The sequence below is a fragment of the Triturus cristatus genome, chromosome 2_2, assembly GCF_964204655.1.
Source record: "Triturus cristatus chromosome 2_2, aTriCri1.1, whole genome shotgun sequence".
Lineage (NCBI taxonomy): Eukaryota > Metazoa > Chordata > Amphibia > Caudata > Salamandridae > Triturus > Triturus cristatus.
In genome coordinates this window covers 1262535451-1262607539 of record NC_140582.1, presented here as the reverse complement: position 1 = coordinate 1262607539, position 72089 = coordinate 1262535451, and the positions used below count along the sequence as shown (strand labels likewise).

Here is a 72089-nt window from a genome sequence, read left to right as displayed (position 1 = left end):
GGTGATGCAATGCGACAGCTGCAGCGGTGACACCCTTCTTCAGTGATGCGATGACAGCGGCTGCAGCGACGACACGCTTCCCGATGATGCGACGGCATCTGATGCGATGGCAACACTCTTCTCCGGCGATGCGAGGCGCTTCTATGAGGCGAAGCAACAGCGGTGACACCCTTCTTCAGTGATGCGGTGGCAGCGGCGGCAACATGCATCTTTTTCGTGAGTCGCGCTTCCAGCTCCTTGTGACACGCAGTCCCTCAGAAAGCCTAACAAAACTGCAGGCACTTCCAAAAAACTCTTGGGGAGCTGGGGGGTGAAGTCTGTTGTCCCTGAGATTTCAGCATGAGGCAAGCTCTATCTCAAGCCCTTGGAGATCCTTCACAATTTAAATAAAGGTAGCAAAAAGTATTTTCTCGTTTCCTCAGTTTTTCTGGTTCCTCTCCTCAGCAAAGGCTTCTTCTTGTTTCCCAAAAGTGATCTAAAGTTCAGGGGTTTGGGTCCCCTCTTTTATACTTATTTTCCCTTTGTTCTCTGAAGGCAGAGAGGCATTTGCCTAGTCCAAACCAGTTCTGGTCAGTCCTGGAGCACTTTGTTGACAAGACTCCTTCTTTTCTTTCACAGTGTAGGCCAGGGACATCAGACGCACCTCAAGAGGTCGAGAAAGCATTGTTGAGGGAAGGCACAGCCCTATTTAGGTCCCAGGTGCAACTCCTCCTCTCTCTATTCAGCCCTGTGCTGACTCACCCTGTCTCCTGGAAGCCCCCAGCCCCTGTCACTCAAACTCTAGACAAGGAATACACAACCTAGCAGAGGCAGGCTTGGATGGTTAGACAAAAAATACCTACTTTCTAAAAGTGATATTTCCAAACACAGAATGTTAAAACCAACTTCACTAAAAGATGTATTTTACCATTCTGAGTTCAGGCATATTAAACTCGAATTTCTACCTAGTTCCTTGAGTCAGTTAGGATTATAAGATGTAATAATCAAACTGCCCATTTTGGCCTATGGGAACAGATTGCCTTGCAATAGTGAAAAACGAAAATGGTTGTGATTCACTCTTAGGACATGCCACACACACCAGGGCATATCCTACCTTTTACCTACAATGCACCCTGCTCTTGGGCCTACCATAGGGGTGACTAATATGTATAAAAGGGAAGGTTTTAAGGACTGGCAAGTGGGTGCCCTTGCCCACTCAGCATGGCAGTACCAGACTGCACACAGGCTCTGCAATGGCAGACCTGAAACACACTTTTACATGTTGTTCCTGTGGGTGGCACAACCAGTGCTGGGAAGCCCACCAGGAGCATTTGTTTACAAGCCCTGGGCACACTCAGTGCAGTGTAATAGGGTTTGACAAGTAAACCAAACCAGCTGATCATGGAGTCACTAATCCATACATCAATTTACCATAGGGAGCACTTGCACTGTGGCATTGGATAGCAGTGGCACAGTGCCCAACGCATCTATAACCAGCAAAAGCACATGAGGCAACAGCAAAGACTGGAAGGGATACCCACGCCAAGGTGCCAGATCTAACACATACACATACTTATGGACCGGTGAAAGGCTCATTTGTATAGCTGTCCCTTGAGGATTCCACTGCTTCTGACCGAATTCGATGAGCTTCCCTGGGTTGCCTCCATGGCAGGTGGTTTTGATCTTGGCTCTTGCTCAACAGAACACCAATTGGCTGATTTTGCTCCCTCTAGACAAGGCTCCCTCAGTGGCTGCTGTGGGGGTGGATGGGAACATACTTGTTCTATCAACTTGTTCCAAGGTATTCATCTGGGATCATCCTCTCTGGACACTGGGAACAGGAATGTTTTGTCTACCACTCAGAACATGTAAACATATGGCTCTTCCGTTTGGTGGGGTTTTTTAATTTGCCCTGATTTTAACTTCCACATTTCTTTTAAATTGCCTTGCTTTGTATAACTTTTATAATTTTAAGACATATTGGCTTTCTTTATGCTTTGGGTCTTCAAATTTTAGTGTCAGTATTTGTTTGACTTAGATAGCTTCTTAGCCAACTTTTCTACCCAGAATGGGTATCATTTGTCCAAGATGCCTAGTAGGAAACATTTCCCTTTTTATATGTACACAGATCTTTCCTAAATTTGCCCTCACTTTTTTCACATCGACTTATTACACACATTGGCATTTGTGACACTTGGGTTAGTTTCCTGGGCTCACCGACCTTGCCTACACAAATACATTTTGCAAGAACATGATCATATCGCATTGGCATTGTGTACAAGGCCCACAGGTATGTTGTGCAAATGTGTTTGTTATTTAAATCCATATAACGACACACCCATCTGTAGCATAGAAACAATAGCAGCCTGATCATAATCACACCCCAAGGCAAGGTTGCCTTTTTGTATATATAAACAACTGTTACCAAGTATAGTCAGAGGAGGCACTCCTGCTAGCTTCAAGAGGTCGCCAAATGCTAAAGCAATCACCCATGAGTGAAAAGTTCTAAGTCTGTTACCACAGTTCGTGAGGGAACAGGGTTGTCATGTTTAGTGGATGCCAGAACTGTTCCTTCCCTGTCTAGGTTGATGGGGGCTAATGGTAGCACTGTGAGCTAGCTGGTCTAAGGGACAACATATCCTGCTGAGATGCACGGAATCAGTCTGGCATTATCCCTAAGTTTATGTCGTACACAAGCGCACAGTTTCTATTGATTAGTGGAAACTACACAACACTGTCCTATGACTCCCCTGCAGCCAAAGGTTTTAGAAAAAGATCCCCCTTTCAAGATATCTTTGAAACCTTGGAACCAACAATCTATTATTCACTCCACTCTCTTTCACTGGCATCTATGATTCCTGCAGGAACTTGGTCCAAGGGTCTCTGCTATTTTTGGAACTGTGGGACATTTCATTCTTGTCAGAGACTGCACTCTCTGGGGTGTAGATCCCATATGTTTGATTGATCAACGTCTTTCCTTGATGCCTTGTAGCAATTTCTTGCACCTCCTGATTCCCTTCTTGCTGCTGTGATTCAAATCCTGAGGCTTCTCTTTACTTCACTATGCCGATGATACACAGCTCAAAATTATATTAGGGGAGACAATTTGTTATCTGTCGGAGCTCAGCTCTTGAAAATCCTTCCTTAATCCCATCAGTGTCCCTCCAAGTGCCTTTTGTAAGAGGCTCAAAACCTTTTAGTTCACTCCCAATACAGAAAACAAGGAGCCACATAGATGGATTTTCAAGCGCTGCCTGCTGCATACTATACAAATACTCCCATTAGTTAATTCACTCATTCATACATTACACCAATGTGATGGAGAATTCGGCTACACATTAGAGGTGGGAACAAGAGTAGATTGTATTCATGGGTTATCCTACTGCATGTAGACACCAATAACATGTTGGTGAAGATTCCCTGCCGTCCCTTTATGATGTTAATAAATATCCAATCTAGAATCCTAAATAATCACAGGGTTTGATCCTATAAGGCTTATTGAGGGAGGGCTTTAGAAATACAATCAAAGTAAAGAGCTCCCCATTAGCATAGATACAACATGAGTTATTCCATCACAACATGAACACAAAGTATGGGTGCCAATATGTATTTTCAAGTTTTAATGTCATTTAACTCTATTTAATGTACCACCCTTAAATATTTCATTTTTTATAAAAGCAATTCTAAATTGTAATATACTCTGCATTTCGTATTATTGTGTGCAGTGTCAGCCCCTCTCTTGGTACAGGTGTACTGGAACCGTCAAACAATGGTTAAAATTGTGTCCAAGGTGGTCTGTCAATTTATTTAGAATTTTATTTGTCACCTTACTCCTGGTTAAAAACAGTATGGCATTTTAGGCCTTTCTTTAATTTAGGCACAAACATACCCTATTGTTTTTTAAGTTTATGCATTTGAAGTGTCCTTGTGTGTTTCAATGATTTTCGTGTGCCCCATTCAGTCCCCCTATGGACTCTCTTAGGTTGAGAAATTGTTTATGAGAAAGTTCTTTGCTGCATGTTGTGGGTCGGGGGAGATGTGGGGCTGACTCAATGAAGAGTGAAGGGCTGGAAACAGTGTGAGCCTTTTGTGTAAGTTTACGATTTGTTGGTGTTCACAAAGAGGTTAGGAGTAGTATCTTTAAGAGTCCAGTCTGCACACATAGAAACACTCCGAACATTGGATGTGCAGACACTCTGCACCCGTAAAGATTCTACTTGTAAATCCCTTTGTGAATCAGGCCTTGTGTATGGAGTTCATGGACTAGTGAGGGCGAGAGAGGAGGACAGGTGAGAGCAGTAGGAGAAGAAGAAGAATATTGAGATCACAGAAACAAGAATAGTATTTAATTTCATTTGTCGCTATATATAGATGAGGAACTGTGTGGCTCAGGTTTCCTATGCCTTTGTATTGCCATTGTGTCACACAAGGCGAGGCATGGTAATGCAAGGTACCGCAAGGGCTTAAGTGATATCTACTAAGCCACATAAAGCCACCTTGAGTGGCTCTGCATGGCTTAGTAAATTCAGGCTAACGTAAGGCAGCTCAAATTTCTGCCTTGCATTACTGTGCATTGGGAAGGCGTTCCATGGGTGTAATGTGGGCGTTCTCACACATCATTACAGAATCTGGCGCATTCCCAGATTTTCTAAGGTTAGTAATCCTAAGAATGCATCAAAATGCTGCGCCGTCCTTAGAGAGGCATTATGAGGAGCACTATGTTTATTTCCTCTTTCTACATGTGCTAGATTTTGAAATGACTCTGAGGAAGATGTCCCTTCCTGCCCCAAAACAATCCTGCCAGTAATGCAGGGTCCCTTGCACCATTGCGTCGCGCTAGGCGGCACTCAGAGTGCCAGTGCGGAGAGAGAGCAGGAATGAGTCATATGTGATCTCAATTGCACGTAGTGCAACATATTTTCTTCAAGTGCTGCGTTGTGTCAGATATGGGTCTATGTGTCTGTAGATCACTGGAACCGTCTTGAAATCAGTGAGGGATGAAGGTGCAAATACCCTCACACATTTCAGTATAATAACTAAACACTAGCCAGATTGAGGCACAAGCTTCTGTGTGCCTCGACCAGCGTCTAAAAACCACACAGTAAGAAATCCCTGTGGATACATAGCGGCCTGATGTATCCCATTCGAATGCTGTGCAGTTCAGGGCTGGTTTTAGTGGGGAGACAGAGATAGCCCTGGAAGACTGATCAATTCAAGGTATTTAATGTGTATTCAGGTATAACATGCATTAAACACTTTGAATAGACAAACTGCTCATCTATTAAATTCAAAATTCAGATGTTACGCAGTACAATTTTGTAATCAATAGACACAAACCTTTGTATAGATAACACATTACACTGTTAGATGTTAATCATTTGTTGTGGAGTAAGTGCATCAGCCACATATTCTGATAGCTGCTAACAAGGTTTATTGCTTCAGCTCGATAAAGGAAGAACATTGCACTAGACGCATCCTCAGTGGACGTATTCAACAACACGGTCTATTAAAAGATGATCTACCATCTCCAATGAACACCTACAGCACCTGCTTCAGTAACTTCTTGCAACGATATCACAGCAGCTGCCCATCAAATATCAGGCCGGAAACTGGTTTATGCAAAAGGACGTGTACATTTTTCTTTCTTATAGGTTAAAAACTGAGGGACAGATGTACTAACCTTTCATGCAACACAATGCAGCAAGGCAACTTACAGTGCTGTTTGCATGACAGGGTCAGAGCAGTAATCAATCAATCACTCAGGGGAATTGTAAGCATGCTACTCACCCGTGAGGGTCTCAAGGCGCTGGAGGGGGGGTGACCAGCTCCTTATCAGTTGATTAGTCAGATCCTGAAGCTGTTCAGGGAGGGTGGGCATCTGATGTTGAGCGGGAGCTCATCCCAGGTCTTGGCTGCAAAGTATGAGAAGGTTCTTAACCCTGTTCTGGCTCTGCGGCTGCGTGGGGTTTTGGCAAGGGTAAGGTCAGTGGATCGGAGGTTTTTCTTGGGTACGTGGAAGGAGATTTAATCATTGAGGTATTGGTGTCCGGTGTTGTGGAGGCATTTGTAGGCGTGGGTGAGTATCTTGAAAGTGACTCTCTTCTCAACAGGGAGCCAGTGGAGGTACCATAGGTGTTGAGGGGTGTGTTTGTGTCGATGAATGCCGAGGATGAGTCTGGCTGCAGTGTTCTGTATGGTCTGGAGCTTGTGGAACAGAAACTTGTTGATCCCAGCATCGAGGGCATTTCCGTAGTCCAGTCTGCTGGTTATGAGTGCGTGGGTTATGGCCTTCCTTGATTTAGGGGGATCCACTTGAAGGTCTGTTGGTGGATTTGGAGGGTGTTAAAACAGCTGGAGGTGACAAATTGACCTGTCATGTCATGGAGAGGGAGGAGTCGAGTATGATGCCAAGGTTTCAGGCATGGTTCTTGGGTGTTGTCCCTTGCTGAGGGAGAAGGTCCGAGGAGGAGGACTTGTGTCTTCTCCAAGTTGAGCTTCAGGCAGTTTCTACTCATCCAGGATGCAATGTCCTTCATTCCTTCCTGGAAGTTGAGTTTGGTGGTGATTGGGTCCTTGATGAGGGAGAGGATGAGCTAGGGGTTGTTGGCGTAGGATACTATGCTGAGTCCGTGCTGTTTGATGATGGTAACGAGGGGGGCCATGTATATGTTGAAGAGCGTGGGGCTGAGCGATGATCCTTGGGGCACTCCGCAGTTTATTTCTGTGGGTTTGGACAGGAAAGGTGGTAGTCTGATTCTTCGGGTTCTGCCAGTGAGGAACAAGCGGATCAAGTCGAGGGAGGTTCCTTGTATTCTGGCACCATGGAGTCTGGCAGTGAGTGTGTGGTGGGAAACGGTGTCAAACGCTGCAGAGAGGTTGAGTAGGATCAGTGCTGCAGTGTAGTTGAGGGTGCGGATGTCGTCTGTGGCAGCTAGTAGAGCGGTTTCAGTGCTGTGGTTGCTGCGGAATCCGGATTGGAAGGGTTCAAGGATGGAGATTTCTTAGATGAATTTGGTTAGTTGTGCATTGACGGTCTTCTCGGTGAATGTGGCCGTAAAGGGGAGGAGGGAGATGGGTCGGTAGTTCTTGAGGTCGGTGGGGATTGCTGAGGGCTTCTTGAGCAGGGGTCTGACTTCTGCTCATTTCCAGTCGCCTGGAAAGATGCCGGTCTTGAAGGCGGTGTTGATGGCGTGTCATAGTTTGGGAGCAATGGCGATGGCGGCTCTGTGGAAGATGTGCGGGAGGTAGGAGTCCATGGGGGCCTCTGAGTTAATGTCTTTTATGGTCAAAGTGGTCTCTTCAGTGGTCACTGGGGTCCAGGAGGAGATGGTGGGCTGGATGGTGTTACTGGAGCAGTAAGTGGTTTCGGAGTGGGATGTCTGGTCATTGAAATTGTCGTAGAGTGCCTTGATTTTCAGATAAAAGCAGGATTCAAGCTTGTTGCAGAGGTCCTGGGAATGGGTGATGTCTCTGGTTTCACTGGAGGGGTCTGTGAATTCCTGGATGATGCTGAAGAGTTACTTGGAGTTACCAGCGTTGGTGAGGATCTTGTTTTGGATGAAGGTCCTTTTGGTGGATCTGATGAGTTGGCTGGTATTCCATCATGGTGTTTTTGTAGGTGGTGCGGTCTTCTGGCATTTTGCTATTTCTCCAGTGCTTCTCAAGACGTGTGCAGGTGCGTCTGGAGTCTTGGAGGTTGGTGGTGAACCAGGTGGCTTTCCATGGGCGTTGTCTGTCCGAGTTGCATAGTGGTGCAAGCTTGTCTGCGCAGCTGGAGATCCATCTGTGGAGTCCTTTGGCTGCAAGGTTGGGAAAAAAGTCCATCGTGTTGGAGGTGGAAAGTCGCAGTGAGCTGTTGTGTACGATGGTGAGTCCTCCTCCTGGGCGGTGGGGCGGCCCTCCCCCTGGATCTTGTATCCTTCGAGGATGGCGGTGGCGATGTCAGGGGCGGAGGAGTTGTTGGTACATGTTTCTGTAAAGAAGGCGACGTCTGGCGAGAGGGTATCGAGGAGGTCCAAGATCTCTATGGCGTGACTGTGCAGGGAGCGCACATTGAGGAGGATGTACTTCAGGGCTTCGGTGTTGTTTGCATTTGGTAGGGTGCTGTGGGGGTGCAGTCGGAGGTGAAGGATTGGCAGCGGTGATGGCAGGAGAACTGGGCATGGGTGGTGTTCAGCGTCGACCGCTGGCAGTTGTTGTTCCTTCCAGGGTTGAGTTCGATGAGGGCAGCAGAGTTCTAGGGGTGGGAGGTTGGAGACCCCGGGCTCCTGGCACTGGCCATAGTCGGGTCGCAGACAGGCACAGACGGCTTGCTTTCGGCACGCCTTTGGCGTGTCAGTCACGCGGCTGCCATTAAATAGGGGAGGGGGAGGGAAGCGCGGGAACCGGCAGGGTGGGAGGAGCCACGGGAGCAGCACCAGCGGGAAAGGGCACAGAGAGCAAACAGGCACAGAAGACAGACAATAAAATGGCTAAATTAACACACAGGCACACGTACAATGATAAGACAGGCACAATACAAAATTCAGTGAAGAGGCTTGAAGGAAGACAGAAAAATGGCGCTAAGACAGAAATAGACAGCAAGGGCCAGCAGAAGATCAAGGCTCTCCCACTGGACCACAGTGGAGCAGCAGGGGGAGATCCTGTCCCTGACCAGGAGGTCAGAGGTCTTGCTTGTGCTCCCTTGCATCGACCCCCATTAAGTAGGGGTGGGGGGAGGGAAGTGTGGGAACTGGCAAGGGGGAGGGGCACAGAGGGCAAACGGGCAAAAAAGACAAAAAAACTGCTAAATTAACAAACAGGCACAGGTACAATGACAAGAATGGCACAATAAAAAATACAGTGAAGAGGCTAGAAGGAAGACATAAAAACATGCAAAGAAAGACAGAAAAATGGTACAAAGACAGAGACAGACAGCAGCGGCCAGCGGAAGAGCAAGGCACTCCCACTGGACAACCAGGGATGAGGCGCAGGGTATGGCACCCTTTTGCTCTCTCATAGCACTTGCACACTCCAAGCAGCCTAGTCCCAACAGAGGCACCCATGCACCACATGCAAAGGTACCTCTATTACAAGAAGAATTGTTTTTGTTTAGAAAGAGACACATTCCTTCTCAAGAACAATCCCTCAAGGATTGTTCCTCTCTCTATGTGTGCATAGAAAAAGAAACTAATGAGAAGAAGAAAAAAATACTTCTCCTCATTATGCCACCCTCTGTAAGTTGCAGAGTTTTCCCACAATCCCATCCTTACAAACCTTTGAAATTCATTGGTGAATGCACATGAACGTCCATGCTCCACCCATGGAACACGCCACTGCGTTACATTTCATTTCTTTATGAAGCCATGCAAGGCAGCGCTGATTGTACCCGGCATGGCTTTGCAAATATCTACCAGCATTTTGTGTTAGTAAATCTGTCCCCTGCTGTATACCAAACAATATGTTCATGGCTCCCTGAAATGGCCAATATCCCCCAATAGCAAACAACCACTTATACGTGATACGACTAATATCTCAGTCATTTGTTCTCAAAGTAGCAGATGGCTATCACCTGCGCTAGTTATAGCTAAGATGTGCATGCTCAGACATAGGTACTTGGCTAACCTGCCAACAAGTAAAGAATGGATGACTGAAATAAATAAAATAGACTCATGAACAAACTATATACTTATAGTTTACAAAACAAAATGCCTGTGTTCCTTGACATTTAGTGTCCCTTCCTGCACAAAAGCAACCCTGCATGTAACACAGGCACCCATGCAGCATGGCACAAGAGTGCCTGCATTGGAACTATGCAGCAGATTGTATGCCAACGCAGGCAGAGAACAGGAAGGGGCCATGCATTCATAGATACGGTGCATTCCTGCCCTCTCCCTGTCACGCTGTGCAGCAAACATCTGGCCCTTGGTCTCCATTTATTGATACAGGGATGAGAGATTGACACGAACGATTTCTGACGTCCTTCTGGATCATGGAACACCTCAGCTCTCCCTACACATACACATACAGATACAGCAGGGTGACCCCACAGAAACAACCACCCATATCATGAAGGAAGTATGAATAGAAAACCAATACCAATGTAGAACATTTAGGATTCCAGCTGTTACTAAAGCAGAACAGGAGAGCCAGCAGGACATTGGGAATCTTGTGGCATTGATGCTGGTGTCAGAGGTCGACAGTGCACGGTTTGTGCCGCCGGGTTCCATGTCATATAAAGGGACGCCCGCTTGAACTACTCACAATGATTAAACGGTATCTCTAACCTGCTACCGATAACCACAAATGTAAGGGTCACCTCTGGTATTTCATAAACCCTCCTTTGTCCAAATACCACAAATAATATGTTTTACTTTATTTTTCTTTATTGTCTACTATTGATGATAATGTATGCCGCAAACATGTTATATAATATGGATGCAATACATTCTAAGAAACTATTCTGACTCACCATATACAAGTCAAGTCAAGTCAAAAAGGCTTTATTTCGATAAAAACTTATCATAAAAGCTTCACATTAAAAAGAATTTAATTACAATTGACCTTAAAGTCCTAATTTTCAGTAAAAGAAGCACATGATAAATAATTATTTAAAAACAAATTAAACATTTCCTTTGAGCCTTTTGCTTCTAATGCACCAGGCCCATGATATAAATTTAGAAAGGGCACAAACATACAAAGGGCGAGAGTCCGACATTAAAATACGTAGTGCCTCAATATAATGCCTGGTTCCTAACAAACGACTCACCATATACAGTTTATTTTGGTCTGGAAATATCCATTTAACTTAAGAAATATTACAGCTAAAACTAATTTGATTCATACAATGAATGTATTAATTAACACATACTCTTCTATTAAACATTTAGGGGCTCATTTATGAGCCCCTGCGTCACTTTTGCGCCGCCGGTGCGCCACTTTTTGTGACGCACCAGTGGCGTAAAACATGTGCCATGTTGCGCCATATTTACAAAGTGACGCATCTAGGTAGATGCGTCACTTTGTAAACCCCTGCGCCACATTATACCTGCGCCAGGTATAATGTATGCAAGGGGGGCGTTTTGACGCAACAAAGGGTCGTAGAAGTGACGCAGTGAAATCTACGAGATTTCACTGCGCCACTTCTAGGGTGCAAATGCGTCAATTTCTTGCGCCTGCCTCAAGGCAGGCGTAAGACTGACGCAGACCCTTTCACATGGGGCTTGCCCCATGTGAAAGGACACATTGCTGGAGTTGCGTCACTTTTGTGACACATTCCAGCGATGCGTCACTTTTGCGCCTACAGATACGTCAGAAATACTGACGTATCTGTGACTCCTTGCGACATGATGCGTCATACTGTAAATATGACGCATCACTGGAGTCGCAGGGAGGGCGCAGTGAAAAGTGGCGCATCACTGTTTTCACGCAGTGATGCGTCACTTTTCATAAATGAGGCCCTTACAGTGTAACTAAACCGTGACGTAAACCTATGACTGCATCCCAGGACACAGAACCATATTACAGGATGAATAACCCTTCCAAGATTGTCTTCCCTGCAGTAATCCACATACAGACACTGCTCTTTGTACATAAATCCTTGTGAAGTTACTGGAAGCAATAAAAGGGTGAAGCTGCATTTACAAACTCATTGCCTCAAAAGCAACTCCTGGAAATACCCAGGACACCGCGAACAGGCTACTCAAGAACAAAACAGGAACATTAATAGACTCTAGATGAGGCGCTGCAAGACCGGGCTTTCCAGAGTGAGAAACTACAACTAGACTCAAAAAACAATTGAACAAACACAATCACAGCTTGAGCTGCTCAGTTACGATCCAGTCCTCAATTCTTATTCAACCAACCACAAATTCCTACTCATTGAGCTGTATCAGCAGGGACTCAAAACTATCCCTATTGGCTGCCCTAAAAAAACACCTTTTACTATAGGAATGTGTAATGCTTTCCTGCACAGAGCCCAATGGCTGCACACAAGTATTGCACAATTGTTTGACTCAATGTTATGCCCCCAAAAACCTCTCCAAGAAAATGCAATATTTTAATATTTAATTATGAGTGAGTTTCAAACTTCTGGTGTGAAACTACAAATTGCCACTTAAAGTTAAACGTTCTCTGGTGTTGATATTTGGCCTGAACAGAATGATGTAACATTTGGGAATGAATATACAGCCCAGCAGTCCAGCGGTAGAAGTCAAGATGGCGAAGACCTCCACGGCCACCATGTACCTGCCCTTCGTGCTGACATAAGCCGGGAGGAAGGAGACCCAGACGCTGCAGAACACCAGCATGCTGAATGTGATGAACTTGGCTTCGTTGAATTTATCTGGAAGGTTCCTGGCCAGGAAAGCCACAGTGAAGCTGGCAAAGGCCAAGAGGGTCATGTAGCCAATCACAGTGTAGAAGGCAGTGACCGAGCCCATGTCACACAGCAGGATCTTTTTGCCAGTCTCAGACTGCATGTCAGTACCAGGGTGAGGTGGAGAGGTGAGCAGCCAAGAGACACAGATTGCCACTTCTCCCATTGTGCACGAGAGGACAACAGAGCCAGACGTCCGGGATCCCAGCCATCGACTCAATTTGCTGCCAGGCCTGGTGGCATTAAAGGCAATCACTACAGTGATGGTTTTTGCTAATACACAAGACACAGCAACAGTAAAAATTATCCCAAATGCAGCCTGTTGGATCAGACAGGTGAAGGTTGCAGGCTGCCCAATAAATAAGAGAGAGCAGAGAAAGGCCAACGTTAGCGAGACAAGGAGTGTGTAGCTGAGATCACGGTTGTTGGCCTTCACTATTGGGGTGCCCCGATGTCTCATAAAGATTCCCAGGGCTCCAGCAGTGGCCACGGAGAAGATAATGGCCACAGTGGCCAAAGTCACACCAAGGCTATCGCTGTATGAGAGGAAGTCAATGACCTTCAGGAGGCATCCATCCTTCCTGTCATTCGGCCACTGGTCCTCGGGGCACTGCATGCAGTTTTCCATGTCTGCAATAAAGTAAAAATGATTTCAGCCATTTCCACTCTTTCAAGCTGTTACAAATAGTCATTTGATAACATAATAAAACATGTTCCCATAGTATTTTGAGAATGTTTGCTTAGGAAAAATAAAGTGATAATTTTTTACATCTTTAGATCGAAGGATCAGTGTCTGATTTAGGCTTGTACTGTTCTAATGCAATCATGATCACACCTCCCACCCTGCAAACCAAGACAGGAAACTGGCAGTAACACTGCTCCTGGTAGAACTGATACCAGGGGTTGGATGAATATTGTTGGAGAACTGCTAAAGGAGCACAAATACATTTACTTTAAACTTGTCTGGATAACATTGTGAATTTGTGCTCTTAATGGTGCAAGCCCTATGGTGTTTGAAGTTGAACACACCACACGCGTAGAAGAGCTTGCCCAAACCACGGCATGTGATTGATGCTGAGCTCTCTGTGCCGCCTTCCTACTACATAATATAATATGAGCTGAGGCACTCAATCAATCAATCTGGGGTTTAAATAACGCGCTAGTCACCCGTGAGATTTAGGGGGGGCGGCTCTGGATCAGTCAAAGAGCCAGGTCTTGAGGTCCTTCCTGAACGTGTGCAGAGTCGGGGAGCATCTGATGTTCACAGAGAGCTTGTTCCAGGTTTTTGCTGCAATTTAGGAGAAAGCTCTTCAGCCTGTTCTGATTCTGCAGATGCGGGGTACCTCTGTCAGGGCGAGGTCGGCAGAGCGGAGGTTCCTAGTAGGTACGTGGAAGGATACTCTCTTGTTGAGGTATTTGGGTCCGGTGTTGTTGAGGGATTTGTAGGCATGTGTGAGGAGTTTGACTGTGACCCTCTTCTCGATGGGGAGCCAGTGGAGGCCTCGTAGCTGTTGTGTCATGTGCTTGTGATGCGGTGTCCCGAGGACGAGTCTGGCTGCAGTGTTCTGGATGGTTTTGAGTTTGAGTAGAAGAGTTTTGTTGATTTCGGCATAGAGGGCATTGCCGTAGTCCCGTCTGCTGGTAATGAGTGCGTGGGTGACGGTCCTTCTGCAGTAGGGGGATCTATTTGAAGGTCTTATGGAGAATGCGAAGGCAGTTGGAACTAGTGGAGGCAACGGCGTTGGTCTGGCTGTTCATGGAAAGGGAGGAGTCAAGGATGATGCCGAGGTTCCGAACATGGTCTGTAGGGGTGGGTGTGCTCCCGAGGGCCACCAGGTGTTGTCCCAGGCGGAGGTGCAGGGGCCAAGGTTGAGGTCCTCGGTCTTCTCTGAGTTTAGCTTTTCGCAGCTGTCCTTCATCTTGGGTGCCACGTTCTTCATTCCTACCTGGAAGCAGAGTCTGGTGTCTTTGGGATTCTTCTTGAGCGAGAGGATGAGCTGGGTGTTGTCGGCGTAGGATACGATGCTGAGCCCAAGCTGTCTGACGATGGCGGTGAGGGGGGCCATATAGATGTTGAAGAGGGTGGGGCTGAGTGATGATCCCTGGGGTACTCAGCAGTTTGATTTCCGTGGCTTTTGTTTTTCGTTTGCCTGGGCATAGCGAGAACTGTACCAAGCATTATGCCCGTGTAGCTCAGACTGTGTATTTGCATACTTATTATTGAAATATTCTGCTTGCTGAAACACGTGGAGCTCGTAGAAGAGCTTGCCCCACACACTGCTCTTGATTGGTCTGGAACTGTCTGTGTCCACCTGCCTCCTCCATAATACATTACAGATAGATACAAAGAGTCAGTGACACATCACCTCTCGAAGTACCTTAAGTGCACTACCTACTGTTCTACAGGAGGGGGAGCTCTGATAGCTTTGGCAAAGTAATTTTGAATCTTGAAATTTGTTTCAACAAACGCAAGTGTTAGGGCATTGAGTTAACACTCATAACTCAACACCTAACTCAAATGCAATTATTGAAGGTATAGGAAAGTTCTCAACTCAGATCACTGTAGGCCACAATTAGCAAAAAAAACTTGACTCAATATTGTTCCATTCTGGTTAAAAGCTGTCTCTCTCCAACCATCTTACCAATTGATAAGGGTTCAGGGAGCTTCAGTATTCAACCATTGAGACCCTCCTCCCTGTTAAGGCTGGACCTTTACTCAGATTATTCCAAGATTCCTTTCCAAACAGTAGAAGCCCAGAATCTGAGAGCTGGTTATAGTGTCACATTGGATTCTGGGTCATTGTATTAGGGAAGGCAATCAAAGTGTCATTAGGGAGTAGAAATGAGAGCCCCCTATCAAAGTTCCAGTTAATGAAGTGTGTCTCCCTCCCAGAGAGGAGAGCATCCCTCAGCCTGAGATGACTGAGTCACCCATTCATCACATGATGCTCTCTGTACAATCAGCCTCAGTGGTATATCTATTAACAAAGCAGCAGGTTATCTGAGGACACACAATGGACTTTATCACCTGTACTTTGTGATGGAAATTTCAATGGAACTGATAAAAAAAACATTTAAAATGAACTGGGAGTCTCCAGTCGCTGGTAACCAGTCTGATCCATCACAGACTCGGCTAAACCAGGTTAAATGTAGAAATCAAATAGGCATTGAAGTGAAGACTAACTTAAAAAGGGCAAAGCATTCCCAGATGGCGGCTTACCACCGTCAAACATTATTACTACTGACATATTTTGAAGCCCTAAGAGGGTCTCGTTTTGCAGCCAGCTTCATAATAACATTGAAGGTTTGCGTGACGTCACTAACGAGGAGGCTGATGAGGGATGTGTCTTATTGTCTGAAGTTTGTCTTCATGGCCAGGTCCACTAGAGACTGCGGCGATGCTTCGAGGCGCCCTCAAACCAGTGTCTTCAAGCGGCCTCCAGTTGGGCAAACCCAACAATGAGACTGGAGAATGAGAGCAATTTTGATATTAAGGTCACCTTAATTGCAAATAGCATGTACTATCACATGAGTCCTGGTGAATGCCCTTGTATCCTATCTTTTACACATGGGAGCTGAAACATGCTGACTTGACATAAATGTGTAATTCATTTTTCTGGGATTTTTACCTTTCAAATACCTAAATAATGTACTTTATTCACCTCCCCAAACAAAATGTGATCCTATTCTGGGGATGCTTATATGTTTGGAAAGATTTTTTTCTGTTGAGAGAGCTTGCACAATTGAGATGGATGAAAGCAAGAGTGGGGTTGTCTTACTAATAAACTGATGAAGAAGAGACAAGTAACTTGGTACTGCATAGATGATCCCTTCCTTCTGGGAAAAGAGGCTTGCCTACAAGCCACATCATGCATTCCTTAGTCTATGAAAAAGATACGAAAAGCCACATAATAGGCTGTGGACTGCTCTTTGGCTTTTGTACTGCTCTTCATCCATCTTTTATTTTTAACCTTGTATATTAGGTGACTCTTACAGTGCTCTAAGGAGCAGGCCTGGCAATAGTTCGCTGAGTTTTGCTTTACAGAACCCTGTGAATTGACAAACAAACTCTGCAGAGTTCCGCAAGTGGCGGAGTGCAGTGCCAACGGCCATTTGTGCTGGTCTTTCTACCTCTTGGGTAGAAACTCTACCCGAGTGGCAGCTCACACTCACCAACTTACCTTTCGTGAGCTCGAGTGGGGAAATAACTCCGCTGCACTATGCAGAGTAGATTTTTCTGCCATCCAGTGGCTCAGAGAGCACCGAGAGTTCACTGCCCAGGCCGACTAAGGATAGGAGCAATCACTGTGACTAAACTGTTGTCACCTTACCAGTGGAGGCGCAAACAGCTGAGGATCTCGGCCTCTATTGCACAAGAGAAGGTCAAACCAAGTAGGAAAAGCATGTTTTACTTGCCATAAGTAGGAGGTAAGTTTACCAGCTGGCCACAAGTATGACTGACGTGCATGATGAAGTGGTGTGCCACCTTATGTGAGCCTTGTGGGCGTGTGACCTGTATTAAGACTTTTCTTTTGACTCTTACTCATAGTTAGGTAGAGATTAATTGAGGACATGTTGCCTAGCGCCAGCATCTTACGAACGAATGTGCTGACTTCAAGCTACGTTTCCTTAGCTTCATCACACCGCACTAGATCATTCGTACAACAATGAACCTTGCTGTCATGCATAATGAATAGACTGTTGGAATGAACTATAATTTAGATATATTTTATGTATGCTTAACTCTTTGTTTTTTGTTCCAGTATATCTAACTAGTCACTGCATTCACAATTGACACTGAACACGGCTTCTAGCTTAGCTAAGAAGGTTCCCATGATAACTTTCCTCCGTGTTGCTAACATTTGAAACAGTCTTTGACTATACACCATTGTGAATGTTTACTGTGGGAATCAAGAAAAGAAGCAACACATGTTGACGACACCATTGTATTAGCAATTTCCTTTGTAGGAGCGAATCGATCATCTACTAAGTGTTGCTACAATATTGTGTGATTCACATTAAAAAGTGATACTAGGTAGTTAGGAGGAGGGAAATTCCTCATGTTCACTCTGAGACTCGCTTGGAAGAGATCCTTTAGTCTTGCTCTTTGTTGCCGACAGCTATTGCTAAAGATGACTTTGTTCATTTCCTTTTCTCTGATCAATGCTACTTCAATGATCAATCCTCTATCGCTGATATTCTGACGTTGCTACTGCAGCTCGGCTGAGCTTCCAGAGCAACTCTTTAGGGGTAGATCTCTCTATGCCCCGAACTCGTGTTCTTTTCTGAAAAGGAACTCTTCATGTGTTTCTATGCGTAGGGTAGATAAGCCTCTTAGCTAGTTTAGTGGCAATTTCCTTTATGGAACACTCTGTATTTGATTTATAAAGTCACTAATTGACCTTTTTTTTCAACATTTCTGTAAACTGAACTAATCTGAATAAAGATGGCACAACTATATTAATCCTTTAAGATAAATAAAGGTTTTAAAAACTCATCTAACCTCTCACCATTGACTGAGCATTAAGGATCTGGCACTAGATGATTTATGCGTGATTTGTGTTGTCTTTCCAGCTCCATTCATACCATGATGGCAAAAGCTCTATTGACCTGTCAAGCACCATCAGGATTTCCAAAGGATGAAATTTGTAAGTCTTAGGGGCATATTATCAATTGAGCTATCGCCGCGTTAGTGGCACTTCTGTGCCGCTAACACAGTAATTTATTAGCGCCTTAATCACAAGCTCGCGCTAACCCGTGTTAGTTTCTGTGAGTTAGCTGACGGTTTTTTAACGCTCTGCATGCCATCGCTGATGACATGCAAAGTAGGCATTCCAGAGCAAAACAACATTGAAATAGTCGCTAATACAGCTTCGCAGTATTAACAAGCCTGCAGCAGACCCACGAAGCGACTAGAAACATCGCGCTATGCACCCTTTATCACAGGTATTTAACGTCTGCAAAATTTCTGACTTAGCCATACATATAATGGGAGGCGGATTGAATGGATGAGTCCACATCTTCCTATCACCAAGGATTAGCTTATCGCTGCCGTTTTTACGCTGGATTTTCAGCAATATGCGCTGAATTTGCCGCTATCACAGCATGTATTATCCCCATGGAGATATGCGTTGATAATTACACGATATCTCAGCGATAATATATTGCGATACGCGGCGTTAAACAAAATCGCTCTAAGCGTGCTCTGCAATATTTATCGCAGTACATTGATAATACGCCCCTCAGTGTTTAGTCTAAAATACCATTTGGACAAATCCTTTTGGTGCTAACAGTTTGTGGTAGCCGAGGATATGGTTCACACCCCAAATGGGGCATTAAAAGTAATGCCCAAGTTATAATAAAATAGTACCAATTTCCAATGTCAAGATACTGACGGCGTGGTGAAGCAGAATTCAAAGGCATTGCGGGTTTTGGTGGAATACGGTTTTGAAGCTGTGAATATTAATAGGGGAACATGTTGTGGTTGTGAGTATCTTTTCAGGTGAATGAGTGAGTGCAAGAGGTATTGATAACGTTGTTAAAGTGGAAGAGTTGATTTTAGGGCTCATAAAAGTTGACAGATCCTGGGATAATAACAAAAGTTTTAAACTTGTTTACAGGAGATTTAGATGTGGCGTGTGAGGTACTGTCACTTCCATCAGTAACAATAGACACAGGCTGCTGTGTTTGATTCTTTTCAGTTAATGTTAGTGAAACCTTATTGTGCAAACAGGTGAAGCTACATTGATTTCTATGATTTTTCGCTGGTTGAGAGGTCACTTGGGAGTGTTGAATACTCTTGAGTGGTTGTGATACTTAATTTGCTTTAGAGAGAGAAAACAAGAAGCTGTTTAAAGACGATATTAAAAAGATGTGTGTAAATGCAAAGAACACTGTAAAGGAGGGTGACTGCTGAAAGGAGTGAGTTGTACATCGTAGTGTTTTGTGTTGGGATGGGATGATAGTTGTGCCATCACGCTGATATTGGCTGGTAGAATTTTCAGTGTCGCGCTGTGATTGGACATTGTCAATTTGAGTGCTGTCTTTGAATTTGGAGAAGAATTAAGTGGAATTAAAAGCTTTCATTTGATTGGTGAATTAAATTTCACGTGTACGAAACAGAATCAAAACATTTGCATTTGCGTGAACATTTGAAAAATTAAATTGTCATTATGAAATGTTTTAAGGATTGGTAAGAGGAGATGTCACTATTCCTGTATGTAAATGTGAGGAGGCAGCTCCCGGGGGCATTCCGACATATATTATGTCTACTGAACTTGGCTTAAACTCATGTTTGTGGCTTTGAAAATGGAGAAGGATTGTGGAAAATGATGGTGCTTTGAGTTATTCTAAGCTATGGGACATTTATTACCACAATCCGAGATCATTTGAAGGGAAAATTATATGAGATGAAGCAACAACCTCAACCTATGCAGTATGAGGCTTTTCATGTTTGAGACAACATTTTGAGCGAGAAAGAGAAGGAGAAATATCAAAGAAAGTCAGGAAGAGCAATGCACAATTGTGAAATGTTCAATGGGATAAAGAACAGCATAGATAGAGAAAGGGCATGATAGAAAAAAACTGTTTAGATCTGGTTCTTACATAAGAAGGAGAGAAAAAGAGAAATGATACTGCTAGACAAGAAGGAGATGAGTCAGATACAGATTCGGGAGATGAGATATTAGAACAGATGTTATCTTTCTAAATTACAACCACCAACTATTTTTTTTCTGACCCAGGAGTAAGCCTGAGCGTAAAACTCAGCTCGCGGAGTTTGCTGATTTCGGCAACTCCATGTTCTGCAGAGAACACAGAGTTACCAATAAACTCCTCACTCCGTAACAGAGGGGAGATTTTTTTAGTTAGCATGCTCGAAATGTCCTTTCATGCGCCAGGGAGTGACTTACTGGGTGCGTGCTAAAACGCACAAGATTTCCAGGGCCTTTCGTGGGCACCATGAGATTTGCTAGCCGGCCCCCTAATCCAGCAAGATTTTGCAGTCGGCAACATGCCATTTGGGCAGGCCAACAAATTCCGGCAGACGTTTTCTGCCATACACAATCCTAAATGCACAGGATCTACTGTGGCTGCAATCAGAGGAAGATTCGCTCCTCAAGCAGCATCAACATTTTCCCGAAATGACAATTTGGAGTTAAAAACCTCCTTAAATGAACATTTGGCTTTGTTTTTTGTGCAAGAAACCCTTTTTTTCCAACTTGAAAGAAGTGCCTCAGAGCTCTCCAGCTTCTGGTCCTGTCCAGCAGGCTCTTCCTAGTGTTTTGTCCATCTCCTGGTCACTTTTCATTTGGATTTAGATCTGGAATGATCAGTCTTTGAGATTTTGGCAAGTAAGTTGAAAACCTGGTGTTGTTTGTTTGATTGGGGCCATGTAGCTGGATATATTTGTACTTTGTTCTGTATATTTTTTTAATGTATTGTGGTGAATGGCCTGTTGTCTTAGTAGGGGCCTAGTTATTTCTTTGTAAGTAACCTTTCTTATTTCATAAAGGAAAAATGTGGCACAGTTCACTACATTTTCTATTTTTTTTAATGCATTTGCAATATTGATTTAATTCACTATGTGGCCTAGCATGCCTATTGGCCTTCCAGTCATTCGGCCCAGTGCTAGTCATGGGTGCATGAAACAACTGTTTCTGTGGTATCTGTTGGATGTGGACTGAAGTACAAATTAGTTTTTTTTGTGGTGTTTCACATTTTCTTTTTCCTGCAAACAGTATATAGGTAGGGTAATGCCTGTGGAGGATGTGTGTAGTTGTAAACATTTTTAACCCAGTAAATGTTTAGTTTTGGCATTGCTGAATTAATGACGTGTTCTCTGTTTTACCATGCCTGTTTTTTCTGGCCACTGGCCAGTTTGTGTGTGTGTTTGCCACAGGCCACCATTTGCCTCTCTTCCACATGCCATGTGGCCAGGGGCCATTTTGTATACAGTTAGCATCCATGGGCCTGCATGTGATTTATTTTTCTAGGCCTCGCCCTTCTGCCTCTTATCTTGTTGTTGCTGTGACCATGTGGCTGGAGGCCACTTTGTGTTACCAGTAGCCAGCCAGTGGGCTTTCCCTAGAGGCCTGCTTGTCTGTTCCCAATGCCTTCCTGCTCAGTGTTGTTGTTGATGACAATGTGGCACTGGCTGGCAGCCATTTTGTGCATCCTGCCAGTGTGGCCTTTTGCCATAGGCTTGTATGAATGATTGATTCACTCATTATATCTTTGAGGATTACTTATTTATTTAATTATTATGAAGTTTAAATTTTCATTAATTGGCAAATTATATATTTTTTAATTTTTTAATTTTGTTTTTTGTTTTTTTCTTCGTACCATTTTCATTATATCTAGCATCAATCAACTCCATCTCTGCTATAGGTGCAAAACAGCATTCATTGTCTAAGGATTATTCCTTCCATTGTCATTTGGCAGCTGCACCTCTCTGGGTGCCACATCACATGTGAGTGACGTCACGTGACGCACATAGAACAAACAGTTACATTTGTATGTTGTTGTTGTTTTTGCGCTTTCTTATCCTTCCTGAGTTTACAGTCAGTCACCAGCCTCTGGGAAGCAAGCTGTGATCAGCACCCTAACATCAGTGGACCCACCCCAATGTAGGCCCAAGACCATGTCTGTCAGATAGACAGCCAGTCTAATCATGGCAATGCTGACCACCTCTATGGCAAAGTAGTACCCAATCGTTGCAGTAAACTCAGAGAAGTGGACAACAACATCTGCAACCACCAATAGTGGTTCCCCCAGAAGTAGGAGCAGTCAAAGAGATTGAGAAAGTAGAGAAAGCTGCTCTTTCGAAGAACCATTTTCTTCCATCTATCTAGCTAGAAAAAGGAGAGTTAGTGGTGCATCATCTTCTTCTTCAAGCCACCCTTCTGGAGATCCAGACACCAATTGGATCCCGCCTGAGTCTGAGAGTGAGACAAGGCTGGGGAAAAGGAAGGTTCCAGAAAGCCTTAGAGTTATGGAGGCAGATGTAGAAGAGGAGGATGACGATGAGCAAGTCATCATGGATGCTAGCCCAGCCCCAGTGGAGACTGATGTTACCCCATCCCAACTTCCTGGAAGGGATGTTGCACCTGTGGTAAATAATTTAATTACCGGAACTTAATTTGATGCGGAAAATTAATAATAATAGCTCAGAAAAATAAGAGGCAGAATCCGTGGTATTAGAGGTTCGGAACGGGCTTTATTCCAAAATCAATTCGAATTGATGGACTCCATATTCCATCACCACGAAGGTTCAGGAAGTGAAGGACCAACTTTATTGACAAGTAATCATTTTTATACAATAGGCATTACAGTGAAACAGATGCAGGAGGCGTAACAATTGATAGAAAAAATAAAACATACATGCGTAGCTAAAGTGGGTGTAACTGGGCGTAACTAAAGAACGTCATCAGGTATGATGTCACAATAGGGTGGTTCCATGAGAGAATTTCGCAATGTCAGCAGAAATACTCGGCAGAGATGCGCGCGCAGCAGCATGATGTGTGATTGACGTGCAACTAGGGGGTGAAGGGGACTTGACATTTAGCTCTACATGTGGAGACAGAAGTCTGGGGGGTCAAGTCAACCTAATCCCAAATCATATCTAACATCCTATGTTTAAAGAACTGTGTTATCCAAAAGGAAAGGTCTTTCGAACAAAATCTATTCTATACTGACTGTGAGTGCGTGTACAAGCGTCTAAGTGTCTACACTAGATGCGAGGGCAGAAATCTTCCATAGTAACAGGGCTATGAATTACTTGCATAAAGACAGAGAAGCCGGGCCCTTTGCTCGGTAGCTGGAAGAATGTTTACTTAAACTACTAGACAGGAATGCATTGGATAGGGAGCGGAGCAGATAATCACAAGGTGAAATACAGTTTTTGGCAGGCAACAGGCTGGAGTCAGGCACCGTTAGCCGCGCAGGGAATAGGACAAAGTTCATGGATACAGATGCGAGCTCAGACTGGAGCTTTCAGAGGCAGAAAGCAAGAAAAGGCTTGATGGCAGAATCAGGGCCTACTCGCCTGGACTGTAAAATGGGATAAATGAACCATATAAAGCCGGTGGCCTTTCATACTTAGGAATGGAATATCCGACCCATTCATGGCGGATCTGAAAGAGGACATGTTGGCGGTGGACGCACATGTGTTTGCGTCTTCATAACTGGAACTGGAGGGATCATACGTGTACTTGTGATTTATACATGAAACCGTTGGGGTCCAAGATAGGGGACATAACTGATCATAAAAATCCATATTTCCACATTCCCTCCTTGTCCCCTACTTGCCCTTAAGAGATATCAATCTTCATCAATCCGTTGATCTGTTCATATAGCATCATTTGTTCTTCTTTTTTCTTCTGGGATGAATGAAATCTTGGTGGTGGAATACACGATGTGGCACACAGACCACAAATCGCTGGTCCACATTGTAGGCATAGACAGCAACTGAATAATATGAGAAAGCCAATACCTAGGAAGGATAGGACCCTCCATCCAAAGGTAGACAATACACTCCAAAACCAACCGGACCAAGTCCAGGTGCCTGGATTCTGGTGTATCTGGCTTACAATCTTATGAAGGCGAGTTATGGCTTTATATACAGATGGCGAATTTTCTGGTATGAAAATGCAACAGCTTGATCCGATGACCCTACAAGCTCCGCCCCTATCGGCCAGGATGACGTCAAGGACAAGACGATTTTGAAGCACAACAATCCGCATAGCAGACTGCTCTTCTGTTAAATTGCCTAAGGCGGAAATAGTTTCGTTTACTACTGCTTCAAGGGTTCTGGTTAATCTACGTATCAGCTTACTATTGGTAACTGTACCTATATAGGGAAAGAGACCTTTATTGAAATCTGTGTATTTTTCCCATGCTGTCTCAGTGTAATCGACTATTGGGAGATCTTTCCGTTCTCTATTGTGTACTAAATGAGTATTTCTATGATAATCAGGAGGAGCTAGGAAAACAGGTGGCAAAAGGAATCCGATGTAGCAGGTACCATCCCAATCTAGAGGCAAACGTATATATGCAGTCTGACCACATATGAAGTAGGAATGGCGAGAAGCTCTAAATGTAGATTTGCCTTGATCACTGAATTCTATTACAGTGGTGCATCTACTATGGCCCATATGTATGGAACCATTCTTTCTTACACATAATTCACCTTTAACTGGAAATACTGACATAGCGGGCAAAATTGGTGCAGCTTCGGATTCGACATTCAGGATCATGAGATTAAGCGTGAAATTCCCTAATCCATATACTTCATTTTCTAGATCAGTTCCTGTTCTTTTGGGAAGTCCCTCCTTGTTAGGGTAGCAGACTTTAAGCAAAACTAAGTTCAGGTTTCCCCATACCCAGTTGTCTTTATCAACTGCAGAATTCGAATCTAGGGAATTAATCAAACTAAACCATGCTCCACAGGAGCCATTGTGTGTGAACGGATATGGAAAGAGAGGCAGAATTCCCTTATAGTTCTGATAGGGAGGGAGTCGGCCACATATCCAACAATTTGTAGCATTGCTAACCTGATGGGAATGATGTAACATACTAATAAAAGTGTTATTGCGCAGCGCAAATCTATAGGACAACTCATGCGGGGGTAATTCACTAAAAGAATGTTCAGCAGTAACATTGTATACATGTTCAGAAATAGGATAATATATGTGCAACAATATACTTGCAGCGATCATTAAAAGACTTAAGAAAAACAAAATTAATAACGTCACTGTGCAATGACTACGCAGTGATTTACAGTACGCATGTTGTTTCAACTTCATCCTTCGGTTTCTTTCTCTATTCAGGTCTAAGGGATACATGTCAGAGACAAATTCGACCGATTCACCTTGGAGAGGACTTAAACAATCAAATTGCCTGACTTGTTAGACCGTAGTTTTAGTTTATATTGTTCCTTGTCATTCAGTTCAACCAAAGGAAGTTTTGAGTCAATCGGTGAAGACACGCGATGTGTGTCATTTACATCGGACGGTAGTCCATGAAATTTCTTGATATGACTTGAATGTATCCAGCCTTTTCGACCTTCGATCTTCACGGCTGTCCTCGTGGTTAACAGTACGAGTTGAGGCGATTTCCACCTAGGATCCAGCTGAGACTTCCGGTCAAAGTTCCTCACTAACACCAAGTCCCCGGGAATTACGTCATGGGGTTTCACCTCGGTATTGTCGGGAAAGGCTGCAGCTACCTGTGAACGACAAGATTGTAGTGCAGACATCAAGGAAGCCAAGTAATCTGTCAGCATATTACAGTCAACATCAGTTATTTTGCGTGCTATAGGCGTCCCCCACATATTTGGTGGTCTACCGAAGATCACCTCATAAGGGGATAGCCCTGTTCGAGAGTGCGCTACCATTCTCATGTAAAAGAGTGCAACTGGTAAGGCTACTACCCAGTCGACACCTTTCTCTCTACATATTTTGGACAATCTAATTTTCAGAGTTTGATTATGTCGTTCCACGAGACCTGCTGCCTCGGGGTGTCGGACACAGTGAAATTTCCACTGATAGCCTAACAAAAGTGAAACGTTTTTCATTAGTTCGGATGACAACGGCTGGCCGTTATCTGAGTAGACAACACGTGGTAAACCGTACCGTGGGAAGAATTCTCGAACTAACTGTTTGGCAGTAGTCGGGGCAGTGTAATCTGAAACCGGGTATGCCTCTGTCCAACGGGAAAGAGCACAGACAACTACGAGAACATATTTGAATCCTCGACATCGTTCCATCTGGATATAATCCATCTGGAGGACTTCAAAAGGGTGATCAGGAGGCTGAAATCCACCCTGTTCTACGGGAATGCTTTTACCTGGGTTAAACTGACAACAGATCATACAGGTACGAACTTTTTGTTTAGCTGCTGCTCGTAAATGTTTGTTGAACCAAATGTGTTGAATGCTGTCTAGCATAGCTTTTTCTCCTAGGTGCGCTGGACTATGTACAGTATTAATAACGACTTGGACCATTGAATCAGGAAGGAACCACACAGATTTTTCCTTCGTCATCCATCCTTGATCCGTTTGGATCCCTCCTAATTCAGTCCATTTCTTTATTTCATCTGGTGTAGCATGTGTCTATGTCAATTACGTCAAGAGCGGGATCCTTAACCGCCATGCAATGTGTTGGTGTCGGAACTATTGTCTTTGTCATGTCGGGTGTGTGAGTTTGAGCAGTCTGTTTAGCTGTTCTGTCAGCTAGATCATTGCCTTGGGAAATGATATCAGTAACTTTCGTATGAGCTTTACATTTCATAATTGATATTGCAGTGGGTAGATGTATTGCATCTAATAAGGCATGAATGAGGGGTCCGTGCTGAATGTGGGCACCGTGAGAAGTTAAATAACCTCTCTCTCGCCACAGCACGCCGAAGTCATGTACAACTCCGAATGCATAACGTGAATCAGTGTATATGTTGACTTTTTTATTAGTGGCTTGAATACAGGCTTGTGTCAGAGCGATGAGCTCTGCTGCTTGAGCGGACAAGGTATTTATGCAATTTGTTTCAATGACTTCAGTGTCTGTTGTGACTGCGTAAGCAGCCACTAGCTCTCCTGTATTTGTTCTCATACATGAACCATCTACATACAACGTCAGGTCTGGGTCTGACAATGGGACGTCTGTCAAGTCTTGTCTAGGTTTCGTCGTGATAGTAATAACTTTAATACAATCATGTGCAAGTGGGTCTGTTCCATTTACTGGTAATAGTGTGGCAGGATTCAATGTACTACAACGTCTGATTTCTATATGTGGCTGAAACAATGTTAATTCGTAACCAGTGAGTCGTGCTATAGTCAAGTGTTGTGTTTGTGTGCGGTTCAAGAGAACCTCTACTGCATGTGGTACTTGTACTGTCAATTGGTGTCCTAGTACTATGGCATCGCTTTGTCTGATTGCTAAAGCTGTTGCTGCCACTGATTTCAGGCACGCAGGCAGAGCCTGAGCTACGGGATCTAATGTACTAGAAAAATAAGCACATGGTTTGTGTGATCCTGCTTGTTCCTGTGTGAGTACTGACAAGGCAGTACCTTCGCGTTCTGTAACAAAGAGTGTAAAATGTTTATTGTAACATGGTGTTGCTAAAACAGGTGCTTGACATAAAGCTTTCTTTAGGCTTTCAAAAGCTTGTGTATGTTCCTGAGTCCAAGGGAGAACAGTCGATGTGGCTGCCTCCTGTGTTGTCAACTGAATGAGTGGTTTTGCTAGAAATGCATACTGCGGGATCCACTGCCTACAATATGAAGTGAGGCCTATGAAGGCCCGCACCTCCTTATGTGTCTTGGGTGTTGGCATGTTAGCAATTAACTGGATGCGATCTGATGTAAGCTGCCTTCCCTCCTTGGACAGCGAGTGACCAAGGTAAACAACTCGCTGGACACAGAATTGCAGCTTAGAAGGGGACACCTTGTGCCCCTTTTCGGCCAAAAATTGTAAAACCGTCAGTGAGGCTTTTTCACATTCAGGTTCGCTTCTAGCGGTGATCAGCAGATCATCGACATATTGAAGCAGGGCAGTGTTGACTGGCATGTGGATACTGTCGAGTTCTCGTTTCAGTGCTTGGCTATAGATGCTGGGGCTTTCTGTAAATCCTTGAGGTGCGCGTGTGAATTTAAAGCTTCGTCCATTTAAACTAAATCCGAACAAGTATTGGCTTTCCGGATCTATTGGGACGCTGAAAAAGGCATTCTTGAGATCAATTACAGTAAAGAATGTTGCTTCGGAATCAATGGCTGTCAGTAATGAAGAAATGTCTGGGACTACGGGGTATTGTGGTACAATACATTTGTTTAATTCGCGCAGATCAATAACCAATCGATATACTGGCGGGGCTGTTGGATCAGTTCGTTTAAGAATCGGAATTATCGGTGAATTACATACATTGGAGTCGGTTTCCACAACCACTCCTTGGGTAATAAGCTCGTCAATGATTTGCAGTAAAGCCACTACAGCATCTGGTGGTAACTTGTATTGTCGCATTCGTGGTAGTACCACTCCTGCCTTTAGTGTGACTCGATATGGTGTAATGTTCATGCAACCAACATCTGTAGGGCCTTGTGCCCATAAATGTGTGGGTAAAGTCTGCAGTCGGTTATCCATGTCTCGGGACACATAGTGCCCTTTGAAATCACGTAAAAACAATCTTACTCCTTCCGGAGAACAACATATTATAGCTCCTAGAGCTTTCAAAGTTTTTATGCCTAACAGGTTTTCTGGACATGATTTAGTAAGCAATAAATCTGTAGTTCGTGTCAAGGGACCAATCGTAAGTGGAAGAGGCTGTGATACTTCGTTAATGATAGGTTTTCCTGAAAAGCCAAGGGAAATATTCTGTGAGCCTGAGAGGGGTGCCCCTGGAACTTCACTACGTTTTATTGTTGTTCGGCTTGCCCCTGTATCGAGTAAAAATTTTCTATCTTGGCCTAATAGTTCAATGTGTACATACGGTCCTTCTTGATCTACAGGGACCTCAATAAGGGGTAAGCCAACTTCCCTCTCTAGGCTGTTTCATGAGTATCGTTGATAATCAGGATAGTCATACTGTGCGGTCTGGTACATCTGTCGTGTCGTTGTTTGTGTGGCAGCAATAGGCTGCGGTGGTGGAGCTGGCATAGACTGTTGTGGAGGTGGCATGGACTGTGCATGCTGCGGGGCTCCTTGTTGGTTCTGATCCTGTCTAAGTGGTCGTGGTCTTTCTTTTGTATTACCTATGGCGATATTATGTTTTAAGACTGGACAATCGTGTACATAATGACCTGGCTGTTTACAATAGTTGCATGTCCCTTTTACAGGACCTGTTGAAACACTGGACTGTGTTATACCCTTTTTATGACCGTCAGTTGGAACTGTCTGGGAAACTAACATTTTCATTTTTGTGTCTTTCATGCGTCTTTGTTCATGTTCTTGTTCCTCTCTAATTCTATTGTGATGGTACTGTAGCATTTGTAACATTTGTGACGGAGTGTTACCTTGCCAGGTACTCTCGAATTTCAATACTCTATTCTTAACTTGGGGCAAGGCATTTTCAACCAATTTTGTCACAAACAGATGTGGATACGACTCGCTACTTGCTTTTATTCCACTATTTATACCAAAACATTTTTCAAATCGGGAATAGAAATCACTAGTGTCTTCATCTGGTTTTTGTTTACAGGCTGAGATTGCACCCCAGTCTTCCTTTTTCGTAGTTAATAAACGTGGCAGTACCTGTACTAGTAAACCTGGTAGTGTTTTGGTCTTTTCCCCAAGCCCTGAACCTGGACCTCGAGCTTTTTCTTCGTTTTCTAATGCTGTCCAATCTATCTTCTGGTCTCCCACCTCCCAATCCTTTTCCTTGAGTTTTTCGTAAATGCCCGCAGGCATTAATACCTTCAATATTGTCATAATGTCGGGGTAGGTATATTCTCCCATGAGTAACATATCTTTAATTTCACGGTGGAAACCCGCTGGGTCTTTGTCATGACTGGGTACCACTTTCTTCATTTCTAATAGTTCTATTTTGGATATGGGTGTGTATACAAACACACGTTTAAACTGATTGTCCTCACCTTTTATCGGGTGCACTTCGCGTAAGGGATTCTGTCTATCCATATAATACGTCGTTCTTTCCTTGATGGGCAGTGAGACATGTTCGGGACATACAAAAAGAATGTACTGCTTTCTGGATTCTAGTATTTCTCTAATTAACTCAGTACCTGAACCTCTCCATTTATTCGTGAGTAATTCAGTCAATATATCAGGTAAGGGACCAGGATCGGAGTGTTGGCTTTTATATAATATAAGGAGTTGTTGAATCATATAGATACCAGCTAAACGCTGTTCATCTGGGGTGAGGTTCAAAAACGTATGTGCTAGTGTATCATCACCATATTTTCCGGGACTATCGACCCAATGAACGGCTGACCTGGCTAATTCTTGTTCGTCCATAGAATCGAGTATATGATAACCCCTTCGTTCTCGAAGTAATTTGTCAGCGGCTTGGAACGAATGTTCGGGGGACCTTATATTTATTATAGGAGTTTGGAATTTTCTGCTATTATCTGGACGTATCGGACGTATCAAATCAGAAAAGCATCTAGTATTATTGCAAGATCTTCCTCTACCTACATACGCCATGGTTTCTAACTGTCCTGTGGGCAGTTCTAATTCTTCCTCGTCCTCGGTTTGTTCAGGTTCGTCTACTGCTAATCTTTCTTCGTGTATTCGTTCTATTTCTTTGCGGATCTTTCGGCACATAGCTACTATACATGATCGTTTATCATGTCTCCCCTCCGATATATTCTGACTCCATGTGGTAAGAATTTGCATTTCTTCTGGATTTACCCCTGGTCGGTCTTGATTTCTGATCACACAGTTTATGAGGAAACGTAACAGTTCCCCCTGTATTTCCACTTTTTGGTACTCCATGGCTCTGTTAATACTCTCAGAATCTCGCCCTGACTGGACAAAGTGATATATATTTTCTAAATGTGGTGTCATTCCTGGTAGCTTCCCTAAATATATTGCAGCTCGTCGGATACGTAATGATGCCAGCATCATTTCGTCCCCTTTTCCGGGCACCGGGTCATATCTACAATCAATTAGAAGTTCCTTGAGCGTGTTGGGAGTTACTAGTTTGGGCGTACGTTGGTGGGCTAATTCTTGAAAGGAAAGTTTATTTGCTCTGGGTGGTGTGGAAAAAATGTTCGATGTACCTCCGGTAGCACCACCTGGGGTGCTGGATGTGAAAGGATTCGTTGAACGTGATATAGCAACCATAGGTGTGGATGCAGATGTAGAAACAGACGTGCTTGCCAGAACTTGTGTCGGAGTTTGCTGTTGCGTAGGTACAGACGGAGGAGGGTCTTGGCGTTGAACCCCCTCGGCAGGCGGTCTATGTGGCGCAGTATTAGCATACTCAGGAGCTGCGTCGTCTAAATAAGAGGAAAGAAAAACATCTTCTGCGGTTCTGGGATGCCCTTTGGGATGTACTTTTATCGGAAACAATGGGGGTGGCAAGTCTTTTGGTATCTCCGGAGTAGCCTTAGGTAACCCTTCGGCCAGAAGAGGATACATACCATTCATAAGGGCATTTCTTTGTCTGTCTGTTTGTTCTGACTTTACTCGAGTACCTTCTTCAATTAATAGATTTTCTCGAACTTTATTTGAATTCTCCTTACTTTTCTCTTCCTGTCTGAGCGCTTTTTCTGTACGTCTATATGATTCTTTACGCCATAATTCAATGGCATCTTTCTGTGACTGTCTAGCTTTCTTTTTCCATAATTCTTCCTCTACTTTCATGATGCAATCTGCATCCCAGGTCCCAGCTGCGGGCCACTTCTGACTTTCTGGTAATTCCTTGGTGTAGTCTACCCATAAATCAAGAAATAATATGGCGTCTAGGCCATGTTTATGATACATGAAGTACCCTGGAGTGTCCCTAGGAGGAATGGGAACAGCTTCTTCGAGTACCCCTTTTCTAGTTTTGATCTGTCTTAATTTCGAAAAGAGCGGCATATTGAGAACTGATCTGATACCTAATTTTGAACACGTTTAATACCACAAAACACAATAATGAACAGTCATTCACACCACAATATGCAGAACGTATTAAAACATTTTAACATTTAACATTTAATGAATAAACAACGATGGCCATTTAGGGAACTAGTCACTAAGCATAATACTCGGTACTAACTAGATAATTCTGAATTATATACTAGACATACTTGATATACTGCTAAACAGTACAGATACACTGCTGAAACAGTGCAGACCGGATTTGTGTACCCAAACCCGTCTTGACCGGCACAAACTATGTGCACGTCAGAACGCCTCCCCGACAATGGTACTCACCGGGTAGCTCGGAACGGAAGGCCTCGGAACTGAACTGAACTTGAACCGGACTGGACTCGACTCGAAACTTCGGAAACTTCGGAAACTGGTGGGCCTCTGTATACCTCGGATCTTGCTCTCTCAGCTAGGCTCTGGTCGGGATACTTCGCACTTCTCACCGCCTCGTCTGGGTGTTGATCGCAGCCTCAGTTACCCCCGCTCGGCAGGAGGGAGATACAGGAAATCCTGTGGGTACGCGTTGTTGTCTGTCCAGCTGTGACAGGAGACCGGGCCTGCAACGCACCTCCGGCGCGTGAGATGAGAAAGTGTCCCTGTTCGGGCGCCATATATGTGGTAAATAATTTAATTACCGGAACTTAATTTGATGCGGAAAATTAATAATAATAGCTCAGAAAAATAAGAGGCAGAATCCGTGGTATTAGAGGTTCGGAACGGGCTTTATTCCAAAATCAATTCGAATTGATGGACTCCATATTCCATCACCACGAAGGTTCAGGAAGTGAAGGACCAACTTTATTGACAAGTAATCATTTTTATACAATAGGCATTACAGTGAAACAGATGCAGGAGGCGTAACAATTGATAGAAAAGATAAAACATACATGCGTAGCTAAAGTGGGTGTAACTGGGCGTAACTAAAGAACGTCATCAGGTATGATGTCACAATAGGGTGGTTCCATGAGAGAATTTCGCAATGTCAGCAGAAATACTCGGCAGAGATGCGCGCGCAGCAGCATGACGTGTGATTGACGTGCAACTAGGGGGTGAAGGGGACTTGACATTTAGCTCTACATGTGGAGACAGAAGTCTGGGGGGTCAAGTCAACCTAATCCCAAATCATATCTAACATCCTATGTTTAAAGAACTGTGTTATCCAAAAGGAAAGGTCTTTCGAACAAAATCTATTCTATACTGACTATGAGTGCGTGTACAAGCGTCTAAGTGTCTACACTAGATGCGAGGGCAGAAATCTTCCATAGTAACAGGGCTATGAATTACTTGCATAAAGACAGAGAAGCCGGGCCCTTTGCTCGGTAGCTGGAAGAATGTTTACTTAAACTACTAGACAGGAATGCATTGGATAGGGAGCGGAGCAGATAATCACAAGGTGAAATACAGTTTTTGGCAGGCAACAGGCTGGAGTCAGGCACCGTTAGCCGCGCAGGGAATAGGACAAAGTTCATGGATACAGATGCGAGCTCAGACTGGAGCTTTCAGAGGCAGAAAGCAAGAAAAGGCTTGATGGCAGAATCAGGGCCTACTCGCCTGGACTGTAAAATGGGATAAATGAACCATATAAAGCCGGTGGCCTTTCATACTTAGGAATGGAATATCCAACCCATTCATGGCGGATCTGAAAGAGGACATGTTGGCGGTGGACGCACATGTGTTTGCGTCTTCATAACTGGAACTGGAGGGATCATACGTGTACTTGTGATTTATACATGAAACCGTTGGGGTCCAAGATAGGGGACATAACTGATCATAAAAATCCATATTTCCACACACCAAAGAGACCACCACTACCGCTGCCTCTAGCTGCCATATTTGCAAAGTCCAGGCAGTGAGCTACATCCACAACCACGTCCGTAGAAGTAGGTAGCACAGAGAGTTAAACGTCAAAACACCCACCTACCATCAGTTCATCCAACATTGGCAGTGGCACCAGTGCCAGAATGTTGAGCTCCCCAATTTAGGACTTCTTTTTGGGTAGCAAGAAGGAAGTGAGCATTGCCATGCGCACCCTTTCTGGAGAAAGTTTTAGTGGGGTAAGCTTGGTACAAACTGTGGTACTGGGACGAAACAACCCATTTGAAAAAAGCACCATGTAATCCGCTGGGAGGTGCAACTTAGCGGCCCAAAAACTGCGAGTATTGTTGGTGAAGGGGGTGAAAGCCGACTGAGCAGGAAATTCGAATTTGATCCGATCACGGTAGAAGGTGAAGAAGAGGAAGGCATTTCTGTTTTGCAAATCTGCCCTGTCCCCAGCAGTAAAGTAGTATTGCCCACATCAGCATCATCGCAATGTCATAAGGCTCAGGTTGAGACACCAAGGCAAGAGAGGACAGTGACTGCCCCACTGAAAAGCACATTGAGCCTACAACCACCTGCTTGCAAGAATTTCAGTGGCATCAGAAAAGAAAAAAATTCAGGCTACTGTTCCTGGCATGTTTAGGCTGGAGGGGCAGTACGAACGCAACCACCCAACTGCACTTTTGTACAATGCAAAGCTGGCTATAATGTTAGCGCTAGACCTCGTCCCTTTTTCTTTTGTGGGAGAGGTATGTTTTCTTGAATTTGTGGCAACCATCTGCCCGAAATGGAAGGTTCCCAGCTGGTCCTATTTCCCCAGAGTTGCTGTTCCAGTGCTATATCACAACGTGCTGGAATTGCTTGGACAAGCTTTGCAGCAGAGTACTCTTCACAGTATCCACCTAATGACAGACATGTGGACCAGTTGCCAAGCAACTGATTACATTTGCCTCATTGCACACTGGTTCTCTTTTGTGGGGGCTTGAAAAAGATATCTACAGGTTTTGACACAGCTGTGATTATTAATACTGCTCGGAAACATGCAATAGTAGCCATGTTCCTCATGGAGAAATCCCATACAGTTCCAAACATTTTGGAAGACTTTAAAAACAAGGTCTTCGGCTGTGACCAAGAGGGCTTACCATTGGTTTTGTTGCCAGGGACAAAGGCAGTAATATAGTTAAGGTCATGGCCAATGGTGCCTATTTCAGGGTCCTGTGTTTGGCGCACTACATCAAAATAATTGTACAGGACTTAAAAAAACAGAAGACCAAGTAATAACTGACTGTCTACCAGCAGAACAATCTGCACTCATTTCAGCCGTTCATTTAAAGCCTGAAAACATCTGAGTGTCATTCAGCATGATAATAGAATGCAAATATACAGGTGGTGCCAACACGTTGTAACTCGACTTATTACATACCTGAATACCTGTTTGAGCAGTACAGACCTATCAATTAATATGTCATGCAAATATGGGATGCAACTGGGAAAGGCATGATCATTGAGATGAACCAATGGGGTCTAGTCAAATGCCTGACAGAGATGATGATTCCTTTTGAGGTGTTCACACGTGAAGTCAGCAAAGAGGACTGTACCATCGGCCAAGTTATCCCGTTGCTGCACATGCTACAGGAACAGGTAAAGGAGGCGTCTGCAAAGTTCACAGGTGTGGAGGAAAAAAAGGATGCGTATGACTTTGTGGAAAGCTTAATCCTTCTCGTGTCTTATATTACAAGGGTGCATACATTATATCTGTGCCACAATTCTTGATCCACGGTACAAACTATTACTGTCCACTTTCATTCCTTTTTCAGATGGGGTTGTTGAAAAATACAAAACATGTATTGCTGAGCAAGGCAGTGAGCTAGAAAAGAGACTGCAGGGAATTAGAGGTGCATTCCTCCAGGGCACAGGTCCTGTTGGGGCAGCCTTCAGGTTCAGAGCCTTAGGACGCTGCTGTTAGCTCACAGCAGCCAAAACCAACAACAAGAACACCATCAACAACAAGAACAGGAGCATCAGCCCTAATAACTGCAACTGCATGGTTTCCATTGGCAGGGCTTAAGTCCAATGAAGAGGGGAAGGCAAAAGAGGTCGAGCAAGGTGGAGCACCAACAATGACCATTGAGCAGATGGCCCCGGCCTAACTGGATGACACAGCAGAGTTCTACCTTGATCAAAACCCATTGGTGTATTGGTATGGGAAGAGGCACCAATGGCCAGTGCTCAGCAGACTGGCAACAAACTATATGGCTTGCCCAGTAGGCAGTGCCCCCCGCTGAGCATGTTTTCAGTGCTGCTGTGGTAAATAATTTAATTACCGGGACTTAATTTGATACAGAAACATAATAAAATAGCTCAGTAAATAAGAGGCAGAATCCGTGGTATTAGAGGTTCGGAATGGGCTTTATTCCAATGGTCGATTATAATCGGTTGCTCCAAGTTCCATCACCACGGAGGTTCAGGAAGTGAAGTACATACATTATTGACAAGAAATGACTTTTATAGAACATACATTACAATGAAGCGAATGCGGTAGGCGTAACAATTGATAAGGAAAATGACGATTCGCATGCGTAACCGAAAATGGGCGTAATAAGGAGTAAAAAGGAACATAATTGGTTATGATGTCATATATAGGTGGATCTATAAGATTATACTTGGCATAGATGCGCGCGCAGCAGCATGACGTGTGATTGACGTGCAACTAGGGGGTGAAGGGGACTTGACATTTAGCTCTACATGTGGAGACAAGAAGTCTGGGGGGTCAAGTCAACCTAATCCCAAATCATATCTAACATCCTATGTTTAAAGAACTATGTTATCCACAAAGGAAGGTCTCTCGGACAGAATCTATTCTATACTGACTGTGCGTACGTGTACAAGCGTCTAAGTGTCTATATGAGATGCAAGGGGCAGAAACCTCCCATGGTAACAGGGCTATGAATTACTTGCATGAAGACAGAGAGGCCGGGCCCTTTGCTTGGTAGCTGAAGGAAATGTTTACCTAAACTACTAGACAGGAATGCATCGGCTGAGGAGCGAAGCAGATAACTCGAAGGTGAAATACAGTTTTTGGCAGACAGGCAAACCGGCCGAGGCAGGCACCGTTAGCCGCACAGGGAGTAGGACAAAGTTCATGGATACAGATGCGAGCTCAAACTGAAGCTGTCAGAGGCAGAGAGCAGAGAAAAGCTTGATGACAGAATCGGGCCTACTCGCCTGAACTGCAAAATGGAGTAACTGAGCCATATAAAGCCGGTGGCCTTTCATACTTAGGAATGGAATATCCAGCCTATTCATGGCGGATCTGACAGAGGACAGGTTGACGGTGGACGCACATGTATTTGCGTCTTCATAACTGGAACTGGAGGGAACATACATGTACTTGTGATTCATACATGGAACCGTTGGGGTCCAAGTTAGGGGACATAACTGATCAGAAAAATCCATATTTCCACATTCCCTCCTTGTCCCCTACTTGCCCGTTAAGAGATATCAATCTTCATCAATCCATTGATCTGTTCATATAACATCATTTGTTCTTCTTTCTTCTTCCGTGACGAATGAAATCTTGGTGGTGGAATACACGATGTGGCACACAGACCACAGATCGCTGGTCCACATTGTAGACATAGACAGCAACTGAATAGTATGAGAAGGCCAATACCTAGGAAAGATAGGACCTTCCATCCAAAGGTAGATAATACACTCCAAAACCAACCGGACCAAGTCCAAGTGCCTGGGTTCTGGTGTATCTGGCTTACAATCTTATGAAGGCGAGTTATGGCTTTATATACAGATGGCGAATTTTCTGGTATGAAAATGCAACAGCTTGATCCGATGACCCTACAAGCTCCGCCCCTATCAGCCAGGATGACGTCAAGGACAAGACGATTTTGAAGCACAACAATCCGCATAGCAGACTGCTCTTCTGTTAAATTGCCTAAAGCGGAAATAGTTTCATTCACTACTGCTTCAAGGGTTCTAGTTAATCTACGTATCAGTTTACTATTAGTAACAGTACCTATATAGGGAAAGAGACCTTTATTGAAATCTGTGTATTTTTCCCACGCTGTTTCAGTGTAATCGACTATTGGGAGATCTCTCCTTACTCTATTATTTACTAAATGAGTGTTTCTGTGATAATCAGGAGGAGCTAGAAAAACAGGTGGCAAAAGGAATCCAATGTAGCAAGTACCATCCCAATCTAGAGGCAAACGTACATATGCCGTCTGACCACATATGAAATAGGAATAGCGGAAAGCTCTAAATGTGGACTTGCCTTGATCACTGAATTCTACTACAGTCGTGCATTTACTATGGCCCATATGTATGGAACCATTTTTCCTTACACATAGTTCGCCCTTTACTGGAAATATTGACATAGCGGGCAAAATTGGAGTAGCTTCGGATTCGACATTTAGGATCATAAGATTAAGCGTAAAATTACCTAATCCATACACTTCATTTTCTAGATCAGTTCCTGTTCTCTGGGGAAGTCCCTCCTTGTTAGGGTAGCAGACCTTAAGCAAAACTAGGTTCAAATTTCCCCCTACCCAGTTATCTTGATAAACTGCAGAATTTGAATCTAGAGAATTAATTAAACTAAACCATGCTCCACAGGAGCCGTTGTGTGTGAACGGGTATGGAAAGAGAGGTAGAATTCCTTTATAATTCTGATAGGGAGGGAGTCGGCCACATATCCAACAATTTGTAGCATTGCTAACCTGATGGGAATGATGTAACATACTGATAAACGTGTTATTGCGCAGCGCAAATCTATAAGACAACTCAAGCGGAGGTAATTCACTAAAAGAATGTTCAGCAGTAACATTGTAAACATTTCTGGCAATAGGGTAATATATGTGCAACAATATACTTGCAGTAATTATTAAAAGACTTAAGAAAAACAACATTAATAATGTCACTATGCAATGACTACGCAGTGATTTACAGTACGCCTGTCGTTTCAACATTTTTCGCGATTTTCCATGATTCAGGTCTAAGGGATACATGTCGGAGACAGATTCAACCGCTTCACCTTGGAGAGGACTTAAACAATCAAATCGTCCGACGGTCTAGGCCTGAGTTTTATTTTATAAAGTTCCTGACTGTTGGCCTCAGCCAAAGGTAGTTTTGAGTCAATGGGTGACGACACACGACGTGGGCTATTTACATCTGAAGGAAGTCCATGAAATTTCTTGATATGACTTGAATGCACCCATCCTTTTCTGCCTTCAATCTTCACGGCTGTCCTTGTGGTAAGCAGGACCAATTCGGGTGATCTCCACCTGGGCTCCAGCTGAGTCTTTCGGTCAAAATTCCTCACAAGAACGAGGTCTCCCGGAACTACGTCATGGGGTTTCACCTCAGTGTTGTCGGGAAAGGCTGCAGCTACCTGTGAACGACAAGATTGTAGTGCAGACATCAAGGAAGCCAAGTAATCTGTCAGCATATTACAGTCAATATCAGTTATTTTGCGTGGTATAGGCGTCCCCCACATATTTGGTGGTCTGCCGAAGATCACCTCATACGGGGATAGCCCTGTTCGAGAGTGTGCTACCATTCTCATGTAAAAGAGGGCAACTGGTAACGCTACTACCCAGTCGACACCTTTCTCTCTGCATATTTTGGACAATCTGATTTTCAGTATCTGATTATGTCTTTCTACGAGACCTGCTGCCTCGGGGTGTCGGACACAGTGGAATTTCCACTGATATCCTAACAGAAGTGAAACATGTTTCATTAATTCGGATGAGAACGGCTGGCCGTTATCTGAGTGAACAACACGTGGTAAACCGTATCGTGGGAAGAATTCTCGAACCAACTGTTTGGCAGTAGTCGGGGCAGTGTAATCTGAAACCGGGTATGCCTCCGTCCAACGGGAAAGAGCACAGACAACTACGAGAACATATTTGAATCCTCGACATCGTTCCATCTGGATATAATCCATCTGGAGTACTTCAAAAGGGTGATCAGGAGGATGAAATCCACCCTGTTCTACGGGAACGCTTTTTCCTGGGTTAAACTGGCAACAGATCATACAGGTACGAACTTTTTGTTTGGCTGCTGCTCGCAAATGTTTATTGAACCAAATGTGTTGAATGCTGTCTAGCATAGCTTTTTCTCCTAGATGTGCTGGACTATGTATAGTGTTAATTATAACTTGGACCATTGAATCAGGAAGGAACCACACAGACTTTTCCTTCATCATCCATCCTTGGTCCGTTTGGATCCCTCCTAATTCAGTCCATTTCTTTATTTCGTCTGGTGTAGCATGTGTCTGTATGTCAATTACGTCAAGAGTAGGATCTTTAACTGTCATACAATGTGTCGGCATCGGGACTATTGTCTTTGTCATGTCGGAGGTTTGAGTTTGAGCAGTCTGTTTAGCTGTTCTGTCGGCTAGATCATTGCCTTGAGAAATGATATCAGTAACTTTCGTATGAGCCTTACATTTCATAATTGATATTGCAGTGGGTAGATGTATTGCATCTAATAAGGCATGAATGAGGGGTCCGTGCTGAATGTGGGCACCGTGGGAAGTTAAATAACCTCTCTCTCGCCACAGCACGCCGAAGTCATGTACAACTCCGAATGCATAACGTGAATCAGTGTATATGTTGACTTTTTTATTTGTGGCTTGAATACAGGCTTGTGTCAGAGCGATAAGCTCTGCGGCTTGAGCTGACAAGGTATTTATGCGATCAGTTTCAATTATTTCAGTGTCTGTTGTGACTGCGTAAGCAGCCACTAACTCTCCTGTGCTTGTTCTCATACATGAACCATCTACATACAATGTCAGGTCTGGGTCTGACAATGGAACATCGGTTAAGTCTTGTCTAGGTTTCGTCGTTATTGTAATAACTTCAATACAGTCATGAGCTAGTGGGTCTGTTCCGATTACAGGTAAAAGTGTGGCAGGATTCAATGTGTTACAACGTCTGATTTCTATATGTGGCTGAAACAATGTTAGTTCATACCCAGTGAGTCGCGCAATAGTCAAGTGTTGTGTTTGCGTTCTATTTACAAGAACCTCTACTGCGTGTGGTACTTGAACTGTCAATGGATGTCCTAACACTATGGCGTCGCTCTGTCTTATTGCTAAAGCTGTCGCTGCTACTGATTTTAGGCATGCAGGCAAAGCCTGAGCTACGGGATCTAATGTACTAGAAAAATAAGCACATGGTTTGTGTGCTCCTGCTTGTTCCTGTGTGAGTACTGACAAGGCAGTACCTTCGCGTTCTGTAACAAAGAGTGTAAACTGTTTTCTGTAACATGGCGTTGCTAAAACAGGTGCTTGACATAAAGCTTTCTTTAGGCTTTCAAAAGCTTGTGTATGTTCCTGAGTCCAAGGGAGAACAGTCGATGTGGCTGCCTCCTGTGTTGTCAACTGAATGAGTGGTTTTGCTAGAAATGCATACTGAGGGATCCACTGCCTACAATATGAAGTGAGGCCTATGAAAGCCCGTACCTCCTTTTGTGTCTTGGGTATTGGCATGTTAGCTATTAACTGAATGCGGTCGGGTGTAAGCTGCCTTCCCTCCTTGGACAGCGAGTGTCCAAGATAAACAACTCGCTGGACACAGAATTGCAGCTTAGAAGGGGACACCTTGTGCCCCTTTTCGGCTAGAAATTGTAAAACTGTCAGTGATGCTTTCTCACATTCGGGTTCGCTTCTCGCGGTGATCAGCAGATCATCGACATATTGAAGCAGAGCAGTGTTAACTGGCATGTGGATACTGTCGAGTTCTCGTTTCAGTGCTTGGCTATAGATGCTGGGGCTTTCTGTAAATCCTTGAGGTGCGCGTGAGAATTTAAAGCTACGTCCATTTAAACTAAATCCGAACAAATATTGGCTTTCCGGATCTATTGGGACGCTGAAAAAGGCATTCTTGAGATCAATTACAGTAAAGAATGTTGCTTCGGAATCAATAGCTGTCAATAATGACGAGATATCTGGGACCACAGGAAATTGTGGCACAATGCATTTGTTTAATTCGCGCAGATCAATAACCAATCGATATACTGGCGGGGCCTTTGGATCTGTTCGTTTAAGAATCGGAATTATCGGTGAATTACATACATTGGAGTCTGTTTCCACAACTACTCCTTGGGCAATGAGCTCGTCAATGATTTGTAGTAAAGCCACTACAGCATCTGGTGGTAACTTGTATTGTCGCATTCGTGGTAGTACCACTCCTGCTTTCAGTGTGACTTGATATGGTGTAATATTCATGCAACCAACATCAGTAGGGCCTTGTGCCCATAGATGTGCAGGTAAAGTCTGCAGTCGGGGATCCATGTCTCTAGATACATAGTGACCTTTAAAATCACGTAAAAACAATCTTACTCCTTCCGGAGAACAACATATTATAGCTCCTAGAGCTTTCAGTGTTTTTATTCCTAACAAGTTTTCTGGACATGATTTAGTAAGCAATAAATCTGTAGTTCGGGTCAAAGGTCCTATCGTAAGTGGAAGAGGCTGTGACACTTCATTAACAATAGGTTTTCCTGAAAAACCAAGGGAAATATTCTGTGAGCCTGAGAGGGGTGCCCCTGGAACTTCACTACGTTTTATGGTTGTTCGACTTGCCCCTGTATCGAGTAAAAATTTTCTGTCTTGGCCTAATAATTCACTATGTACATAAGGTCCTTCTTGATCTACAGGGATCTCGATAAGGGGTAAGTCAACTTCCCTCTCTAGGCTGGTTCATGCGTATCGTTGGTAATCAGGATAGTCGTACTGTGCGGTCTGGTACAGTTGTCGTGTCGTGGTTTGTGTGGCAGCAACGGGCAGCGCTGGTGCAGCTGGCACAAACTGTATAGACTGTGGTGGAGCTGGCATGGACTGTGCATGCTGCGGGGCTCCTTGTTCATTCTGATCCTGTCTAGGTGGCCGTGGTCTTTCTTTTGTATTACCTATGGCGATATTATGTTTCAAAACTGGACAATCGTGTACATAATGACCTGGCTTTTTACAATAGTTGCATGTCCCTTTTACAGGTCCTGTTGAATCACTGGAATGTGTCGTACCCTTTTTATGTCCTTCAGCTGGAACTGTCTGGGAAACTAGCATTTTCATTTTCGTGTCTTTCATGCGTCTGTGTTCATGTTCTTGTTCCTCTCTAATTCTATTGTGATGGTACTGTAACATTTGTAACATTTGTGATGGAGTGTTACCTTGCCAGGTACTCTCGAATTTTAATACTCTATTCTTTACTTGGGGCAGGGCATTTTCTACTAATTTTGTTACAAACAGATGCGGGTATGATTCGCTACTTGCTTTTATGCCACTATTTATACCAAAACATTTTTCAAATCGGGCATAGTAATCACTAGTGTCTTCATCTTGCTTCTGCTTACAGGCTGAAATTGTACCCCAATCTTCCTTTTTCGTAGTTAATAAACGTGGCAGTACCTGTACTAATAAACCTGGTAGCGCTTTAGTTTTATCCGCAAGTCCTGCTCCTGCAGTTCGGGCCTTTTCTTCCGCTTCTAATACTGACCATTCTATCTTTTGGTCTCCTACCTCCCACTCTTTTTCCCTGAGTTTCTCATAAATGCCAGCAGGCATCAATACCTTTAATATTGTCATAATGTCGGGATAGGTATACTCTCCCATGAGTAACATGTCTTTAATTTCTCGGTGAAAACCCGCTGGATCTTTGTCATGACTGGGTACCACTTTCTTCATTTCTAACAATTCTATTTTCGATATGGGCGTATATACAAATACGCGTTTAAACTCATTGTCCTAGCCTTTTATTGGGTGCACTTCTCGTAAGGGATTCTGTCTATCCATGTAATACGTGGTTCTTTCCTTGATGGGCAATGAGACACGTTCTGAACATACAAAAAGAATATACTGCTTTCTTGATTCTAGAATTTCTTTAATTAATTTAGTACCTGAACCTCTCCATCTATTCATGAGCAATTCAGTCAATATGTCAGGTAAGGGACCAGGGTCCGAATGCTGACTCTGATATAGTATAAGGAGTTGTTGAATCATATAAATCCCAGCTAAACGCTGTTCATCTGGGGTGAGATTCAAAAATGTGCGTGCTACTGTATCATCACTATATTTTCCGGGACTGTCCACCCAATGGACAGCTGACCTAGCTAAATCTTGTTCATCCATAGAATCGAGAAAATGATAACCCCTTCGTTCTCGGAGTAATTTGTCGGCGGCTTGGAACGAATGCTCGTTAGACCTTATATTAATTATAGGTATTTGGAAATTCCTGTTATTATCTGGACATATCGGACGTATCGGGTCAATAAGACATCTATTACTATTACAAGATCTTCCTCTACCTACATAGGCTATGGTGTCTGACTGTCCTACGGACAGTCCTGATCCTTCCTCCTCGCTTTGTTCGAACTGGTCTACCGCTAATCGTTCTTCGTGTAGGCGTTCTATTTCTTTACGGATCTTTCGGCACATGGCTATTATACAATTTTGCTTATCATGTCTACCTTCTGATATATTCTGGCTCCATCTAGTAAGAATTTGCATTGCTTCCGGGTCTACCCCCGGTCGGTCCTGATTTCTGATCACACAATTTATGAGGAAACGTAACAGTTCCCCCTGTATCTCCACTTTCTGGTATTCCATAGCTCTGTTAATACTTTCAGAATCTCGCCCTGTTTGAACAAAATGATATATATTATCTAGATGCGCAGTCATTCCTGGTAACTTCCCTAAATACACTGCGGCTCGCCTGATACGCAATGATGCCATGATCATTTCGTCCTCTTTGCCGGGCACAGGGTCATATCTACAATCTACAAGAAGTTCCTTAAGTGTACGGGCATTTATGAGTTTGGGGGTACGTGAATGTGCTGACTCTTGAAAGGTAAGTTTATTTATTCTGGGTGACGTAGAAAAAATGTTGGTAGCACCTCCCGTAGCCCCATCTGGGGTGTCGGGTGTGAAAGGATTCGTTGAACGCGACACAGCAACTATAGGTGTGGACACAGCTATAGAAGTAGCTGTAGGAACAGATGCGGAAACAGATGTGCTTGCCGGAACTTGTGACACGATCTGTTGCTGTAGGGATACGGGTACTGGATCTTGGCGTTGAACCTCCCTGGTAGGCGGTCTATGTGGGGCGGAATTAGCATACTCGGGAGCTGCGTCATCTAAATATGAGGAAAGAAAAACATCTTCTGCGGTTCTAGGATGCCCCTTAGGATGTACCTTTATTGGGAATAATGGGGGTGGCAAGTCTTTCGGTATTTCTGGAGTAGCCTTTGGTAATCCTTCGGTCAGAAGGGGATACATACCATTCATAAGGGCATTTCTTTGTCTGTCTACTTGTTCTGATTTCACTCGGATACCTTCTTCAATTAATAAATTTTCTCGAACTTTATTTGAACTCTCTTTATTCTTTACTTCCTGTCGGAGTGCTTTTTCTGTACGTCTATGAGATTCTTTACGCCATAACTCAACGGCGTCTTTCTGTGACTGTCTGACTTTCCTTTTCCATAACTCTTCCTCTACTTTCATGATGCACTCTGCATCCCAGGTTCCCGCTGTGGGCCACCTCTGACTTTCTGGTAATTCCTTGGTGTAGTCTACCCATAAATCAAGAAATAATATAGCGTCTAAGCCATGTTTATGATACATGAAGTACCCTGGAGTGTCCCTAGGAGGAATAGGAACGGCTTCTTCGAGTACCCCTTTTCTTGTTGTGATCTGTCTTAGTTTCGAAAAGAGCGGCATATTGAGAACTGATCTGATACTTGATTTTGAACAAACTTAAAACAGTAAACACAATAATGAACAGTCATTCACACCACAATATGCAGAACGTACTTAAAACATTTAACATTTAACATTTACCTGAACAATCAATAATGATGATGGTCTAAAGAAAACTTAATCACTAAAACATAATACTCGACTTTAACTGATTTATTCTGAATTTATATACTTGATATACTAGATATACTGCTAGACAGTACAGATACACTGCTGAAACAGTGCAGACCGGATTTGTGTACCCAAACCCGTCTTGACCGGCACAACCTATGTGCACGTCAGAATGCCTCCCCAGTAATGGTACTCACCGGGTAGCTTCGGAAACGGAAGGCCTCGGAAACTGAACTGAACTTGAACCGGACTGGACTCGACTCGACTCGTCGGAAACTGGACTCGACTTCGGACTTCGGGAACTGGTGGGCCTCTGTATACCTCGGATCTTGCTCTCTCAGCTAGGCTCTGGTCGGGATACTTCGCACTTCTCACCGCCTCGTCTGGGTGTTGATCGCAGCCTCAGTCGCCCCCGCTTGACCGGAGGGAGATACAGGAAATCCTGCTGGTACGCGTTATTGTCCGTCCAGCTGTGGCAGGAGACCGGGCCTGCAACTCACCGCCGGCGCGTGAGATGAGAAAGTGTCCCTATTCGGGCGCCATTCATGTGGTAAATAATTTAATTACCGGGACTTAATTTGATACAGAAACATAATAAAATAGCTCAGTAAATAAGAGGCAGAATCCGTGGTATTAGAGGTTCGGAATGGGCTTTATTCCAATGGTCGATTATAATCGGTTGCTCCAAGTTCCATCACCACGGAGGTTCAGGAAGTGAAGTACATACATTATTGACAAGAAATGACTTTTATAGAACATACATTACAATGAAGCGAATGCGGTAGGCGTAACAATTGATAAGGAAAATGACGGTTCGCATGCGTAACCGAAAATGGGCGTAATAAGGAGTAAAAAGGAACATAATTGGTTATGATGTCATATATAGGTGGATCTATAAGATTATACTTGGCATAGATGCGCGCGCAGCAGCATGACGTGTGATTGACGTGCAACTAGGGGGTGAAGGGGACTTGACATTTAGCTCTACATGTGGAGACAAGAAGTCTGGGGGGTCAAGTCAACCTAATCCCAAATCATATCTAACATCCTATGTTTAAAGAACTATGTTATCCACAAAGGAAGGTCTCTCGGACAGAATCTATTCTATACTGACTGTGCGTACGTGTACAAGCGTCTAAGTGTCTATATGAGATGCAAGGGGCAGAAACCTCCCATGGTAACAGGGCTATGAATTACTTGCATGAGGACAGAGAGGCCGGGCCCTTTGCTTGGTAGCTGAAGGAAATGTTTACCTAAACTACTAGACAGGAATGCATCGGCTGAGGAGCGAAGCAGATAACTCGAAGGTGAAATACAGTTTTTGGCAGACAGGCAAACCGGCCGAGGCAGGCACCGTTAGCCGCACAGGGAGTAGGACAAAGTTCATGGATACAGATGCGAGCTCAAACTGAAGCTGTCAGAGGCAGAGAGCAGAGAAAAGCTTGATGGCAGAATCGGGCCTACTCGCCTGAACTGCAAAATGGAGTAACTGAGCCATATAAAGCCGGTGGCCTTTCATACTTAGGAATGGAATATCCAGCCTATTCATGGCGGATCTGACAGAGGACAGGTTGACGGTGGACGCACATGTATTTGCGTCTTCATAACTGGAACTGGAGGGAACATACATGTACTTGTGATTCATACATGGAACCGTTGGGGTCCAAGTTAGGGGACATAACTGATCAGAAAAATCCATATTTCCACAGCATCAGCCCTAATAACTGCAACTGCATGGTTTCCATTGGCAGGGCTTAAGTCCAATGAAGAGGGGAAGGCAAAAGAGGTCGAGCAAGGTGGAGCACCAACAATGACCATTGAGCAGATGGCCCCGGCCTAACTGGATGACACAGCAGAGTTCTACCTTGATCAAAACCCATTGGTGTATTGGTATGGGAAGAGGCACCAATGGCCAGTGCTCAGCAGACTGGCAACAAACTATATGGCTTTCCCAGTAGGCAGTGCCCCCGCTGAGCATGTTTTCAGTGCTGCTGGTGCCATTGTCACAGTGAGAAGGACCAGTCTCTTGCCCCAAAATGTGGAGAGATTAACCACGATCAAAATGAATCAGCACTTTATACCACTGGATTATTCTATACCTAAAGTACGACAGGAGGAAGATGAGGGAGACTCAGGTCATGGAAGTAGTATGTTAGATTAACTATGCCTGGGGGGAACCACTAGAGTTTGAGGACAAGCTCTACTTCCCTGACTTCTAGGCCTGGGCCAACAACCATAGAGCTTGCTCTCTCAGTCGCTAGTCTATCGCTGATCTGCTTTCTTTCTTTGACACCAAAAATAAAAGCTATAGCTTGGGGAACATTATTACTTACTGTTATTTGTTTGTGTTTGGTTGACTAATTCATCCCCACTTTCTTACTCCCAGACGCACTTTATTGCTGTATTGGAGTTGCAACTGTGAATAGTGAAGAAGCCCTGAATGTGAGATGCATGCTTGCCAATTGGTAAAAAAATATTAGCATAGATAGAAAATAATAAATAAATAATTATTACTTACCAAGCCCACAACCTACAACCCCAGAATCGTGAGCAGGTCTTGGTCCCAATCCAAGGTGCTGTTGGCTCACTTGATGCCAGAACAGTGGCAACCCACACGCCACACCCCTCCCAGAGTTGCTTCTGCTCCTAGAGGGCGTAGCTGCTACCAGGCCTGCTGCCTGCTACTAGGGTGGGGGGGAAGTGGTGCTGCATGTAAAAAAAATTGCTAGCTTCTCCACCTCAGTGAACAGTGTGCGGGGCTGCACCCCTTCTCACTGCAACCTACCGCAAGGTTGGCGGCTGCGGGTGGTGGTTCGGAGAGGTTGGCGCTGCCTCTTCCCTGCTCTGCCATGGTGCTGGGTGGGGGCCGGGAAAGAGAAGAGAGTAGAATATGAAAAAGAAAGAAGGAAGGAGAAAGAATGTAAAGCAAAAAATGAAGTAGAAAAGGTCAAGTAAAAAGCACAAAAATGTTGAAATAAACGCAAAATACAAAAACACAAAGACGCATGGTAAGTATATAGCAAACACTGAGGGGTAGATAGGTTTTAGAAGGGTAGGATTAAGAAGATTAGCAGGAGACTGCACATATAGGCCTAGCTCCATAAACAGAACAAAACCAAGATGGCCGCGCCCATGAGGACAACATGGTGCTGTTCAAGTGGGATTTCCAACGCGAGAATGCATGTCGCATTACGTTTGTTGAAAAACATAACATGAATGGGCGTGGCAAGCAGCTCCGCCCGCTGGCGGACCTCTGTGTAGCTCGCAGAGTTTTTTAACTGCTTCAGAGAGTTCCGGGTAGTGGAACTCTGCAAGCTCTGTCCAGGCCTAGTTGCCATGGGCAACAGACATGCTGACTCCGCAGCCAGGTATTGCACGCTTTTAGGGTGCACATTTAATGGAGAGTTCACATGCACTTCTGAGGAAAAATGTACTTTTACAATGGTAATGGAATAACTGACCCTTGGGAGGAATTGAAAAAGAGTGCAATAGAATGCGTCTTGAAGCAGAGCATAGTGGATGGATCAGGCCAGACTGTGTAAAGAACACAAATGACTTCTGAATGTCAGCCGATGGAAGGCCAGTATTGCCTGATAGCTTGTAGTTTCTAACGACACGTTACTGCCATGTATAAACAAATGTAGGAAGAGATGCCATGGTGAGACTTTTTCAACAAAGTTAGTACAACACTAGGTTTTTTTAGTTGTCTATAGCTAAATGTAAGGGAAGAAAACACACACTACAAACACACACATCGGGAGCTCAAATGGCCCTTTTACCCGACTACAGATGGATTTTATCGAGATGCCTGTGCACAGCGGGTTCTGATATATCCTGTTTATACTCTCAAGATGAGTGAAAGCCTCTGCAGAGAGGAGAAATGACAGTCTCACTGTATTAAACTGTTGTTACGAGAGCTCATACCAAGGTTCACGATGCCAGTCCTTCTTGAGTCAGATAGAGTAACATGCTTTGACAATGAAGTGATGAACATGCCATTTGCTGCTCCTGAAATTGAACAAAAGCTGCACTGCGGGTACACGCCAGAAGTGCCAGGAATAGTCAAGCAAATGAACGGAACAATCAAAGCTTGGTTGGGGCAGGTTTGGGTTTCGACTTCACTGAAATGGGCAGATGCTTTACCATTGGTGCTGATGAGTGTTCGAAGTATCCCAGACGGGAAGACAAGGTTATCCATGCATGAGATTCTGATGGGAAGGGCTATGAGACTGCCTCCTGTGCCTGCAAATGCCCTTGTGAATATCACAGGTGATATGATATTGGACTACCGCAAGACAATGGCTGATGTGGTTTGTTCTGTTTCTCATTAGGCATCAGCTGCCACTTGAGACACTCACCAAGAACAGTGCTATGACCTCAATCCAGGTGATTAGGTTGTGATCAAGAAGCACGTTTGAACGACTTGTCTAGAACCCAGGTGGACAGGCCCCTTGCAAGTCATACTGACTACGAACTCTTCTGTTAAATATGCTAGAATTGTGAACTGGATTCATGCCTCACACACAAAGAGAGTGAGTCTATGAGCCAGAAAGAAGAGCCTTGGTGGTCTCACCACCAGTCGAGAGACCGCCTACACCTGCAGCACCAGCACCTGTCGAAATACAGCGAGACGCACAAGGAGAAAAAAGGGGTAAAGATCAGCAGGCTGAAAGACAAGAATAAGTGTCTAAAGTGGCATAAAATGGATGAAGCAGAGACTGAACTGCATGCTTAAAGCATCTGTGAAGTAAAACAAAGAGACAAAGGGGCAGATTTATGTTCCCTGGCGCATCTCTGCAAATCAGCATGGATGCGCCAGGGAAGATGCGTCACGTAAGTTTGCCCTTGCGCCACCGCACATGCGCCGCATTTACAATGCGGTGCATCGTGGCGCAAGGACAAGCAGATACGTGACGCATCTGCCGGCGTAAGGTTGGTGCAGTGCTGAAGTTGCATCGCAAGCGCGACGCAACTCCAGCACTGTTCCAACCTACCCTATCCCTAACATGGTGCGTCAAGCCTTACGCCTGCTTCATGCAGGCGCAGGGTTTTGACGCATCAGCGTTGGGAAAGTGACTCAGTGAAATCTTATAGATTTCACTGAGTCACTTTTCAGGGGCGTTCCTGCGACGGAACGCCCCCCCCCTGTGTCGAAACGCCCACGTGAAACCTGATGCAGGTTTCACGTGGCGCAGGGCTTTACACCGTGACGCATCTCCATAGATGCGTCACGATGTAAATGGAGTGCAACATGGCGCAGGGTTTACGCCGCCGCTGCGTCACAAAAGTGACGCAACGGCGGCGTAAAAGGGGCGCAAGTCCCTCATAAATCTGCCCCAAACAATATACCGGTGACGGAACAATCTCTGAGATTTAGAGAGTACGCTGTCAAGACGAGTGCCAAGGAGCCTCGGGAAAGAGAGACTGAGGAGAAGCTAATCAGTAGCACAGATTCCAGAAACTGTGCATGAGGAGAGTGAATCCGAAGATAAAGGTGATTTTGATCCAATTGGGAGGGAGAACATGGATAATATTACGAAGGGACGATAACTCAATTCCAGGAGTTTACTACATTTGTGGACAGAATGCTTACTTCTTATTACCCACCGATTGGATGGATACTTGCTATTTAGGCATGCTAATTCCAAAGAAGTATAATGTTAAAAGCACAAGTAAAGGAGCCGGAGTAGTAGGAGATATATTCAGAGCCGTGATATCACCACCTGTGGGACTGATCCTAAATAATGAAATGATCAGAAAGTTATATTGGATTTATATCGCGCCCAATCACCTGCAGGTCTCTAGGCGCTCAAAAGTGAGCTACTGTAGTTGACAAACTAGAAGCAAGCACATCTGGAGCTTTACTCTGCATTCATACCAGTCAAGAGCAAAGGGATAGAAGCTGTGCAAGGAACATTTCAGATTTAGAACCCAAATTAAATGAATTGGAAACACCAAGGGGTTTATGTACAAGAACTGCCACTAACTAGCATTAGCGTTAGTTAGCAGCAGTTTTCTTAATGCGGCTCATCAACAAAAACTATCACCCTGATAGCGATGTATTTACAATACGTGGCTACATGGCGATAGTTTCAGGGATTCGCCGTGAAAACTGTTGCTTACACTAGTATCAAGGCGATACAAATTCTGACAATAGCAGACGAAAAATGACGAAAGGCCAGTTTGTGAGCAAAAAACTCACGTTGGTCAGCAGAACTTCACCTTTTTTGCCTCTTGAGGCAAAAATAGCCAATAAGACCACCTCCGAAGAAAAAATAAAATAAAAACCATGGAATGCAGAATGGAGCTGTCAGGGCAAAGTGCAGCACAGATCAACAACCTCCCCAAACCCCCCAACAGCAAGAATGACCAGCCAGAGTTCCAGGGTAGGAGTAAGTGCAGAATCAGGGCTGCATATATGAAAAGAAGACGCATCGCTGGGGAAAACCTGTGATGCATCACTTTTCATAGTGCCCCCCCTTGTAACACCATGGAAGCGAAAACCTTGAAAGTGCAGACAGTCCCCAGGACCCCAAGGTCTCACTCTGCCAGTGTCTGGGACCCAGAGTGGGAAGCAAAGGTACTGTGGAGATCCTGGGCCATGGCGATAGATATTGAGGCATCGGCGATCACCCTTACCTGGTGGTGAAGTCTGCCAGGTCGCATGGAGACACGTTGCTGACCTGTGTGAGAAGACGGCCTGATGGCCCTTGGAGCTGTGGATGGTAGAGGCGCTCCTGCGCACCAACGTAGGGAGGTCTGCATCGCATACCACGTGCCTCCACTACACCGGGGTGTATGGAGGGGATTACCAATCGTGGGCCATGCCTCTCTGCATCACAGGCCAGAGGATGATGCTCTGGCCGGATGCTAAGGAGGGCGAGGCCCCTGAGCTGCGCTGAACTAGTGTTGTGGGAGAGCTGCAACTTCACGCAACTGGGGGCCCTGTTGCATCACCTGCATCAGGAGGTCCCCCAGTGGACTTGGTGGCGACTGCTGTACCCAGACTTGTGAAATCCCACCTGGGTGAGGCTCCTGCTGGCTGATTCACAGATTTGGAGAGAGTGCAGAGGATTGCGCCACAGCGTCAATGTCCAGGTGAGGAGAATCTGGGACACGTAGCAGAGGAGGCCCGGTGGTCAAGTCGGGCCCAGGCCTAGCGCTTGTGGGTGACACCCCCCAAGTGGTGGCTCTTCCTCTATGGCAGAAGAGCGTCACCCCACTTCTTTCAAGCACTGCATGACTTTAGCGCTGACAGATATGTCAGGAATACTGACATATCTGCAAATCCTTGTGACATGGAGCGCAGTACAGTAAATACAGTGGGGCAGATTTACAAGCCCATTGCACCACTTTTGCGTCACTTTTCCCATGTTAAAAGTGATGCAAAAGTGGTGCAAGGGGCGTGTAAATCTGCCCCAGCGAATCCATGGTGTCGCAGAAAGGGTGCAGTGAAAAGTGTTGCAACGCTGTTTTGTCGCAGAGATGCAACACTTTTCCTGGATGAGGCCCAGAACTGTGCCCTATCTTATTGTCGGGCCCATTCCTGATTTTAAGACCAGCTATTTTCTGGTCTTAAAAAACTGCCTCTAACTGAACTTAGAGGCAGTTTTTGGGTTATGCACCATACAAGAAATTCCTTGCAAATATCGCGAAGTGGGGTTAGCGGTGAATTTTGCACGAGAACGCCCACCTTGCATCTCATTTTCGTTAACTCTCACTAGCATAAGCAGCAATCTTTAAAATTCACTCCAGTTAGCAGCAGCTTGTAAATAAGGCGATAACAAAATAGCCACCTTAACGTCCAAAAATTGATGCCAAGGTGGCGTTAAGACCTTGTACATATGCCCCCAATTTTCTACAAAAATTTGGCAAAAGGATTGAGCACCATCGGAAATTGGTTTTCGACAGCTGGGAAAAGTATACTGAGAGCAATACTTTTGCCAATAGGGATAGTGTCCTATTTCTGAACTGTAAATACTCTGGGGCAGATTTACAAGCCCCTTGTGCCACTTTTGCGTCACTTTTAACATGGGAAAATTGACGCAAAAGTGGAGCAAGGGGTTTGTAAATCTGCCCCTCTATGTGCAAAAGACAGGTAAATGCATGAAAGAGACATAGGGTTATGTGGAATTATGAATGATGATGACATGAAGTCACTCATCTTTAATAGGGAAATCAAAAGACAGAGCCCCATCCGGGGACAAAGTGCTTTCTAGACTTGGATTGGCATGCGAAGCAAAGTTATGTGATGAGATAAAAATCATCAGGAGAGAGGGAATTGTAGTGAATGAGTTTTAAAAACAAATTTTGACTTATAGACCATATTAGAATTGCACTTTTAGAATTTGTCTAAAACTGCTGCACAAATGAAAGAGAATCACTTTAGAATGCTTTTAACTTTGATAAAACAATGTTTTCACATAAAGAATAAAACGTAGTGAAAATGTGGTGCTGTAAACCATTATGAAAATAACGTGAAGAAAATGTTTGTACTTGGCTACCATTCTTATATGAGCCCCTTTTTTAGGCCCAAAAGCCTTTTCTTTGGACTCTCGCTCATAGTTAAGTAGACGTTAATTTAGGACATTTTGTCTAGCGCCAGCATCTTACGAACGAATGTGCTGCCTTCAAGCTATGTTTCCTTAGCTTCATCGCACCGCACTAGATCATTCTTACACCAATGAACCTTGCTGTCATGCATAATGAATAGACTTTAATTCAGATATATTTTATGTATGCTTAACCAGAACATCATTGTAGTTTCAGCACATTTAACTAGTCATTGTATTCACAATAGACACTGAATGCAGCTTCTAGCTTAGGTAAGAAGGTTCTCATGAGAACTTTCCTCCATGCTGGTAACATTGTTTTACTATATACCGGTGTGAATGTTTACCGCGGGAATCGGGAGAAGGAGCAACGGATGTTGAGGACACCATCGGATGAGCGATTCCCATTGGAGGAGAGAATCGAACACCTACTCAGTTTTGTGACATCATTGTGTCCTTTTATATTAATAAGGGTTCCGAGGAGGGAGATTCCTCATTTTCACTCTGAGACTCGCTTGGAAGAGATCCTTTAGTCTTGCTCTTTGTTGCCGACAGCTATTGCTAAAGATGACTTTGTTCCTTTCCTTTTCTCTGATCAATGCTACTTTAATGATCAATCCTCTATCGCTGATATTCTGACGTTGTTACTGCAGCTGTGGGGAACTCGTCTGAGTTTCCAGAACTACTCTTCAGGGGTAGTTCTCTCTAAGCTCCAAAACCTTTTTCTTTTCAGAAAAGGAACTCTTCTCTGCATGGGGTAGATTAGGGTCTTATCTAGTTTAGTGACAATTTCCCTAATGGAACACTCTGTATTAGATTTATGCTGTCACGAATCAACCTTTCATTTAACATTTCTGCAAACTCAACTAACCTGAATAATGACGATAAAACCATACTAATCCTTTAAGATGAATAAAGGTTTTGAAAACCTATCCAACCTCTCATCATTGACTGAACATTAAGGATGTAGCAGTTGATAATATGTGCATGATTTGTGTTTTCATTCCAGTTCCACTCATACCACGGTGGCAAAGGTCCGTCGACCTTTCAAGCACCATCAGGATTTTCAAAGGATGAAATCTATCAGTATATACTGTTGTATTCCCGGGTTAGGCCCATGTAGCAAAGTTTGTCCTACTTTTCAGCTGTGAACTTTTGCACATATTTGCATGCACAACAATTGTGGATTAGTTTCTCTGAAAATTCCTTGTTTACACATTTAGCTTTGCACAACATTATCATGATACCTCAAACATCATGGACTAGGCCTCTTTACGCACTATGTACGAATGTCGCCCTATCTTCATCCACAGGGCGACAGAGCTATCTACATATCTATAACATCGCTAATCTACAAGAACATCACAAGGCTGCTTTCTATTTTAAATAATGAGCATCCCTTTAGATTAGCAGAGGAAGCACTTCAGCTGACACCGAGGGTCCCTGCATGCTGAGACTTCACCACACAGCGGTCTGACATCTCCGTTTGGAGTGTTCAGTTCATGACCAAGACCGACTCCTACATTCTCTCTCTCCGGGTAATCAGGTTTGCTCGCCCCTCCCTTGAGGTGATTCTTGGCTTAACACCCACACACCTCTAGGTACACTTAGAGTAGGGTCTTGCATAGTATGAGCACGGCAGATTACTGCCTTGTTTATATGCCTGCATATACACACTGCATTAGCACCATGGTAGAACTATATCTACTATTAACACTTTCGGTGCTTGTAATCACCTTCATCTGCTTCTGTCTACTGATTATTGCAGCACACGTACTCTATACCAGAATACCCGTGCTTCTCTTGTATTCTGTATATTTCTCTGAGCATAAGTGAACACGAGTGTCTAAGCAAAAGGTTCTGATCTGTTTCCTCGAACCCTAAGGTGTCAAGGTTGTCATGTTCAGTTTTTGCCAGAAACCATTCGCTCCCTGATAAGGTTAGTGGGGCTTATGGTGGCACTGTGAGCTAGCAGGTCTATAGGCCAATATATCCTGTGAGGGTGTCTGGAATCAGTCCAGGCACCAATCCCCTAGTTTATTTTGTCCAAACAAACACGCAGATCATATGGATTAGTATAAACTTCACGGCATGGAATCTCCAATGTTGGTTGGGTTCTTATTTAACACTCTATCTGAGTAGTCATGCTGTATCAGAGACCCTTACTCACCTCTAAACCAGAGACGTCCGTGGTGGGAAGGAATCCGCATCAGTTGAGTAGGTATACCTATGTATTAGATGCAGGTTATTCAAATTTGTAGGATCATAAATGCCCACATTGTACTAACCTTATCTCCATAAATTCATTTTAATAAAAATTCCTTCTTTCTTCAGGCATTATCCGTAAATGGAGAAGCGAGTCGGGACATTGAAGAACAAGCAGTTGCTTTAAATATTACTGAAAACTGCAGACATGCAATAACTATGAAATCAAATTACTAAGCTATGGCCTCCCGGCAACAGGTGGAGATGTAACCTTCATGGTTGAGGCACACAAAGCATTTAGAACAGAGGTAGTCTACTCTTGGGTGACATTCCCGCCTGCGGATGTCCGCACAAAATTGTTTCACGTTTACATTGAGGGTGAAACACCAGAGAAATACTTTTAATAGTTGGACGTAGAAATTCTGTTAACTTACCAAGAACATATAAATTGGTTTAAAGACGCCCTCGCCAAACCATAAAAAATGTGCGACTCGATCCGCTCAGTAAAGAAGGAGCAACCGAGCCGGTCTTAGCTGATATATACACCACATTTATTCTTGCTAATGTGAATACAGCAGAAATTAGAAAATTATACAAGATTTAGTAAAAATTTACAGAAACCGTACACAGTACATTATGCGAACACTCCCAGTTAACCAAGTAAAAGTAGCTCAGGCTGCACAACCACAATTGACTGCTTTGGGCATCAACCCTCAAACACTGAATGCCATTATGGGAAAATGTTCCACCAGTTAAGAGCAAATTCCGTTCTGGATATCTCAGAAAATTGGTCAGTTTGAAGCAGTTTTCCCCATTTGGGCCCACAGGAAAATCACAGAATATTAGCAATTTGTTTGCCGATGGGGATGACTCGTGGAAGATTGTGCCACTTGGAGTACAGTCTTCGCTGCCATTTATACCAGAGCACATAGTCCCCCTTCAATATAAGTTCTGCCTGAAGTACTGAAATAAGTATAGAATGAGTATGTGCCAGCACCTGCCCTGGACTTAGGGATGACATTCGTAGGCAATTTTGACACAGTATCCTATATATTGTTAGGTAACATAAAAGGGGAGGCAGCAGATTTGACTATACACTACCGCCTAAAAGAACTAAGGGGCATATCAGCAAGGGCATTATCGTCGCTTTAGCAGCACTTTTTGCCTCTAAAGCGGCGATAATCTTAACGCCCTATCTGCATAGACACGTTACCGCGTGTTTCCATGCATTTTTGCTATTTCTCTGAACGTGGGCGTTCTTTCCCCAAATAACGGGAGAAATGTCGCTAAGCAACATTTCTCCTATTATCTAGCTTCACGCTAACCTGCAGAGCGATAAGAAAAGTAGGGCTAACCGCGGTTATCGCTACTTTTATTATGCCTGCTTTTAATCTGACTTAGCCATTATATCCAGTGGAAGGTGGATATAATGGTTAAGTCTGTCCTGTCCTATCACCAACGTTTCGCCAATCATTGTGCGAACATCGCTGGATTTCCAGCGATATTAGCACGACATGTAGCTATTGCTGGTATTTCTATCGCTTTTGAGATAAGCGTCGCTGATAGCGCACTATCTCAGCGTTAGAAACCAGCAATAGCCGGTGATAATTATCCTAGCGCTAAGTGCGCTTAGCGATAATTATCGCCGGTTGTTGGTGATATGCCCCCAACTCCCACACTGCAGGAGTGAGATTTACCTAAAATTATTGAGGAAACCTATGCTACGCTGGATAGAGATAATTTAGGACCCAGACCTGGGAAACCAATGGTTAAGCGTAATTCTGAAAAGGATAACTCCAAGCAAACACCCGATTATACTAAGAAGAAGTGGGATAATAAATAAAAAAATAAACAAAATAAAACTTGATCATGGTGTGGGTGTCTTCTACAGGGACCCACTGATAAAAAAGTATAATATAAAAAAATATAATTTATGAAACCGTGATAATATTAGAAAGCCTGACAGGTGTCAGGATACTGATTTACACACTCCTCTTATTCCATTCAGGATTCATCTGACACTCGCTCGGAGAGAGGCGGATGGTGAGAGTGCAGATCTGAAGAGCACGTGAAGCCAAAAAGGGAGACGCATCACACTTCAGACCACATCATCAAAAAGGATGATGGACAGCCCGGCAGAGGTCACGAAAGCTCATTTATGGATTATCTGGCTGTAGTAGCACTGAGTGAGCATATTAAGGTGGAAATACCTTACACAAGGGTAAGTGTCCCCCATCGTTTATGCTAAATTATACTCCAAATCAAGGGGACAAACCCAGGACAGATAAGTGTCTCTTTTGGGAATGGCTATAATATTCTTTTGGCTGAAAAGGATTGGCCACCTGATTTTCTAATAGAGTGCCCAATGGTCGAAACAGTAATTTTACCAGCTTTTTCTGAACTTGTTCCAGAATCAGTTAAAGATTCTTAAGCGCAGGAGTTAGTGCTAGCCGCTGCACTACACCCAAATCATGTTGGGTGGGATGATGAGTCTTCTCATCACAAAATCCCATTAAAAGCAGTCCCTCAACCGCAGAAGCAATACCCAATAAAAAATTAAGCTAAAAAACAAGTTAGGGAAATTCTAGATCAATTTGAACACCAAGATGCAAAACTGCACCTCGCCCATGAATAATCCCTTATTTCCCATAATGAAACTGGACAATTCATACTGTCTGGTCTTAAACTGCAGACATTTGAATGTTTTACGTTGGGTGATGGATCATTCCTGTCGAAACGCATACCAAAGGACAAAGGGCTTAAACAAGGATGTGTTTTAGCCCCCTCACTTTTTTATCTGTTCATAGCTGATCTTGTACCGATATTAAATGCCTGTAACTCACACGCTCCAAAACTGGGAGACATCTTAATGCCATGTCTCCTATTTGCGGACAACATATTCCTGATCACCCAAACATAAGTAGGCCTTCAACATCTTATAAACGCTACACAGGACTATTCAAAAGAAAATGGTTTAACGATAAATCTTGACAAAACAAGAACCATTAGTCAGTAAAAAAAGGGAAAAACTTGCTGCATGGTTCTGGGGGAAGAACTGAATAGAGGAAAAATTGGAATAAAATACCTGGGTGTAAAGATAGACAAAGGCGGTCAATTCCTTGCGCAGAGGAACAGCATCAGGCATAAAGGCATTGCCCTGGCAACCTCTTTAAAAGCTCTGAACTTGAAACTAAACGGTTCATAGATTCTGCCTACAGTGCAGATGGTTCGTGCAAAGCTACTGCCAACAATTACTTATGGGAGTGAGGCGCAGAAAGGAAGAGATGCCAAACTATTTGACTCCACAGTATCAACTACGCTGAGGGTCATATTTGGGCTGCCTAAATATATTTCACCCCCGCAAATCAGACTTGAGTTTGGCCTACAGAAGCAATCTATTGCGAGACATGGGGCATACATCATAGCGTGGGATAAAATACAGAAAATACGGAAAGCCACTCCAGGAACATTAAATGCACAGCTATGGGAAGAGATAGAACGTCACACCGCCTCACCCGCAGCGAGATAACTTAAAAATGGTTTACACAATTGGGATTGAACCATCTCTGGGAAACATCTACTAGTTCCAGCATGCTTAAGAAACTGGTTTGGAAAACAGTCAAACACCTTTCGTGGCTGGAGGATAAAGCCTCACTGTCAGAAAGGTCTCACGGATGGACGACTCTGAATACCTATTGCGAGCCAGCGGCTCAGAAGTACTTCAATTCGGGTTATGCCAAGCATACAAAAATCAGTTTCATGAAGCATAGACTTGGGCTGCACCCTGCATCCAGCATCTTCCACCCTGGCTAAAGGAGAAGGCGGACCCTAGGTGCCGCTTATGCGGTCCAGCACCGGAAGATCTGCTGCACCTACTATGCTCCTGCAAAGAACTTTCACAAGAACGGAAACAACGGCTGAAAGTTAAATTTAACCAGTGAGGGGTTCAAACTAGGAGTTAGGCTGTCCTTTCATGTTTCACAGTGAGCGACCCTCAACTGAACCGTTCCTTGGTAAAATTCTTGAGGATATGCGAAAAGAAAGTGTCGGAAACCGAGTTATTGACAAATAACCAACCCAGTCACACGGAAAAAATGCAGGAACAGGAGGAGCTCGATGTCTAGCATTAATGAACTCTGAGCTACAAACACCTCATTATTATGTATTAACTTTTGATACACAAAAAAATATACAGATTTAAATCGAATATCCTGTAGAATAAAGGAGATGTGTACAGCCGGATATAATGTGCCTAAAATCTAGACACTAGATTTGTACATTTGAATAGTCATAGTACAGCCTTTTAAAACAATGTTAACGGTTTGGTATGGAGTTTTATACATAAAAATTGTCTGGAAATGAAATAAACTTGAAACTTGAGATCAACTTGAACACCAAGATGCAAAACTGCACCATGCCCATGAATAATCCCTTATTTCCCGTAATTAAACTGGACAATTTATTCTGTCTGGTCTTAGACTGCAGACATTTGAACACTTCCACATGCACATTTGCACTACAAAATGCACACTAATGAATTACTTTGTGCGGAAGAAATACAAAACAACACTAGATATCTCAAAAGGATTTGTTTGCCAAAATATAGCACCTAGAAGCAGATACTTGACTGCATTCTCAGTGCTAGGGTTTCATCGACAATTTTGTAATTTGCCCCAGGGGTATTAAAATAGCCCTGGGCTATTTTCAGCAAAAGTGATAGAGTTACTCCAAATTTTGGATGAGAAGGCATTGTCCTACGTATATTATATTTATCTGATGGACAATGTGTTAATGGAACACTTGAGTAGAGTGAACCACATAATTCTAGGGTTCCTCAATTGGGTTGCAAATTTATTTTTAAGAACTCAAAAATTGCCCAACTCAATGTCCTATATCTGGGATATGAGTTGTCAAGTGAAGGCAAAAACCTGGCAGCACATTTTTTAGAAACATACGCTCTGCTCCTTCCTCCAACAACTCTGTAAAGACTACAATCCATCTTAGGATTCCAAAATTTTGGCAGAGCATACATTTTGGATCACACTGAACTGGCAAAACCACCGTTCTACAATTTAATCAGACCTGACTTTTCAATCAATGGACACAGGAACAAATAAATATTTTATGTTTCATACAAGCTGACATGATAGCTTACAAACATTTTCACACATGTGTAAACTCGATTAACCTGGTGATGCATGTAGTCGCTGGACCAACAGGCTATACCTATACCACTTTCAATGAGGGTGATACGGTACCTATTGCATTCAAATCACATTTGTATGCAAACACTGAAATGCGTTTTGCACTCACTGTGAAAATTCTGACGGTGGTACAGACTGTTATAGTGAAACATTAGGCACTGGCTCAGGGTAAGCAAATAATTGTCATTACTCCAGTACTGACCTTAAAGGCTGCTACTAAAGCAAGCGTCCCAAACACTAAAGCCTTGCATTCACAATGGATTAAATGGGCAAACTGTCTCACTGCAACAGATGTAGACTACAGATTCGACTCTACACTTTAAACACAAGCATTCCTGCAGTATGAACAAGAAAATCCTCCACCAATTAAACATTATACTTATGGATCTGCTCAACCTGCTGTAGGGACATGTCAACAATATTCCATGGCATGTGCAATCATAAAGGAGAGTATGTGTGACACAAAGTTCTGTCCTAAAAATAACACACACTTAGACCCTAGGGAACTGTACAGCGTAGCTTGCAGATCTAAAATCACTAATAATGGCAATACAAAGTACGCATCCCAAATTCCCCACACTCATATTGTGTGATTCATACTATTGTGTCCGTTCCTATAATGAAATATCTTCACTATTGAGGCCAAAATGGATTTCGAAAGGGTTGCACAGTCAAGAACAAGATGCTTTGGGAACAGGTGGCAAAGCTGTAAGAATGCTTGCCACTTGCTCATATTATTCCTGTATTCAGTCATCAATGTGTTGGTGATCACGTTGAAGGGAATTCTATGACCAATGTGTCTGCAAGGACAATAGCCCGCACTGCTCCCGTTGCTGCAATCACTAGTTTTAGTATGAGATGGACAGAGACAATATGGTTCCACTCAATTCTGCCCACAACAACACCCACCTGCCACTCAAGCACTCCTACAAGTTAAATTCACAAAACATATCGTATGCTCAGGTTCCAGGAGTGGCGGACAGAGTAATGCCAAATACCGATCGCAGATTAGGACTGATACTAGCTGCACATGAGGGTCTGGGTCACCTCATGCATGAATTACAGCTACAGTATTTATTACTGAAGCATCGGTATTGGTGGCCAGGTTTACCAAACAGACCAAGGACTTTATCCCCAAATGCAAAATATGTCAGCAGATGAAAGGTTCCACTATAGCACGTCTAGCACAGACACCTCTTTTGATCTCAGACAAGCTTCTGGCAGTTGTTTATTTGGACCACCGCGGCCCCTTTCACTCTGATGGAGCTTAAAAGTACATGTTGGTGGCAGAGGATTAATGCTTCAGATTCCGCTCGGCTGACGCTCAAACTGTTATAAGGGATTTGCAATTCTTCATCGGGACATAAGCAATTGGCATACTACATTCTGACCAAGGACCGGTGTTTAGCTCTCAGGCTTACAAAGAAGCCATGGGAAGTTTGGATGTGACTTTGGGGTACTCATTCCCCTAAGATACTGAGGGAAATTCAGTAATTGAAAGGAAAAAGTGTGACTTAAAGCAGTACTTAACAGCAAGGGTATTAGGCTCGGTGACATTTGGGTCAATCACCTATATGGGGTTCCGGTAAGGGTAATAGGGCTTATGGTGGCACTGTAAGCTAGTGGCCTATATGCCAACATATCCTGGGGGGTGTCTGGAATCAGTCTAGACACCAATCCCCTAGTTTATGTGGTCCAAACAAACACACAGATCCTATGGACTAGTAGGAATTATACAACAATAAAATGTGGCCGTATCCTTTAGTCACTAACAGGAGTAGAGCAATCATTTTTTTGTTGAAATCTGTTTTTATTATTTTAAAGTAGACAAAAAAGAAAAACATTCTTTGGCATGTGACGTAATAGGCAAGCAGAGAGTTGATAGCATAGGCAAGGGAGCGCCCCGCAATAGAACCCCCAACCCCTGCGCTAGGACTTGCAATCAGTCTTGCGTGCGAGCGCCGCCCTCAGCGGAGCCAGCCACAGTCTCGTTGACAGTCTCGTATTGGTCTCAACAGGAGTAACGGCATTAACCATACCTCGACTGGGTTCCGTGACTATGCGTGGGCGCTACCCGCCTCGTTCAGACAGTAAAGAACAGGCAAGATACCCGCCAGGCCCAAAGATTATACAAAACAAAACCCCCCAACAATGGCAGCATAAACTGTGCAGACAGGCCCAATACCCTCTCGGTTGTCGTCTAGCCCCCCCGCCCCTCCACACCCCCCCCCCGGGCACCCCCTTGTGTGCGTGTGTGTGCGCGTGCCCCTGTTGAGGAGTAGAGCAATCATTAACCTACATGGAATTTTAGGTCTGGCTTGACAGTGTAAATTTAAAAAGTGATTAAAAAAACAACTTTCAGGGTCCTACTGAGAGAGAGACTTAGACCCCGATTCATGAAGTTAAATTCAGACTAAAAGTCTAACTTTACTAATTTTTGGTCTTCAAAAAGATACTTTACTATCAGTAACTTTATTATTAGTTATTTTACCAGTCGTAGTATGTTAACTAATAGTACAGTTGCTAGTATTAACTAACCTTTATGGAAGACCAAAAAGTAGTAAAGTTGGACTTTTGTAACAAGTTAGACTTTTGGTCTAAATTTAGACTTCAGGTGTAAAGTTAAACGTCACGTGTAAAGTTAGTCTTTAGGTCTAAACTTTGACTTCGAGTCTCAATCACATGTTGGTCTCCCTGAGTGTAGATTTGATTGGGCCTAATTTGTATGTGTCCACTAAAAAGACTTTTATGATAGTGTTCCAGCTGGTTCCCCAGTAGGAAGCTCACACTCAATACAATGAGCTTATGTTGGTTATGGTGACAAGCCAATGACAGAGGCTATATGCCTGATTACTTATTATGACAAGTTATGACAAAGACAATAGGTCTGGCATATTGATTGTGAAAAGCATATTTTATAGTCAATAGGCATTCAAGAATGAATTGTTATTATTCTGAATTAACCCTTTCGATGAGCATGACGGAGCAGTTCCGGCATGCGCGTCGGTCGCGTTGTGCGCATGACGGAACCGCTCCGTCGCAGCCCCGCCCGCGCACGGAACCTTCAGCACGGCGCGGTAATCCGCGCTGGCTGAAGGGGTTAAGGCAAGGGCTTTGGTGTTGGTTACCCCCTCTGACAAGCCATGAGTACAGAAGGTTTGCACTTTGGGAATTCTTGTTAAGCCCTATTAGAACAGATATTATTTTGCTTTGCCAACTGTAATTTTGTATATGTTTGTAGTTTTGTGACTGTATGCCTAATAGTTGCCTTGTGGGAAAGCTGATGCTCAGCACGGTCTGATTTTGGTGTTCAGAAGTGCCTCTGACAAATCCTAGAGGAACATTTGCACTGTAATAATTCTTATTAGGATCTCTTAGGTATCTGTCAGAATCATGTAATAAATATCAGTTGATATTACATACATCCATATATATAAATCTATATCCATACATATGCATAGAGAGCCTGTGGCTCCCAGTGGCGGCTCCTCTGCTAAGGCGGAGGAGAAATGCCCCATTGCTTTTCGCAGTGAAAAAGAAGGAAAACAAATGATAATAACTCTGCATTACTATCATTGTATTCGTTCCTGCTGCAGTGTCTCAGCTGGGCGGATCTGCTCAGCTCTCAGAGCAGGGGGAGGAGTGGTGGGCAGTATGTAAGTGTGCATGAATGTTTGACCAGCCTCTCGGGCTGGCAAAACATTTATGCGCACTTTGCATGTTATCCAGGCTGCATTACACCAGAGCGATAAGACGAATTGTACCGCTGCCTTGCAGCATTGGGATTAGCTCTGTGGAGCCTGGGAACCCGGGTGCTTCCTGTTTCCACATTTGAAGCCAGGAAGAGGACAAAGAGGATGGAAGAGAGGTGGTGGCCGGCCAGCTGACCAGCAGGTAAGTGATTTATTTTAACCCTCGATAATCAATCAAACCCTCCTCCCTCTCTTCCCCCTCTCCGCCCCACTTCTGCTTCCGAAGAGCAGCCTTCACTGGTGGATCCACTCTGTTCTCCCATTTGTCTATCTGAGTATCATTACACTCTGCTTACATCCATGACAGCGAACAACATGGGATAAGGGTTCAGTCTGCATCGGATCATTTCTTAAACAATTCTGATTAGTTGTTTTTCATACTGAAATTGGTGACTCAGCACTTTGCCCGACCCAAGCATTGAGGAGCATACCAATAATGGAATGAGGTGAGGTGGACGGATTAATGTGAATCTGTTTTGAATGCCATAATACCAAATGTTCTCTTCTGTGAGGGTGGTTTGGACAATATCCAGGTGTCTACTGTGGGGGAAGCTTCAGTGCTCTCTGCTTTGAGAATTATCAGGATGCTATCCTAGATACATCTGGCCCACTTGATGCATCAGTTGCATGATTTTGGCTGCAGTAAATACACAAGGTGTGGTCCTATGTCTGCGTTCAGATCAGTGGATGTATTATTGTCTTCCAGGTGCGATGGGGGGCGTTACCCATTATCTATTACCTTTGTAGGAGGGATGTCACAATGAAGTGGAAGCACCTAGTCTCACACACAGTTAATTGGGATAATATAGGCCATGTCACAAGAGAGTATCCTAGCAGGTTTTATGTTACAGGAACTGCTCACCTTCTGAACCTTACATGTGTGTCCCCCCTAGTATTTGACATGTATTTAAGGCATTAGTGTATAAACGTTTCACTCACCAGTCCTATTTGAATACTCTCCTTCTGCACATAGCGCACAGAAATAGCAGCAAATGGGCTTTTCTTTTATTGGCACCTTGCGGTACCCAGGAAGGCAGCTCTCACTGCACACAGAGCGGGGAGTCTGGGATGAAAAGGAGAGAGCAGAAGAAGCATTACATGTGCAATACTTAATTTGTACCGTGGCTGCTGGAAGCCAGCCTGTAAACCATGTTTCACCACTGGCACTTATTTCCATTTAAACTCATCTTTTCATTCAAGTGTGCTGTACCATTGCCTGCCAGGTGGTGGTGCTATGCTAGTTGTCTGACCCCATGTAGCCAGACTTCATATTTTCATAATTTTAATAATAATATATAATCAAATGGTTTTATTTGTACCAGTTTATAATCACTGCATGAAGCATGTTAGACTGCATTACAATCCAATCAATTAAAAAACATATCACACATATGTGAGTTTTTTAAGCCTTGTGAAATGTAATTGTGGGGTGAGTAGGCTGCAGGAGCAGGTGCTGTACTCATTGCTGCGAACACTCAGAAGCCAGCTCACTTGTTCATACACTGATTTGGGCGTGAGTGGGCAGTCCGACGGTCATTTGTTTCCACTGTTAGCGGCGGGGAGGCACTCCACACACAAAGCCCATACATTGTACATATGTTCAGATATAGGGAGGGAAGGAAAAGTAACGGGAACGTGAAATATAATGCACATCGAGGAACATGAAAAAGCGCAACTCCAAAAGGGTAATAAGCCTTTTGTAACTCACCAAAGATACCCACATCTACACCAGTAATACTACAGTAAAATGAAGCTTTAGTCTACACCAGCCAAGCCATTGAGTACGTCATACACTTTACGTGGGCACACATAGATACTGAAATGGAATCACACTTTAAGCAATGCAGGCAGGGAATAACACTGCCAGCATAAAGCACAGCTCCTAGAGAACTAAAAAAAAAGAAAACACTGGTGTTATAACATTAGACAATCTATACACCAATATACATCATATTCCGCATATGTAATGCAATATCAAATAAAATAAAGTTAATATGAAAATAGTTATATACTTGTATATGCTATAGACATCGATGTAAACCACATTATACAAATTAATATAAAATGAAAAAAGTTTGTAAAAAGACCATAAACTGTGTACACTGCAACCACTAAGACAAATAACATGTCAGAGCTGCACACAGATGCACAAACAGAAAATTACTTTTTTTTAAAATATATTTTTATTATGCTTTTATAAATACCAGCACACAGAGATTCATATACTTGAGACATGAGGGATGCTCAGTTCTAGCCAATAATAAATATTTCATACATATTTACTGGAAAATTGAGCTATACAAATAAATAGCAAAGAAGAACAATTGACAAATGAATCCAAATAAATTCTGAGAAACATCAATCTTAGCCATGGCGGGCAGTAACATCAGATCAGGTCAAGAAAGAACCATGCCACTTCCCGAACAATAGACCTTGGAAGATGGCTGGCAACAGCCACAAACTACGATCAATCGGGGACCATTCTTTCTTGAGCTCCTTCCAGTTTAGAGCAGGAGCCCAGATACGCCCGACAGCCACTCTCCCCCCCTCTGCTCCTTCTCTCGAAGATACCTCTTTCCAAATTAAACATAGCGAGCAGCCGGGCGAGCCATTGCTGAAATGTTGGGGCTTCTGGACCTAGCCATGCCGGAGCTATACAAATCCGGACAACGGCCATAGCCAGGAAGAGGAATCGGTAACATGGCTCTTCCTCCGATGCTGTCGACCCCAAGTGGTATTAACGCAGGGGTTAGCACAGCTTTTACTCCCAATGACTGATCCATACATTTCTCTATTGAATTTAATAAAATCTCCAGATGTGGGCAGGACGCAAACATATGGATTAAGTCGGCCTCCGAAGAGTCGCACCGAGGGCATCTAACTCCCGTCTCCCCCCCCCCCCCCGTTGTGCGATCCTAGCCGGGGTGTAAGGAAGTGAAAAGATTGTCTTGTGGTGCTGAGCTTGAAGCCCCGCAGAGCACCCCACTGTCTGTCCCAGCTCTGATGAATCCTACAATATATCCGGTTCAATGCCCAGTCGTTCATCCCATTTCTTCCCATGTTTTTCCATATCGTCCTGCTTAAGCGCTACTAGTTGGGCATACAATCTCCTTATGGTGCAGTTCCTCCCTTCTCTAACAGCGTCAATGATTTTTACTTTGCTAAAACCAATCTGCCCACCCACCTTCCCGCCGAGAAAGCTTCACAACTGCAAATATTTAAAATAAATTGTCTTCTCAATTCGAAACTCGCCCTGTATATCACTAAACTGGCGCATTCCGTCTGGCCGTATTTAATCCCCGACTGTCCTGATACCCCACCTTGCCCACTCTGCCATAATCGTATCTGAGAAAATTCCGGGCAGCGCAGGATTTTTATAAAGCTGCGGGTAACAGTTTATTCTCCCAAGGCCCGTCTTCTTTTTAAGTGCTGCCCAGATTTTAAAGGCGGCCATCAAGGTCCTGTATCTTGTTTTCTTGTAATAGCTGGGCTCACTAAACTTCATAAAACAGTTAGATGCATCATCACCTAGCAGTAGTCTATACACATCTGGTAACCCAGCTTCAACCCAGTGGTCCATTGTACACTCGCCAATTAAGTAACTCATATATTGGATTAATTAATTAAATAATTGTGGGTTTATATAGCGCTAGAATCAACTCCCGGAGGAGTATCTCTGCGCTTCGACCGCTGGGGAACCCGTCCTGGCTCACCCTGAGAGATGGTCCCTACTGGGTATCTCCAAGGTGCGACCAAGCATCCCCGGCGGTCTGGGGGGGCCGTTGTGAAGATGAGGCAAGCTAATGCCCAGAGTTGCCGAGTGTGGTCCCTGACTAGAGTAGGCACCGAAGCGAGAATTATCGAGTCCGCTGACCCTGGTCCACGACCCTGCCGCGTCGGGAATTGAACCCTGGTCCCGGGCCGTCCTCTGCTTACGGGTCTGCCGCCTCTAACCAGTGAGCCACACTTCTCCGGCAGCAGCCCAGGAGCAGGCTTTAAAATCAGGAACTGCAAAGCCTCCTCTTTCTCTCGGCAGTGACATAAACCTGAATGCTCTCCTAGTTTTGCCGTGTGCCCATATAAACCTGTTTACTACGCTCTCAAGTGCAGCAAACCAGTGTTTTTCGAATTCTAAGGGAATTGCCCGAAATAGATAAAGTATTTTGGGCAGAATCATCATTTTAACCACATTACAGCGGCCCACCAGAGACATATGTACATTATTAAATCTGTCAAAATCTGATTTAGCCTTGCTGATTGCGGGCTCAAAGTTTATTGCAACGAACTTCACCAGCTCAGACGTTATATCAATACCCAAATAAACCGCTGTCACCCGAGCATCGTCCAGACAAACCTTACCATTCTTAACTATCTGAGTCTTTTGCCTATATAGGGCATACCCAGCGAACCTCCCAAAATCATGAACTACCTCCTCTACTGCAACTAACGCAGTTGAGAGATTGGACGTAACGTTGGCTACATCGTCCACATATGACAGGATTTTTGTTTCCAGCTCTTGGCTGATAATGGGCTCAGTTCCATTATTAGCCTTCAACAATCGAATTAGGGGATCAATATATATGGCAAAAAGAAGGGGCCGTCGGTGCTCTATACAATATCCGGATAGCTTTAATGAATCCCCTCCCAATACCAAACCATCTCAAAGCCTCCCAGAGGCAGTCCCAGGAGACCCTATCACATGCTTTCTCAGCATCCAAAAGCATCGCCGCCATAGGGTTCCCTGAGACATCTGTTGCAGGAAACATAGTTATTACCCGACGGATGTGTTGCGCTGTTCCCCTCCCCGCTATGAACCCATGCCGACAAGGGTGGATTGATTTCCTGATAAGATGGTTTAGTCGGGTTGCCATAGCTTTAGAAAAAAAATTCACATTGCAATGTGAACAATTTTTCTAAAGCCATGGCGACCCGACTAAACTATCTTATTGGGAAATCAACAAACAGAAAATTACTAATATATACATTTTTAAGGAATAATATAAAAACTCTTAAATTATTGTGTATTAAATAACACTACTTTACACATACTTTAAGACACATCATTTCACATTGAATGTCCAAAACAAACAAACACACTCAGGGCCATATGTACAGTGAAGTGGCGGAGAGAGGTGTTAACCTCTCTGGCTTAACGACTCTCTCTGCCCTTTCTGAAATGCAAGGCTGCACCATATTTACAAGAATGTGGTGCAGCCGAGTGTTTCCCCCTGCAATGGCACCAAGTTTGGCACCTTAGCGCCAACGCAGGGATAGTTAATGTGTAGGAAGGTGTCCCTTCCTGCACATAAATACTCCTTGAAATGCCATTCTGACTATTTCATGTGCGCTGCTTCAAAATGGCATTTTTTTTAAAATGTGTTTATGTACAGGAAGGGGCACCTCCCAACACATAAACAATCCATGTCAATTTGCTTTTTCCATGTGTGCTGCACAAGGCAGCACACATGGAAAAAGCAAAAACAAGGAGAAATAATGCATTTCTCCTCATTTTCCCATCTCAAGACAAGTTTTTACCTGGTCTTAATTTTGGCGCTGGCTCCTATGTATGCCACCCTTGTACATAGGGTCAGCGTCAAAATGAATGGGTGTTGTGAACCACCGCAACACCCACTGCCCACCCCTTTCACACTAACCACAGCGAGAATGGGGGCCTCATGTACAAGGCAGCGTTAAGCCATGTGAAGGGGCTTAACGCTGCCTTGTACATAAGACGCAGCCCCTATCGCCACCGCAACGTCACTATAGGTGATGTTGTGGTGGCTATAGGGGCTTATTACATCTGCCCCTCAGAGACAAGCAATGACACACAAGACGCCTGTTGCTTCTGTCCTGCTCACAGCTTCTTGCAGCACAATGAGAGAAGCAGAGCTCAGAGTCTAGACTCTGTGCATATGCTCTCAGTGCTGCTGTTTATCATGTCTGTATTACTTTATTGAGGAGACACTTCTTTTCCTATTTTTGCAATTTGCAGTTCAAAATAGAATAGTCAACAATCCCTGCTTAGGCAGTGTAGAATCAGATTTGACAGACGTACACATAGAATACAAATGTAAAGTTACTAGCAGTAGCTTTACAGTTGCATTTTCAGTTCTACATACCCTTAACACCGCCTGAAATGGGTTAAGGACATATCTGGGATGTCTAAATCACTGTTAAACTGAGATTCACACCTAGGCTTAGGCATGAATCTGTCTGTGCAGAAAATGGTAATCTGTGATTCACTTTCAGGAATTGGGCTCATTATTTGTGTTGCGTAATCTTGCAGAACAGCTTCATTTTTTAACATTAGTCCTTCATTTTCAGTATCGCCGCAGTATTACTTTCGGCAAGGGCAGCAGAACAATCACTGGCATAATATGGACACATACAAAATATGAAAACCAAAAATATCAGAAAATACATTTTGATAGCAAAAACATCAGCTTTCTAAACTGAACTCGTAAAACAATAAATATCAAGGACACAAGTATTGTTGTTATAAATATTGATATTTACCTATCTTTACCTTACTTTAAAACTATTGTCACCTTTAAATAAAGACATAGTGGCCGATTATGATGAGTGTCGGAAAGCCTTCAGCCTCAGTTCAGAGGCTGTCCAACACTCATTGTCGGTTTCAATTCCAAGCGGTGGATTATGATACAGCTGGTTGGAATTGAAACCGGCCGGTCATTCCAGCTGGCTTCCGAACGGCCCGTAATCCAAATGGACAGTGGTTTACGCCGTCTGGATTAAGATG

General features: G+C 43.9%; 1 protein-coding gene across 1 annotated transcript; it reads right to left on the bottom strand.

The window, feature by feature from the left end:
- Positions 1-12059: 12059 nt before the first annotated feature.
- LOC146863557 (vomeronasal type-2 receptor 116-like) lies at positions 12060-66383 on the bottom strand. Its single transcript, XM_085643022.1, has 2 exons — positions 66269-66383; positions 12060-12964 (listed from the first exon to the last, which is right to left on the bottom strand). The coding sequence occupies exon 2, from the start codon at positions 12960-12962 to the stop codon at positions 12060-12062; it is 903 nt and encodes a 300-aa protein (XP_085499148.1). The 5' UTR covers positions 12963-12964; positions 66269-66383.
- Between the last annotated feature and the right edge of the window lie 5706 nt (positions 66384-72089).

What these genes read in the sequence shown, in the direction of transcription:
- LOC146863557 (XM_085643022.1), bottom strand. Translation starts at nt 12,962, where the DNA reads ATGGAAAACTGCATGCAGTGCCCCGAGGACCAGTGGCCGAATGACAGG.